The 72089-nt window shown below is 39.4% G+C and overlaps 3 protein-coding genes, 1 non-coding gene and 2 pseudogenes across 4 annotated transcripts; 2 read left to right on the plus strand and 4 right to left on the minus strand.

Annotated features, from left to right (window-relative positions):
- The first annotated feature begins 19469 nt into the window (after window positions 1–19469).
- Window positions 19470–23060, plus strand: LOC143576315 (uncharacterized). Its single transcript, XM_077060431.1, has 3 exons — window positions 19470–19870; window positions 21129–21281; window positions 21364–23060. Exons 1-3 carry the CDS (start codon window positions 19523–19525, stop codon window positions 22882–22884), a joined length of 2022 nt encoding a protein of 673 aa, XP_076916546.1. The 5' UTR covers window positions 19470–19522; the 3' UTR covers window positions 22885–23060.
- A 510-nt stretch (window positions 23061–23570) lies between these two features.
- Window positions 23571–25100, minus strand: LOC143576318 (uncharacterized protein At3g28850-like). The gene has a single exon (XM_077060434.1). It carries the CDS (start codon window positions 24665–24667, stop codon window positions 23651–23653), a length of 1017 nt encoding a protein of 338 aa, XP_076916549.1. The 5' UTR covers window positions 24668–25100; the 3' UTR covers window positions 23571–23650.
- A 6748-nt stretch (window positions 25101–31848) lies between these two features.
- Window positions 31849–32340, minus strand: LOC143576311 (RING-H2 finger protein ATL70 pseudogene; annotated as a pseudogene).
- Window positions 32341–34296: 1956 nt separating this feature from the next.
- Window positions 34297–34755, minus strand: LOC143576312 (RING-H2 finger protein ATL70-like). Its single transcript, XM_077060429.1, has one exon. The coding sequence runs from the start codon at window positions 34753–34755 to the stop codon at window positions 34297–34299; it is 459 nt and encodes a 152-aa protein (XP_076916544.1).
- Window positions 34756–52967: 18212 nt separating this feature from the next.
- LOC143576313 (uncharacterized) lies at window positions 52968–57332 on the minus strand (annotated as a pseudogene).
- A 708-nt stretch (window positions 57333–58040) lies between these two features.
- On the plus strand, window positions 58041–58147 carry LOC143576320 (small nucleolar RNA R71). The gene has a single exon (XR_013142927.1). It is a non-coding gene; the product is annotated as a small nucleolar RNA R71 (small nucleolar RNA).
- Window positions 58148–72089: the final 13942 nt, after the last annotated feature.

Below are 72089 nucleotides of genomic sequence, written 5' to 3' on the forward strand. Positions count from 1 at the left end.
GTCTGGATCCTTACATAGGTGGTACTATGCGATGTATGGGCATGATCGCACCACCCTTGGTCGTAGGATGCTCCACTGCAGGGAGTACGACCCTATGTGTATATTTATGGGTACTCAATGAAGTCGAACGCTGCGGTGTTCGTGAGGTGACCTAGTGTAGAGGCTTTAGTTTATAATGTGTTGTTTGACTTGATTATTCCTAAGCCACGTTGGGCCGAGGCAGGCGTAGTCTCGAGGGGTAATTAAGTAAAAGAAAGTATTTTTGCGTCAGCGTGTTCACCAGCATTCGTTGCTGACGTATTTTATTACATTTTGCAGGTGAACAAGTTTAGCACTTGGAGTGACGAAGTGCTTAGATATATCCGATGGCTCGAATCTTTTGTTAAAACTTATATATATAAAGGATGGTGGTTTTGTAATATATAACAAGTAATCTTTTGAATAGCTCGGGAATCTTTTAATCCCGACTTTTGTATTGTAAATACTTACAACTTAAATCCACAAGTTTTACAAGTCTTCCGCTAAATGTTTGCTCTAATTTATTTTCACTTGTGGTACCAACTATTGATCATACTCCTAGGCCTTAGATAGGGGTGTGACATTTTCGAACACCAACCCCTTCACGATTCGGAGTTCCTTCTCCTCATGCAGGAGTCACGAACACCCCAGAGCGTGTTGACTTGACTCTAGAAGTGTAACACCCCGACCAAAGGCGGATTATACATCGGGGCGCCACATATTGCTTCATTACTCGCGACACTATTGGTGTCAATATTTATTAATACACATTTTATCGCGCACGCGCAGCGGGGAAAATAAAGAACATAAATCAAACATAAATCAATATATTATAAATTATAACATTCAAACATCATTAACTTGTCCTGATACATTTTAATTCTAGGTCCAAAAGTAAAAACGTCCTACGTGTCCACAAGCTCCAAAACAGCTACTGCAAACCTGAACATGTGTTAAAATAAACGTCAAACACTTGCGTGTTGGTGAGAAATCAAGTTTAATACAATACATAGATAATCATAAATCTGCGCGCAACATGTGTATGTCTGGTTTTCAACAAGGGTGTAATCTGATCGGGACCAACTCTAAGAGACAAGACTGCCAGTGCTCACAATTGAGCTCACAAACAAGACTAACTGTGCAAGTGTAACAAAAGAGAAAATCATAAACGATAGTTCTCCCGTGTTCATCTAATGGTACCATGAAAACTGCGGAATAGACCGACAAGACGGTTAATGATCCACACATACAAATAAACAGCCAAGTCTACGTCCTCAACACATGGGATACTGCGCGACTAAAGTTCATAAACAGTTTAAGACTCAAGTTTTGTATGAACACATGAACATCCCAAAGCATTTAAAATAAAAAGGGATTAGATACGAGATAACTCACTTGATAAACGATGTGGTGTAAGATAAAGCAAGAACCAACTTTAAACAAGCACAAGTTAACCTATAAATAAGATTATTGTTTTAATGATCTGTTTTAAGTCTTGATTATAAGTTAGGATAATTAATAAGTAAATTATTATATATAATATATATATATTACCGGAAAAGCAGGGAAGAACAGGGAGGAAGACGGAGGCAGGAGAGGAAGACGGCAGAGAGAGCAAGGAGCAAGAGAACAGGAGAGATTAAGTGTTTGTGTGTGATGTGTTATGAAAATATTATTATTATTTATAGGAAAACCCTAGGAGACACAAACCCTAGAAAAAGGGGAAAAGATCTCAAAAAGTAAAAGAAAAGATATCAACGGTAAAAAGTTCTGAAAAGTAAAGATATCAAAAGATATGGCAGCTGCAGGGGGCAAGATAAAGCTGACAGGGAACAGTAAAAAGCATGGGCGGATCAGATAAAGGTACTGGTCAAGCATGGCAAAAGCAGATCTCAAAAGATAATGTCAGTCACTTTTTCTACCAACCAATGGGGTTGGTACGCATGCTGCGCCGAAAGTAACTATTCAGACATTAGATAGGTTAGGTCAACAGCTCAGAAGAAAAGGCAACACAAAAGCATACAGGCTGGATAAAACAGGACTAGACTAAAGGGTCAAGCGCGAGAAGGCTGAGTGCGCGAGCGCGAAGGCTGGCACAACAATCCTTAGCGCACTGCGGGAAGAATCACATCCTTAGCGCGCTGCGTGAAGAACCTGGAATTCTAAGCGCATCGCGGGAAGAACATACATTCTTAGCGCATTGCGGGAAGAACATGCATTCTTAGCGCGCTGCGAGAAGAGTTCTCTTCACGCATCGCAGGAACAAGATGTCTTCACGCAGGCTTCCATGTAAGGAGTCTGGCGCGTGGAGCTGCAGACATCCTTAGGCGGGAAGAACCAAAGGATAAGCAAAGAGTTAGAAGAAAAGAGGGAAACAAGGCGTAAGGGCGGGACGGCGACAAGAGGGAAAAGAAGGCGGAATGAGAGAAGGAAGAGGGAGGGGACGGCGGAAAGAAAGAGAGAGAAAGAGGCGGGAAGGAAATATATATTTTTATTATTAAAAGTAAAATATAAGTATAAATAAATATTAAATCATAAAAGAAAGAGATCGGGTCAGAGAAACGGGTACCTGGGTCGGGTCGGATCAGGGCAGATGTCACAGTCTCCCCTACTTTAAGAAATTTCGTCCCGAAATTTATCTCGAAGTAGGTTGCGCAGAGAACAGGTGCGGGTACTTGATCTTCATTTGATCTTCCCTTTCCCATGTAAACTCGGCTCCGCGCTTGGACTCCCAACGAACTTTCACGATAGGGATACGACTGCGCTTGGTTTGCTTAACCTCGCGATCCATAATCTCAACAGGCTTCTCAACGAAATGCATAGATTCATCAACTTGAACTTCATCAAGTGGGATGTGAAGGTTCTCGTCAGCTAAACACTTCTTGAGATTGGAAACATGGAACGTTGGATGCACATTACTGAGCGCGAGCGGCAGGTCAAGTCTGTAGGCAACTTTTCCCACACGCGCGAGAATCTTGAATGGACCAACATAACGAGGAGCAAGCTTACCCTTCTTCCCAAAGCGGACAACACCTTTCCAAGGCGACACTTTGAGGAGAACAAGATCACCAACTTGAAATTCGAGAGGCTTTCGCCTACGATCTGCGTAACTCTTCTGTCGGCTTCTGGCAGTCAGCAAATGATCACGGATCTTGGCGATTTTATCGGTTGTCTCTTGAACAAGTTCGGGTCCTGTGATTTGAGTTTCACCCACTTCGCTCCAACAGATCGGGGAGCGGCATTTACGACCGTAAAGTGCTTCAAATGGGGCCATACCGATACTGGAATGATAGCTGTTGTTATAAGAAAACTCGATCAAAGGCAGGTGTGAATCCCAATTACCTCCAAAATCAAGAACACAAGATCGGAGCATATCCTCAAGAGTTTGAATAGTTCGCTCAGACTGTCCGTCAGTCTGAGGATGATATGCCGTACTCATGTCCAAGCGAGTTCCTAGCGCAGATTGGAGAGATTTCCAAAAGCGGGATATAAAACGGCCATCGCGATCGGATATGATGCTCAAAGGAGTACCATGGCGGCAGACAATTTCCTTGACATAAAGCTGCGCGAGTTGCTCAACACGGTAGTTTTCACGAATGGGCAGGAAGTGAGCAGACTTAGTCAATCGATCCACTACTACCCAAATGCTATCATGTTTGCTTGCAGTCAAAGGTAACTTGGTAATAAAGTCCATCGCTACACATTCCCATTTCCACGTAGGAATTTCTGGTTGTTCGAGCAAACCAGATGGGCGTTGGTGTTCAGCTTTAACTTTAGAACAAGTCAGGCACTTAGCTACGAACACAGCAATATCCTTTTTCATACCGGGCCACCAATAAGTTATGCGCAAATCCTTGTACATCTTATCAGCGCCGGGATGAATAGAATACCGAGATTTGTGCGCTTCACTCAGGATATCAGCGCGAAGATTCTCATCAAAGGGGATCCAGATGCGATTAAGATAGCAGAGAATTCCACTCAGATTAGGGACAAAGTGTGCTTCCGCGCCACACGCTAACTCGGCGCGAAGGTTACCATTACTGATGGATGCGCGCTGCGCGTCACGAATACGCGATTCAAGGTTGCTTTGAATCGGCGCGAAGTGAAGCTGGGTGCGCGGCAAGATACAGTTAAGTTGGCAGGGTTTTCGGCTGAGCGCATCGGCTACCACATTAGCCTTACCAGGATGATACCGGATCTCACAATCGTAATCGCTGATGAGTTCGTTCCATCGGCGTTGCCTCATGTTAAGTTCCTTCTGATCAAAGATGTGCTGAAGGCTTTTATGGTCAGTGTAGAGGATACACTTAGTACCATAAAGGTAGTGTCTCCAGATCTTCAAGGCAAAAACAACTGCACCAAGTTCGAGGTCGTGAGTTGTATAATTCTTTTCGTGAATCTTAAGTTGCCTCGATGCATAAGCGATAACCTTGCCTCGTTGCATAAGAACACAACCGAGACCTTGGTTGGATGCGTCGCAATACACGACAAAATCATCATTACCCTCAGGTAGCGCAAGAACAGGAGCTTCACACAACAAACGCTTGAGCGTTAGAAAGGCTTCTTCTTGCTTCGAGCCCCAAATATACGGTTTACCTTTGTGCGTTAGAGCTGTTAAAGGCAAAGCGATCTTCGAGAAGTTCGAAATGAAGCGCCGGTAATAACCAGCTAAGCCCAGAAAGGAACGGATCTCAGAAGGAGAGGATGGCGTAATCCAGTTCTTGATTGCTTCAATTTTGGATGGGTCGACATGAATACCCATCTTGTTTACAACATGACCAAGAAACTGTACTTCATCAGACCAAAATTCACACTTGGAAAGCTTAGCATAGAGCTGCTCGGTTCGAAGCTTCTGCAACACCAACCGAAGATGTTGCTCATGCTCGGCCTTGGTCTTAGAATACACCAGAACATCATCGATAAACACGATCACGAATTTATCCAAGAAAGGCCTACACACCCGATTCATTAGATCCATGAAAACGGCGGGTGCGTTGGTTAGACCGAAGGACATGACCAAGAATTCAAAATGGCCATAACGAGTTCGAAAAGCAGTTTTCGGAACATCTTCATCGCGGATGCGCAACTGATGATAACCAGAGCGGAGATCGATCTTCGAGAAACAAGAGGCACCTTGGAGTTGATCAAAGAGGTCGTCAATACGCGGTAAGGGATACCGGTTTTTAATGGTGAGTTTGTTCAACTCGCGGTAATCAATACACATGCGAAACGATCCATCTTTCTTTTTAACGAACAACACCGGAGCACCCCAGGGCGAAGAGCTAGGGCGAATGAATCCTTTAGCAGTCAACTCTTGAAGTTGGCTTGCCAATTCTTGCATCTCAGCGGGTGCAAGACGGTAAGGAGATTTAGCCACGGGGGAAGCACCAGGGACAAGATCAATACGGAACTCGACTTCACGAGCGGGAGGGATACCAGGAAGATCATCAGGAAAAACTTCAGGGAAATCACGCACAACAGGGATATCGCGAAGCTTCTTCTCTTCAACAGGCTTAACCACATGGGCTAGGAATGCAATACACTTCTTCCGCATGAGTCTTTGGGCTTCGGCGCAAGACATAAGTTTAAGACCACTGGAGGGTTTTTCGCCGTAGATGTAAAGATCACCATTTTCTCGAGGTAGGCGAATCAATTTCTTGGCGCAAATAACTTCGGCGCGATTATGCGAGAGCCAGTCCATACCAATAATAACATCAAAGCTTCCAAGAGGCATAGGGATGAGGTCGATCAGAAAATCGTTTTCGTTAAGGTTAAGCGTACAATCTTTAATCACCGAGTTAATTAAAACAGTTTCACCGTTAGCCAATTCAACTGAAAAATCTTCTTTTAAATCGTTGCGCGGTCGCGCAAGCTTCTGCTCGAAGGCGCGAGAAATAAAACTTCGATCGGCGCCAGTATCAAAAAGTACAGAAGCATAAAATCCGTTAAGTAAAAATGTACCATTAACTACGTCGTTATTCGCTTGCGCTTGGTGCGCGGTTATGTTAAAAGCTCGTCCACGCGTCACTTGGTTCGAAATCTGGTTCACCGGATTCGCTTGTGTGATTTGCACTTGTAGTCTCGGGCACGCGTTCCGGAAATGACTAGGATCACCGCAGTTAAAGCACGATCTGGGTCGTGGGTTTTGGTAGGTTGGTTGTGGGTTCTGCGGGTAGACTGGTGGTGTTGGCGCAATTGGATTTGCGGGAAGGACTCTACAGTTTTCAGCAGTGTGACCAGTACGGCCACATCGGTTACAAAGTCGACACGGGGTTTGGGTTGGGTGGTGAAATCTACAGGTTGGGCAAAAGGGATGGTTTCCTGTGTAAGGTTTCTTAGGAGGCGGGGCAGGGAGTGCTGGATTGGTTAAGGCATAGTTATGGACTGCAGGAGGTGCTGGGTAGGTTGACAGTGGGTTAGGCGCGTAAACTGGGGGTTGGTAAACGGGTTGCTGGACAATGGGCGGGTTGGTAAGCGCATAGGCCTTGCGCCTGCGCTTGAGGTTGTTACGGTTTGAGGGTTCTGGTTTGGTTTCTGCGGGTTCAGGGACAGTTTTGGTGGTTTTGGTCTTCTCAGTTCCCCGCAGGAACAGAGTTCCTGCTCTGACATGGTTGTCGCTGAGCACAGCGGCCAACTCAATGGCGTCAGAGAGGGTAACTGGGTTTCTGGCCCATACAGAATCTTGAATTTCCATGGGGAGACCCCCAAGGAATTTCTCGATTGCTCGGCGTGAAGGGGTAACAAGGTGAGGGACAAGCAGGCTTAGTTCATGGAAGCGCGTCGCGTACTCGCGCGCTTCACCGCTGTATTGCTTCAAGTTCCAGAATTCTTCCTCCAGGCGCTTAACTTCGTTGGGAGGGCAGAATTCTCGCGTAAGAATTTCCTTGAATTCCTCCCATGTCATGCTAGAAGCAGCCTCTGCGCCACGCGCATGAGCTACTCCATTCCACCATGTAAGCGCTCTGGATTCCAGGACACTGGAAGCATATAGGGTTCGTCTTTCTGAGGGGCATTGGGTATGGAGGAAAGTGTTTTCAATCTTCTCAAGCCATTGGAGCATCACGGTGGCTCCTTCAAGACCTGTGAACTTCGGAGGGTTACCCGCATTAAAGGACTTAATGTTATAACTCGAGGTGTTGGTATTGTTTTGGCTCAAAGCTTGGGCTATTGCGGCGGCCATTTCCTGGGAACGTTGCTGTCTACGCATGCGCGAGGCTTCTCTTCTCTGAAATCGGCGAGATAGCGGAGGCATTCTATAAAAATTTTAATTTTAGTTAATATCTTGGTTTTTATCGCAAAGTTTTAATCTTATAAAGCTTGGTTTCACGGAGTTAGATGCTATCAAAAGTTAAAGTAGATTAAATGACCCTAAATGCAGACTTAATAAAGGTAACAAATTCGAATCAGAAATCGACAATTCATGTATCACCATGACTTTCCGAATTCCCAATTTAAAATATACGAGTAAACGAGTATTGGAGATTGACGATTCATGTATCACCATGACTTTCCAATCTTCAATATAAAATATACAAGAAAATGAGTATTGGAGGTTGACAATTCATGTATCACCATGACTTTTCAAGTCTCCAACCTCAGAACATAATCGTAAATGGAAATTGAAAATCAACTATTCATGTATCACCATGACTTTTCGGATTTTCAATCCCAACAAACGAATATGTAAGTAAAATCAATAAAAATCGAAATTCACAAAAATCGAAATATCGCGGAATAAAACATAAAACCATATACTGCGCAAGCGCGAGCATATTCATAAATAACGAGTAATTAACAATAAGCGCGCAAACATGAGATTTCTCTTATGCGCGAGAAGGGACTCTTAGGTATTCTAGGCCGTTACGTCTAACCACCTATCCTAAAGTCAACGAGCTCTGATACCAATCTGTAACACCCCGACCAAAGGCGGATTATACATCGGGGCGCCACATATTGCTTCATTACTCGCGACACTATTGGTGTCAATATTTATTAATACACATTTTATCGCGCACGCGCAGCGGGGAAAATAAAGAACATAAATCAAACATAAATCAATATATTATAAATTATAACATTCAAACATCATTAACTTGTCCTGATACATTTTAATTCTAGGTCCAAAAGTAAAAACGTCCTACGTGTCCACAAGCTCCAAAACAGCTACTGCAAACCTGAACATGTGTTAAAATAAACGTCAAACACTTGCGTGTTGGTGAGAAATCAAGTTTAATACAATACATAGATAATCATAAATCTGCGCGCAACATGTGTATGTCTGGTTTTCAACAAGGGTGTAATCTGATCGGGACCAACTCTAAGAGACAAGACTGCCAGTGCTCACAATTGAGCTCACAAACAAGACTAACTGTGCAAGTGTAACAAAAGAGAAAATCATAAACGATAGTTCTCCCGTGTTCATCTAATGGTACCATGAAAACTGCGGAATAGACCGACAAGACGGTTAATGATCCACACATACAAATAAACAGCCAAGTCTACGTCCTCAACACATGGGATACTGCGCGACTAAAGTTCATAAACAGTTTAAGACTCAAGTTTTGTATGAACACATGAACATCCCAAAGCATTTAAAATAAAAAGGGATTAGATACGAGATAACTCACTTGATAAACGATGTGGTGTAAGATAAAGCAAGAACCAACTTTAAACAAGCACAAGTTAACCTATAAATAAGATTATTGTTTTAATGATCTGTTTTAAGTCTTGATTATAAGTTAGGATAATTAATAAGTAAATTATTATATATAATATATATATATTACCGGAAAAGCAGGGAAGAACAGGGAGGAAGACGGAGGCAGGAGAGGAAGACGGCAGAGAGAGCAAGGAGCAAGAGAACAGGAGAGATTAAGTGTTTGTGTGTGATGTGTTATGAAAATATTATTATTATTTATAGGAAAACCCTAGGAGACACAAACCCTAGAAAAAGGGGAAAAGATCTCAAAAAGTAAAAGAAAAGATATCAACGGTAAAAAGTTCTGAAAAGTAAAGATATCAAAAGATATGGCAGCTGCAGGGGGCAAGATAAAGCTGACAGGGAACAGTAAAAAGCATGGGCGGATCAGATAAAGGTACTGGTCAAGCATGGCAAAAGCAGATCTCAAAAGATAATGTCAGTCACTTTTTCTACCAACCAATGGGGTTGGTACGCATGCTGCGCCGAAAGTAACTATTCAGACATTAGATAGGTTAGGTCAACAGCTCAGAAGAAAAGGCAACACAAAAGCATACAGGCTGGATAAAACAGGACTAGACTAAAGGGTCAAGCGCGAGAAGGCTGAGTGCGCGAGCGCGAAGGCTGGCACAACAATCCTTAGCGCACTGCGGGAAGAATCACATCCTTAGCGCGCTGCGTGAAGAACCTGGAATTCTAAGCGCATCGCGGGAAGAACATACATTCTTAGCGCATTGCGGGAAGAACATGCATTCTTAGCGCGCTGCGAGAAGAGTTCTCTTCACGCATCGCAGGAACAAGATGTCTTCACGCAGGCTTCCATGTAAGGAGTCTGGCGCGTGGAGCTGCAGACATCCTTAGGCGGGAAGAACCAAAGGATAAGCAAAGAGTTAGAAGAAAAGAGGGAAACAAGGCGTAAGGGCGGGACGGCGACAAGAGGGAAAAGAAGGCGGAATGAGAGAAGGAAGAGGGAGGGGACGGCGGAAAGAAAGAGAGAGAAAGAGGCGGGAAGGAAATATATATTTTTATTATTAAAAGTAAAATATAAGTATAAATAAATATTAAATCATAAAAGAAAGAGATCGGGTCAGAGAAACGGGTACCTGGGTCGGGTCGGATCAGGGCAGATGTCACAAGAAGGGGTATCACGGAATTTCTTGCAACTAAGACATCTTCTCAACCAACACGTGAGCTAAGAAAGAGAAAATGGGATAAGAATAAGGCTAGACTATGATGAATCGGAGCCCTCATTGTCGCTCGGACATCCACCTTCCCCTTTGACTAGCTCACGACAGGCTGCCTCTCTTTTTGAAGATGGTCCAAGTGTGACCTCTCAACCCTTTAACCCGTCTCATTACACCTATGGGAGACCAAGCCCAACGGCTTTCCCTTTGTTCACTTCACAACCCCTTGGACACGAGACCACTCTCGACCAAATATGGCAGTCACCAGCTTCAAGTGTTCCTCCCACAGCCACCACATGGGAGCAGGCCATATCGGTCTTGCCCTTGGCTCGAAGTGCTGCGATGAGCACTCCCATGGGAACAAATCAAACCCCTGAAAGCCTTCAAGGCTTTAACCTGATGCCTCAGATGATGGCTCAAATGATGGCACACTTTCCTTGGACCCAAATCATCAACCAAACGCTGGGTACTCACCAAGGAACAACAAGTCATAATCCTGCCGTAAGGCTAGATGAGGATCTGGCAAAACCTTACAAGCCCGGTAACCTATCTTGTTTTTCTTAACAAATCGTCGATTATGACTTTCAAACAAAAATCAAGATGCCACCCCATATAAGAACGTATGATGGGACTGAAGATCCCGAAGATCATCTCCAGGTCTTCACTAGGGTGGCCAGAATCGAAAAATGGTCCCATGCTGAATGTTGTTTGATGTTCATGCAAACGTTAGTGGGGTCAGCCAGAATATGGTTCAATGACCTTCCTGCTCAAAGCGTTCGAAGCTTCGACGATCTGAGCAAGGGCTTCTTGGCCCAATTCTCACAACAATGAAGGTACGTCAAGGACGCCACAATCATTTTTCAAATAAAACAAAAAGATGATGAGAACCTTCGAGATTTCATCGAAAGGTACAAAAAAGAAGGGTTACAATATGTGGGGGCCGACGAAAAAATAAGGGTGGCAGGCTTCATGAACTCCATCACCTCCAAGCACCTCACAAAGGACTTTAACAAGTGCATGCCCAAAACCCTTGAAGAAGCTCTTGAACGAGCTGAAGCCCATATTCGAGGCGAGAAGGCCGTCGATTTCAAGGAGCAACGAAAAAGAGCTCCTAGTTGGCGAGGCAGCAGTCCTAACCGAAAGAGGGGGAACTACAATCCCTACGATAAATACCCAAGGGGTTCAGATCAACGAAGGCTGGAACCCTCCAAGCAGGGAGAAGACTGTGAACTTCACAGCCTTAACCAAAACCCCCCAAGAGATCCTTGCCACCGAAGAAGTGAAACATAACTTCCGACCTCCTCGAACCTTGCCCAAGAGCAAGAAGAACGAAAACTCCACTCAGTTCTATGAGTTTCACGACGAAAAAGGTCACCACACAAACGATTGCTTTCAACTCAAGAGAAGAATTGAGGTAGCCATTAAGTCTGGAGAATTGGCTCATTTGGTGAAAGGGGTCAAAGACAAGATGGCTGAAATAAAAAGCAAAGAAGCGAATATGGTGAATATAGACCAAGGTGTTCCCCACAAACGACAACGCTTGGAAGCTTGGGAGCTTCAATGCATCTGCTTCCCACCGCCTCAAGGTAACTTACTCTCAAACCCTCTAACGGTGGAAGCAAACGTGGGGACACTCCAAACAAGCATAGCCTACATCGACACAGGGACGGCCACAGAGATCATGTATGAAAGATTCTTCAACCAGCTGAGCAAGGAAGAGCGTTCAAGGCTTCAACCCTCAGAGTCATCTACAAAAGGTATCGCCGACGTACCCTTGAAGCCGTTAGGCCAACTAACCCTTGATGTCTGTTTTAGTGAAGGCAAGATGAAGAAAACTAAACCACTCACTTTTGTGGTTATCAACATACCTTCCAGCTATGATGTAATCATAGGAAGGCCTGGACAATGTACATTCAACATGGCTGTCTTGGTTGGTCAAGGTGTTGTGAAGTTTCCCACTGACATGGGAATTGCAACCCTTCAACCTACCCAAGAAGTTTACACGGTTGAAGAAGAAAGCTCAAAAAGCAAGGACGAAGATCAAGGCTTAATCATAAACCCCAAGTACCCTGAACAAAAGGTACGGGTAAACACAAGCCTCTCCAAAGAAACACTTTCACACCTTGAAAAGCTGTTGATGAACCACAGCGATGTTTTTGCTTGGTGCCCGGAAGACATGACAGGCATCCCTCGAAGCATTGCAGAACATGAGCTAAAAATACCTCCCGATGTTAAGCCTGTTGTCCAGAAGAAACGGAGCCTGGCTCCTGAAAGAAGCTTGGCAGCCTGTCAAGAGGTTGAAAAGCTTGTACAAGCCGGGATCCTACGTGAGGTCAAATATCAATCTTGGGTGGCTAACCCATTCATGGTTCGAAAGCCCGAGAAGTCTTGGAGGATGTGCATCGAATTCAAAGACTTAAACAAAGCATGTCCAAAGGATTGCTATCCCCTACCCGAGATGGACCTCAAGGTTGACTCTTTAACTGGCCATCCCTTAGTGTTTTCTCGACGCTTACAAGGGTTATCATCAGATTCTCATGAAAGTGGAAGATGAAGAAAAAACCGCTTTCCACACGGACAAGGGTATCTTCTGTTACCAAAAGATGCCCTTTGGCCTACGAAACGCCGGTGCAACCTACCAACGTTTAATCGATAAAGCATTTGCTAACCAAATTAGCAGAAACCTGGAAGCTTATGTTGATGATCTAGTAATCAAGAGAAAAATTGAGCATCAAATGATTGAATACATACAAGAAACCTTCCAAAACTTAAGAAGGATCAACATGAAGCTTAACCCGGGAAAGTGCTCATTCGGGTTCGAAGAAGGCAAGTTTTTGGGACACATTGTGGGAAAACAAAGTATAAAAGCTAATCCCAACAAAGTCAGGGCTGTTCTCGAAACCAAATCTCCACAAAGCAAAAAAGAAGTGGAAAGTCTGAATGGAAGGCTTGCAGCCTTGAAGCGTTTTACCTCCAAGCTTGCTGAGAAGTCCCTACCCTTTTCAAAACACTAAAGGGTTGCACCGACTAGAAAGATTTCAGGTGGACGGAAGAAGCAGAAGAAGCCTTCAACCAAATGAAGCAACACTTGGCTTCACTTCTAGCTATTGCAGCCCCTGAAACGGGAGAATTGATCTCTGTCTATCTCTCGGTTGCTGAAGAAGCATTAAGCGCGGTTCTAACCATCGAACGAGACAAAGTCCAGGTACCCGTTTATTTCTTTAGTAAAACATTAAAACTGGCAGAGGTCAAATATCCTCCTTTGGAAAAACTTGCCCTGGCCTTAATTCAAACGGCCAGAAGGCTTCGAAGGTACTTTCAAGCACACCCTATACAAGTGGTCACTGACCAACCCATCAAAAGTGTGCTTGAAAAACCAGAAAATTCAGGCCGATTGGCCAAATGGGCTGTGGAACTAGGTGAACATAACATCACCTATGTCCCAAGGAAAGCTGTCAAAGCCCAAGTCTTGGCAGACTTCATTGTCGAAATTCCAAAGTAAGTCATTCCTGAAAAATACACACAACTGCCACTGAACCTTCTGACCCTGAAGCCTGGAAGCTTTTTACCGATGGAGCTTCCAGCAGCGAAGGGTCAGGAGCTGGGCTGGTTTTAATCAACCCTGAAGGGTTAGAATTTACATATGCTCTTCGACTTGAATTTCAGACCACCAACAACGAAGCTGAGTACGAAGCGTTGATCGCTGGTCTGAAGATTGCCAAAGAAATGAAGATCCAAAAGCTACAAGTCTTCACAGAATCGTTGCTTGTTTCAAGTAAAGTCAATGACAGCTACGTAGCCAAAGAGCCCAACATGAAGAAGTACCGTGAAAAGGCAAAAGGGTTGATGACCACGTTTCAAGAATGCACCCTCAAACAAGTCCCAAGATCACAAAACAAAAGAGCTGATGCCCTGAGCAAACTAGCATCTCTCACTTTTGCACACCTCACCAAGAAAGTACTGGTGGAGGTACTGAAAACTCCTTCAACACAAGAACTGGAGGTTCAAGATGTAATCACTGAAGAAGGTCCAAATTGGATGACTCCCGTAGAAAGGTTCCTCAAGAATGGTGAGCTACCTTCGGACCAGACTGAGGCTGAAAGGGTTCGAATCAAATCCAGGAAGTATGTGTTGCAAGGAGAAACACTTTATAAAAAGGCTTACCTTGCACCACTACTGAGATGTGTGGGCCCCGAACAAAGTCAATATCTGATCAAAAAGGTTCATGAGGGTATATGTGGAGCTCATTTTGGGCCAAGAACGGTGGTTGCAAAATTAATGAACCTTGGATACTTCTGGCCCACCATGCACCGAGATGCAACGGAACAACTCAAGAAGTGTGAAGCTTGTCAAATTCATGCACCGGTTCCCAAAATCCCTAAGCACGATCTAGTCCCCATCTCCTAGGCTTGGCCATTTCACAAATGGGGAATGGATATCGTTGGTCCATTTCCACCGGCCAAGGGTGGGGTAAAGTTTTTGTTAGTAGCTGTTGACTACTTTACCAAGTGGCCTGAAGTCAAACCACTTGCAAAAATAACGGGCAAACAAGTCATCGACTTCGTATGGGAAACCATCATTTGCCGTTATGGGCTGCCAGGAGTGTTGGTCACGGATAATGGGAAACAATTTGCTGAGAAGCCTTTTAGCACATGGTGCAAAGAATTCAGAATCACTCAAGTATTCAGCTCAGTCGCATACCCACAATCCAACGGCCAAGTTGAAAGAACAAACAGAACCATCGTTGAAGGAATCAAAGCAAGGTTGGGAAGGCACGACAACAACTGGCTTGAAGAACTCCCAAACGTCCTTTGGGCAATAAGAACAACCGAAAAAACAAGCCACAAACGAACGCCTTACAGCCTAGTGTTCGGATCGGAAGCTGTAATCCCGGCCGAAGTCGGAGTTGTGACTCAAAGAACACTCAACATGGACCTCGACTCAAACAACAATGAGACCATGTTGAATTTGCAACTCCTTGAAGAAATTCGTGATCAAGCTGTCATTCAAGAGGCCAAATACATGCAAAAAATGGAAGCCTATTACAATGCAAGAGTGAAGCATGAACGCTTCAAGCCTGGAGACCTTGTACTTCGAAACAACGAGGCCAGCAAAAAAGAAAATCAAGGAAAGCTTGGCCCAAAGTGGGAAGGACCATACACAATCCTCGAAGCCCACAAGGGTGGATCCTACAAGCTGGCAGACGTAGAAGGCAAAAGGCTTCCAAGACATTGGAACGGCAAAACCCTTAAAAGGTTCCATGCCTAGTCAAAATGTAAAAATGTATTTCAAGAGATGTACGATTCTCCTTTTTGTGAAACAACAACCTCTTGAATGAATGATAAACTTTTGTCATAACTTGTCTTTACTATCCTATAATCAGGTTGAGAACCTAGCAAGAAACTCCATGGCAAGGGCCGTGTAAGGGGATGAGCTCCCACCCCACATCGCTCAATAGGTTCAAGGGTTAAATGGACCTATATAAGGGGTGAGTATCTATATCAATTCGACTCCATGAGACTTAGAAAATTTTTTCAACCAAAAACTTGTCTCATAGACAGGTCTGAACAGCCTACACCAAATCGTTCCTTAAACTTCAAAACAGTTTATGAAAACAAAAAATATACACTAAGTAGTGATATAAAGGATAGCCAACATGTGCTTTTTACTTAATGAAGCCTTGAAGCTAAAAGTGACTGCAGCACTAAAACTTGTTAAGGAAAGTTAGCTAAAAACACATCAAACTAACAAGACAAGCAACCAAAACACAAACATACAAATACGTAGAACATCATAAGTTCATAAACAAGGCCATTCTAAGGCCATAAGCTAAGTAGCATCCATACATAATAAGCCAATTAAGGCTAAAACAAGGAAACCACATGGATTCCCAAGAAATTGTTCAAGGGCCGTAAAGGCCAAACATAACCATAAGGCAGAAACTTTAAGAGTTCCATGCCAAACCTACATTGTTCAAGATTACATGACATTGTTTTAAAGAGTGCTAAGAAAGCTACGAATAAAGTGTTTACGCATCAGAAACAGGCTTTGAGGTACTAGCCTTACCACCCTTAGCCTTCTTGGACTTCTTGACTTGCGGAACAACATCAGCAACAGCCGAGCCTTCAAGGCTTGCCACATGAGACCCATCGCTTCCCCTAGATAAAGTCTCCTCACTATCACCAGAACAGGAACGTTTTTTCGACAGGGACTCAATCACCTCTTTGGAAACCTTCTCATCAAGACCATTCGGCTTCAAACCCTACAAAACTGAAAGTGGTTTACCATAGCATGATGAAACTGAACCCACATAGGGGTAAGTAAGCCTTTCCATCGCATGAACTGAACCGGTAAAAAGCTTGTAGGCTTCAGGATTGAACAAAGGAGATTGATCCATAGGCTGACCGGTTTCGTGATGATGGAAGCCTGCAATAAAACCCAAGTGCTTTCCATGGCCTAGCAACTTCGAATAAACGTCACCAAGTACCGAGTTAAACTCCTTAGAATGAAGCAAATAGGACACAACTTGCTGAAACCCATGTTCGATCAACCACTTGTTATCTTCAGACGCCTGGGTAACTGAAGCTTTCAACCCTTCCTTATCCATCTCGAAGGCCCTCTTTTGCATCTCAAAAGCTTCACGGTCAGCACTCAATTTGGCCCTATCAGCCTCCATGGCCTTCTTCAACCCGGCCATCTCAATCTCGTGACCACGAGATAACTCGTCAATCCGCTTCACATACACCTTCTCCTTCTCACAAAAACCTTCAACGTCTTTCTTCATGGCTGCCATCGAAGCTTTCATCTCCTCCCTCGTATTCATGAACTCCTCATACTCCTCCATACCTTTCCTAAAACGGGTAACACCTTCTGCCAAAAGGGCAGAAACGTTGGTATAGTTCAAAATCAACCGGTTTAACAAGGAGTCACCCTCCATATTGGAGATAGTATCACGAACCCCCGGAGGAGCGAAATGAGCTAAAGCATCGGCACAAACTTCAGGATCCTTGAAAGAATCCCCAACCCTGACACTCCATTTCGACACATAAACGGCACTACCATCCAACCCTTGAACAACTGGCATCTGAACCTTCTTGCCAGCAGACTTCTTCTTCTTGGAAACCACCAACCCCTGCTCCTTCTCAACCTCCATAGTTGGACCTTGGTCTTCAGAAACCTGAATGTCATCACTAACTTCGACGGGTTCATGAGAAAATGAAGTGCCGACAGACTTCAGCAAACGTCGTGTTGAACGACGAGTGGAAGACTTTGGAACAACAGTTTTGGTGAACCCTTTAACGTTCTCAACCCCAGCTTACTCGGCGTCCTCAAAACGACCCTCCTTACCCCGAACAACCGAATCCTCCCCAATAACAGCCGCAACATCAGTTAACACAACATCTGAAGTGTCATCACTTTTCAAAAAATCAAAAGCAGACATAACTACAAAATACAAAGGAAAATCATTAGCAAACATATCAAGAAGATAAAGCAAATATGGATAAACAAATGCATACCCTTATCATCCCTCATAAGCATGGGATCCCGATTAGGCTTATCCCAAAGTTTACTAATGCCTAATAACACAAGAAGGTGTTCGGGAAAAGGACGAAGACGTGATGGACACTCCCTAATACGTTTCTAAAACACATCGTTCAACTCTGATTCGGCCGGTTCGGGCTCGTTTAGAACGGCCTCCGGTTGTCTTCAAACAAGTTTAAACGGAAGGATAGAATCGGAAACAAAGAAAAAACGGTCCTTCCAAGAACCGAGGGTTGTAACCGCCTAAGAAACCAAACAAGTTTCAACCTTGGTATGTTCAAAAGTATACCAATCACCGTTCTTTGCTAAACGAAAGAAACGACGAAAACTCAACAACGAAGGATCATAACCTAGGGCTCTACACAAAACCTCAAAATGCAACACCCTAGCAAGCCCTAAAGGATGGATTTGACCGAACGATACACGGTAATATTCCAAAACATTCAAAACGAAAACTGAAAATGGATGTCGGAGATTGGAGAATTCAAAATGACGACAATATAAAGCAATGAAGCCCGCCGGACAACGATCAATCGAAGAATTGACCGGCGGAGCAATCGGTTTATACTTTAACCCTATTCCCCACTCAATACAAAACGATTCAACCTCCTCTTGGGTTAATCGGGAAAAACTGATCGAAAGATCCTTTTTGGCAACCATAATTTTGAAACAAAGATGAAGGATCGAGACTAACCTGTGGGAAGATTGAAGGAAACTTGAAAGTGTTTATGGTGGAAACTTTAAAGAAAAAGATAAAAGAAAATGAATAGTTAATAACTATTAATTAAAAGCAGTTATTGGAAACCGCATTCTGACAGTTACAATCACATCAACTGTCACATCAACAATTCAAAAAATAACCAAAACTGAACAAAGCTTCGGAGCCTTCAAGCCTTGAAGCCTTTAAGCGATAAACAAAGCGTGTGCAAAAGTCAGAAGCCCTTGAGCATACTCCTCAAAAACCTCTGACTTGGGGGGCTGATGACGGGGGTAGCCCAAGGAAATAATAAAATGGTTGTGGCATATTAACGCTAAAAGGGTTAAAAGGTTAAAAGCTTCGTTTTCCCGCCCAAACTTATGTAAATAAGCACCCACGTGCTACAGTACAATATCATATCACTATTCACATCATTGTCCCCTCTGAGCAAATGACATATTCAGACAAAGTACTATTACTTTATCTATGGACCATCGGTCCAAAGCTTCCCGCCCAACAATGGTCAGCTCTCTAGGCAAACTGGAGGGGAACTAGTTAGTTACATCTGAACTAAAAGGCTTACATCTCCTCACTTATATAAGAGATGCTTAGCAATAAACACAAAGACACCAGATCTGGAGTTAACACATACTCCTTGATCTTCCTTTCTCTCTTGAGGAATACACACTTTGCTTATTCCTTTCTTACTTCACAATTATCATAGCTTCATCCAAGAACCGATTCCAAACATCATGGTTCTTGATCATCGGTGAGCTTTAACAACAAACAACTAACTAGTGAACCTCCTTCTACGTTTTGCAAACGTAGAGGGACACCACGACCTGCGTTAGGCTAACCTGAACCCTTGAAGCTTTTTAGCCTAACCAGTCCATTAACTATCATTGGTCTTATCTTTGTTGTAGCAACAGTTATTAAAATCAGTTATCCTTAGATTTAAACAAAAAAAAAGTTACAAACTAGTTTAAAGAAAATTAGTAATAATATCTGTGTATATATACACATATAATAAACATGTTTAAATCTGTGTATAACTGTATATATGTCTTTTGTATACGTCTTTATTTCCATTCTTATTTTTATAATACATTATATCTTATTATCCACGTGTATATTACACACTACAAATTACGCGGATACTCATATCAATTAGCTAGCAGATGAGTATGGAAAAAAAATCCCCAAAGTGCAACCACATAAAGCATCATGTACAACCATACAAAGCAATAATATACAAACTCCAAATTCAACACGACGTCGTTTATACGTGTTCACACAAAGCGTATTCTCTCTCTCAACCTCTATAAAAGCTCACCCAATTTTCTCAAACCCACAAAGACGGTGCCAATAATAATATTAATAATAATGGTTGTGGGTATGATGAAATGGAGGCCATGGCCACCGCTTCAATCCAAGAAATTCGAAGCCAAGATTATTATTCATACCCTTCAAGGGTTGATTGAGCCTAACAATAATACTACTGCAATTGATTGTTCGAAGCTGTGGGTTGAGGTTAAGTGGAAAGGGGGTAATAATAATAATAATCGGTTGAGTTTCAAGAGAAAGAGTGTGAGAACGAATGTTACGAAGGAGGGTTTTGTGAAGGATGATGGGATTATTGAATGGAATGAAGAGTTTGTTGTTGTTTGTGAGTTGATGGGTTTGAAAGATGGTGGGTTTCATCACTGGGATGTTGCACTCCAGGTGTTCGACGTAAGTCCTCAGCCAAATTACATAATTTTTTTTATGTTTGGTTTTAAGAAATTGGTGAAATTTAGTTGCACTTGACTCAAATTTACAAGATTTGATTGAGATTTTAATTTATTTTGGGTATTTTAGGTTTTAGGTTAATAATATTATTAGTTATTTATAAAGATCAAAACTTGAAGATCAGGAAAGATTTTCATATATGTAAATTTTAATTATAAATATTAAATTTTATTTTCCTCATTTTATGGAGGTTTTTTTTTTTTTTTTTTTTGTTTTGTCTTTTAATTGTAATTTTAAGAAATTGAAGAAATTTGCAAGCTTTGATATGATATTTTCATGTATATAGGGTTTGAGGTTAATAATAATATAACCTTTTTTTTTTATAAAGATTAAAACTTAAAGATCTGTTTTGTTTATGGGCTTGATTGAAGAAGGGTGATCTGGGGAAGGTTTTCATAGATGTCAATTGCGACTATAAATATTAATTATTATTTTCCCCCTTTTATGGAGTTTTTAAGTTTTTTTTATATATATGATGCAGCTAATAATTACAGTTGACTATAGCCTTAGTGGATCACTTCCTTGAACTTAAAGCCATATGCTGTATCAAAATTTAAAATTGACTACATAGCATAGCATAGCATCATATTCCAAGTTTTATCCTCAAACACCTCATTGGTTTGCTGTATACAATCACCATAAATATGTATAGATATAAAACATTAATAAATTAATCATATATTAATCCGATTATATATTAATAAATGCTTTTGATCCTGATAATTGATATAAAACTACTGGTATGATGTTAGCACTTGATGATCAGGAATCTCTATACTTTAGGACCGAGAGTGATACACGTATTTCGTTTTTAGTGGTTTGTTCGGATTAAAGAAGAAAAAGTTTCACCTCATGGGTTCCAGTATTCAACACGAGTTTTTGTCAATAAAAGAGGGTGGCCTTTATTAGTATATTACGATTAAAAGCTAAAGTTGCCCTTTGATTATTAATATACATCTTCTAATGTGTCGTCCCTACATAGCTACTGTGAACAAAGATGATGACTACTTTAAGAACCTATCTTTAGACGATTAGATTATATCAAGTGGGAATTTATAATTGTATTTTCTTTGTTAATAACTTTATTATAACTCTCTACGGAAAGAAGTTTCCTTTTTTGTTCTGTTGTCTTAAAGGTATATACTTGATGAGTATTCTTTAAACAATTAAAATTTCTAATAATGTGTTTCTTCTTATTCAGGGATTAAATCAAGGACCAAAGAATAGGAATTGTTGTATTGCAACCGGATCGTTAAATCTTGCAGAGTTTGCTTCTAGTGAGCAAAACGAGACCGATATAAGCATTCCTCTTTCTGTTCCGAGTGGCATCACTGAATCTAAACCCGTACTTAATGTAAGTCCCTTAAAATTTATGCTTTAAAAATTGGTTAAGTTCTTAATATAATATGCTAAGTCCTTTTTTATTAAATATGCAGGTGTCTCTGAGTCTGCAAGAACTTAAGATCCCGCACGAGAGTACAGAACAAGCACAAAAAACTATTATACCTCTTCCATTATCACCTGGTAATGTTAAATCTGGTCTTCAGAAGGTCAAAATATTCAGGGGTATATCAGTCAATCAGGCTAAAAAAGCATGTCGTGAAGACGAGGGTAGTGATGGAAAAAGCTCGGTTAGAAGCTATGATGCTGATTACCCGTTTGACACCGACTCCATTGACGCAGATGAAGTTGACTCGGAGGAAGTCAAAGATGAAGATTCCGCTGTTAGAAAATCTTTCAGTTATGGAACTTTGGCATATGCAAATCATGCTGGAGGGTTGTCTCACTTCAACTCAAGTTCTTGTGAAGATGAAGACTGGTTATATTACCGCAACAATAAAGAAAAAACCAGTTATTCGAGTGAGCCCATCATTGATCCTTTAGAAACACAAGTGCTAAAACGAAGCATATTCCCTTGGAGAAAAAGAAAGTTGAGTTTTAGATCCCCGAAGAACAAAGGTGAACCGCTTTTGAAAAAGGATTCTGGAGAAGAAGGCGGTGATGATATAGACTTTGACCGCCGAATGTTGAGTTCTTCAGATGAGGACACAAATACAAACAGATGTTCAGTTTCTGAATTTGGAGACGATAATTTTGCTGTAGGTAGTTGGGAGAAGAAGGAAATAGTAAGCAGAGACGGGCATATGAAACTTGAGATGCAAGTTTTCTTTGCTTCAATTGACCAAAGAAGTGAACGAGCCGCCGGTGAAAGCGCATGCACCGCGTTAGTTGCGGTTATAGCTGATTGGTTCCAAAACAACTGGAACGAGATGCCGATAAAGTCACAATTCGATAGCTTGATTCGAGACGGGTCATTAGAATGGAGAAATTTGTGTGAAAATGAAGTTTATAGAGAACGGTTTCCAGATAAGCATTTTGATCTTGAAACCGTTTTACAAGCCAAGATTAGAAATCTTGATGTAGTCCCTGAAAAATCATTCATTGGGTTCTTTCAACCCGAAGGGATTAAAGAAGGTGATCTTCATTTTCTTGATGGTGCTATGTCGTTTGACAGCATATGGGATGAAATCAGTCAAATCGGGTCAAATCATAACGACAGCATGAAGCCGTTGGTCTACATTGTAAGCTGGAATGACCATTTTTTCATGTTGAAAGTTGAACGGGATGCGTATTATATTATTGACACGTTGGGAGAGAGGTTATACGAGGGATGCAATCAGGCTTACTTGCTTAAGTTTGACAAAGATACGGTAATTGAAACACTACCGAGTGAGAATGCCGAAGGCAAAAAAGTCAATGAAAGTCAAAGTAAAGATAGCGAGATTGTGTGCAAAGGGAAAGAGTCGTGCAAAGAGTATATTAAAAGCTTTTTGGCTGCAATCCCGATAAGGGAATTGCAGGCGGATCTGAAGAAAGGGTTGATGGCAGCATCAACTACTGTAGTTCATCATCGGCTGCAGATTGAGTTTCATCACACCGAGTCCTCTTTAGCTTAAGCAAGCGGTAATACAACAGCTATTAACGTATTAGATTATTAACGGGTTAACTGTTTTTGTTGAACGGTTTTGTAGCCTAACACCGGCCCTGTTTTTCATACGTCGTGTTCTACTCGGAACAGGTATAAATGTACATGTTTAAAGTAATATGTATAAATCTATGAAATGTTCAGTATTGATAAACTGTGTTTTCTTTGCCTTTTTCATTTTACTATCTTTCATTGCTACGACGAAAGTCAGGTCGAGTCTTGTTATCAGGTTTTTTAGGGTGGGTCCCAGCCTCGGCACGGGGACTACACCATTAGCCACCCATTACGCCCTCTTATTAGAAATTAAACGAGCACCACCTCTCCCGTGTGAAAACTTTAAAAATGATTTTTTTTTTTTTGAACGGCAAATTTAGGATCACTCACGGACCACTGGAGTATAGTACCAGCAGAACCACGCGATCATATCCATCTCCACTAGGCAATAATGCCTAACCACCAATTCAGGAGGAAAGCCAACAAAAGTTGGGAAAACCCCCTTTTATGGGATTCGAACCCAGGACCTTATGGTCCCTAAGCCTTATCCCACCACCAAGATGCCACTAGGCTACAAAGCCATGGACTTAAAAATGATTTAATGGTGCAGTTTTGTTTGAATTAAAAATAATATTGATAATACAAAAAACCCATAAAATAAACAAAAATGCATACAAATATTCCAACACATTTTATCATCAAGTAACAATGACAACAAATTCAATACACAGACCAAACAATTTTCAGCAGCAAAATGGACATAAGATCAGCCCATTTTCGTTACACTCCCCACACTTCTCCGGCAACCGCCCATCGGCCGAACCCACCTTCCGGCTACCACTGCATCTAAAACACACCACAAACTGAACACCTGCACACCCTTCACACGGTCCGTCCCACATATTAATTGGAATTCCAGCTAAAAGCGGACGAAGTCTCCCTTGCTCGTGCAACCGCAACACTTCCTCCGCTCCCCCAATATACCTCCCCTTTATAAACAACCTCGGCGGAACCACTTTCCCGCCAAGTAACCGCCACAGCTCATCTCTGAAGTCCAGATGCATTGATAGATCTCTTTCATCATACAAAACCTTAAAACCCTCTAGTAAAAACCGAATACTCGCGCAGTCTTCAAACGTCTTTCGGACGCTTCTAAATCCCGTGGTGTACAAAATCACCGAATCACTCCCTCCCAGAGGACAAATTCGCTCGAAATTTGAAAGGGGGTTATCAATTTCTCCAAGTTTTAACGATTTTAACGGTGGTTCAGTATCCAAATCATGATCATAATCTAAACCTCTAGCTTTAACCTCCAAACTCGCCTGCTGAAAAGCCGATAACAGATTCGGGTCAAAAACCGCACCCGAATCCAAATTCGACATCCGAAAAACATCAATCTCCAACAAAGGACTTCCACTTGCACCTAAACTTTTCGAATTCGAATGCACCCGAACCCGATCACCAACCGGGTAAATCACGGGCCGGGAATTTTCTTTATCGTCTATATCCGATTCATCGGATTCTTCGAGGTCCTTCATGAGCTCTGATACATCGATTATTTCGACTTCTTGTACCGAAAAACTGCTCTTCTTTTCAATCTTTTTATCAATTTGCATCACTTCTTCTTCAGATACTCGGGTTTCGACTTTATCGATCACCCCATCGGCCGCATTAACATGGAGAATCCTTTCCGCTTTCGGGTACCCGATTGTTTTAATTGTCTTTAACTTCTTCAAGATTCTTCCCTTTACACTCTTCATTTTCCTGTTTCTCTTTATCCTGACCTATATATACACAAAACTGTATGTATATATATAAAGTATAAAGATACAATTTGTTGAATAATAATGAAATGGGGATTTTGTATGGGTTTAGAAATGAAGGCTTGTTGGCTGGCTTTTATGTAACGGCTAGAAAGATTATATGAGTGTAGTTTTAAATTTTGTGATGATAAGGTAAGGTAAGGTAAGGTGAGGTCCACGGTTAGCTGGAGTGGAGGTGAATTTTGGGCCGTCGGATGTTGATCGTAGAGTTTGATGGTGATTGGTTTGTAGGGTAGTGTGTTGGAAACAAGTCAAACAACGGTCGAGCCGGCGTATGGGCCGGGCCTACTCAGACTTTTTGTTATCGTTACTTTGGCAATTTCTTTTCGTCGAATAAATAAAAAGGTCTTAACTCTTTATATTTGATTAAATGTATGATTTTTATTTATTTTCATTTTTTTAGTAGGTTTGAAGAAGATTTAATTTGCTCACACTATTGTCACGGGTTCTCTTTCTAAGGGGACCTCCCTTGATTACCCGAGAGTAGCATTATGCCCTGCTTATTTTAAAGGTTGCTAGTTTTGACCTACCATGTATTCATCAGAAGAGCACAACCACTCTTGAACAGTGGCGCGTTTGATATGTACGTACATTTTACAAATCACTGAGGCTGTCTCAGATAATCAATTCCTTTGTAGTTACAGTCCAATTAAACGACACGGTAATATGTATAAGCGTTAACACGTCACGAAAAATAGTTATTATTATAAAACATTTCAAATTTATGGTGCAAAACTTTTGAATGTTTCTTGTTAGACACTACTAATTAGTTAACCCTACACGAATACACGAATATGCATTAGATATTCATAAAATAAATGTTTGCTTTTAAATTTACACTGTAGTTGAAACTTAAACCAATAAAACACAGTTAAATGCTTAGCTCTAACGAATTACGGTTTTGGATATCGTTGTTATTACTTGAATCTTAAATTCACATGTTTAGCTATAAGTTTATATGATTGCTTTTAAATTTACATTGTAGTTTAAATGTTATTCAGTTGAATACGGTTCTTAACCGAAATTGAACCGAACTAATTTTTGTTCGGTTAGACTCCTGTGAATTCTGATTAATTTGGTTAACAGTTAGTGACAAACAATTTAACAAATCTGGATAAACTGATCTGAACTACCTATATAACTAAGTCTGAACCGATAAACACCTCTACGAGGCTTACAAGTTACAACTTACAACCAAGTTGGTTGAACCAACTAACCAAGGATGTTTTAGAAAAGAGGCCGAATTTTATAAAAAATTATAAGGAGGCCCATTTTAAGTATAAGGAGGTAGACGTGCACAAATCGGGTTCAACTGGAAAACCCGAATCGGTTTTTTCATACCGGGTTGTAAAATGGAACCGGTTCCAATCAAGAACCGGTTCGGTTCCCGACCCGAACCGATGCCCAGATATGCTAACTTTTAAGAACCGGGTAGGGTATGAACCGGAACTGGTTTTTACGTAAAAACCGGTTCCACCGGTTTTTTTGAAATTTAAATATTATAGCCGTTAGGAACCGGTTCCAACGGCTATATAGCCGTTTTTGACCGTTGGAACCGGTTTTTTAACTACAAATAGGTTATTTTCTTACTATAAATAGCAAGGTTTGTTTGTGTACTTGTTAAACCAATTCCAAAACTATAAAACACACTCCAAACCACAATTAACCTTAAACCGACAACAAATGGCAACTAATGATGACGTTGTTATGGTGATCGAAACAACAAGATTCCCCGATGTTTGGGTTCATTACGATTTGTGTCTCATGACCGACTCACATGAGTTGGCACGTTGCAAATATTGCTCGAAGTTTCTTAAAGCAGGGTCCAACTCGACATTACGAAAACATACGAATAAGTATTGTCGAGAGAAAAGAAGGTTGGAAGCTAAAAAAACGGAAGTGGGAGAGTCGTCCGGCTCTACAACCCAAAAATAAGTATTCCCGGATTAAAACGACGGACTTTGTTTTTTATGTTTTAGTTGTTATGTTTAGTATCGTTTATGTTTTAATAATGTTTGTAATAGTTATTTTTTAAATAAATAAAATGTTCGTCGTTATTAAAAAAGTAACAAAAATTAATCATGAGTAACAAAAGTAATTATAATAAAACAAATCAAAACTAAATATTAGTTGAACAAGTTACAAATAATTTTACCAAAACAAATAATTACAACTCTTCTTCGTCTTCATTCTCGTCTTCACCCTCGTCTTTGAGTAAAGGAACGGGTTTGCTAAAGGAGTAGTATTTTAGTTTGTTTTTGAGTTTGGTGGTGAAACAAGTGGTGGAAACAAGTTATATATAGGTTTGGGCATCAAAAACCGGTTCCAACGGCTATATTACCGTTGGAACCGGTTCCAACGGATCTATTGTCTCAAAAACCGGTTCCAACGGCTATATTACCGTTGGAACCGGTTCCAACGGCTAATTGGTGTCTAAAAAACCGGTTCCAACGGCTATATTACCGTTGGAACCGGTTCCAACGGCTAGTTTGACTTTTGTTTGACCCTTCAAAAAAAACCCGTCGGAACCGGTTTTTCCAGGTACGAACCGAACCGGTTCCAATTAAGAACCGGGTAGGAACCAGGTTGGAACTGATACTGACATACAAATAGGAGAACCGGGTACGATTTTCGGGTACAAAAATACCCAAACCGGGTATTGTACCAACCGGGTTGGAACTGGAACTGGTTCCGATTCGGTTCCACCAGTTAGGTTCCGGAACCGGTTTTTTTGTGCACGTCTATAAGGAGGCCCCTCATTTTATAGCTAGTTGTGACTTGTGGCCCAATAAGGCAATACCATCATGGCTAGAGTTGGAAAAAAAAAATCCGAACCCAGAACTGGACCCGAAGAAAAAACCCGTAACCGGTTTTTTTAAAATCCGGTTTTAATACCCGAACCCGACCCTACCCGTAGGGTACGGATAGGGTATGACTTTCAATGTTGAAACCCGAACCCGTACCCGATAATACCCGAAACTCGGTTCTAGTTATACCCCGAAACCCGTTTTTTGCATACCCGAATCGGGTTTTTTGGATACCCGGACATTAGTGTTTGTGCACTTGTTTTTGTGTGCCTACCCACAGATCTATAGTCGTTCTCCAACGGATCTTTTTTGAAGCACATATATGATATAAATACTTGTTTAGAGCAGCATATTTTGATATACCAAACAACAACTGAAAACACATAAAATATATGTTTTTTGTATTATTGTTTAGTTGTTTATATATGTTTGAATGAACTTTGAAGTTTGTATGCAAAAAAAAATGGAGTTAGGATAAAAAATGAGGCATGCCCGTTGACATAAGAAAGCTGTAGAATATGCGTTTTTTTAATACCTGGAAAATAGGGTATTCAAAACCCCATAAAACGGGTTTTTTAAATACCCGGAAATAGGGTATTCAAATACCCGGGTATTGAAGACCCGGTTCAATACCCGACCCGAACCCAGTACACAGGGTATGGTTTTTCAAGCCAATACCCGACCCGATTATTGCTAATACCCTATTTTTCAATAGCTGATCATACCTGAACTCGGTTCTATACCCGAACCCGAGTTTTTCTAATATCCGATTTATGCACCTCTAATCATGGCATCATCATTCATCCCTTCATTTTATTATCACCAGCTTCGTTTATATATAATATTAAAATTAAAAATCTGTTTTAAAAAACTTTTGAATATTGATAGATTTATCTGTATGATCGGCTGTAGGTAAGTTTGTTAAAATTTCTCTTTACGACAATATACAGACTATCTAAATATTTTGATTAGGTAGAAGCGAATTGGGGACCTAGGAGGCCAGGAATGTTTGTTATGTGGGACGATCGTGAAGCTTAACACTAATTTCAGAAGGGAGCAATCGAGATTCTTTAACACCTTAATTAAACATGTTTTTGTTTCAACTTAAAGTTATTGTGCGAATGAAACGAGTAGTGAGGAGCAAACACACAATAGTAGTCGTAACTGGTCAGTGTCAACATGCGGGTAACACAAACTCCTCGCGTCAAATTGATACAGTTTTATTGTAAATCATCTCACCACATTTTATTCTCACGAAGTTTGTTTTACCACACATCCTCATATTATTATTTTTGTTAAAAGAAATAATGCTTGCTTGCTTGAATTACAACTATCCACTTGATTTATGACAAAGATCTTAAACATTACTAATTGTACCATTAAAATCATTGAGCGATACCAAGTATTACCAACAGTATACCATTGACAATAGGTAAGACGTGACTTTCACGTTAACATACTTAATTTATAAAATGGAAATGTTCACTTATTTATTTTCATTAAACAATCCCGTGCTTGTGAGACTATATAATAGACTAATGATAAATTGGTAATGATATTTCAATTAGCTGCTTAAAATATACATAAATAATGAAGATGAATCTAATAAACTAATTAACCTGTCTAAATCAACAGTCGAAGTATCAAAACAATAATAAAAAAAACTACAAGTCACAAATTTACTAGGGATGGGAAAAATATGTTTAACCAAAGTAACCAACAAAATGGACCTTTGGTTTGATATATTTTTTATTTTGAAAAACCAAAAATTACAGTTCAATTAATAAAACACTATATATCTCTACGGTGTGACTAAAACTTTTGTGGGGATTAACGTAGTGATGTTGAGTTTAATTTAAACTTCAAAGGCACAACTCACGATTTATTAACAAAAATATATTTTAAGAAATCTACTTTCATTAAAAAAAGATGATTCCATTGGTTAGAGGATCAACGAATCCACCTAATTACCCTGTTTGGCTAACGAAATCAATCGCACTAATCTGGATGTTTATATCAACAGTTTGAAATGCTTAATTCAATGAGCAAAAACACAACTTTTGGAAAATTTAACAAAGTATATATTACACTAATGTTCAATTGTAACTACTTTTCTAGATTCCACCAGGTTGAAACATCCTAGCAAGGTAACTAATTGTTATAACCTGGTACATAAGGCTCTTGCATACGTGGGTCTGGCGGTGCAAAACCAACTTGGGTCTGGTACACGCATCCTTACCCTTACCTTATAACTTATAAGACTTATTTCTATAAGTTATAAGTTGATGTTTTCAAGACCGAAAACAGTGACCTTCATGTCACATGAACCATACTGTTGCTTTAAGGTTGGCCCCTTAGCATAAACCGGTATTCCAATAAATACCAATATAAAAGTGGATAATTTCTAATTATGAGTACATCTTACTCACTGAATCAACTCAGTTAAGTTGTCACTGCAAGAGGCGAGTTCCTACACACTGGACAAGTAGGATGAACCTTCAACCACGTATCTATGCACCCAACATGAAACACGTGGCTACATTCGGGCAATATCCGAACCACGTCTTTAGGTGTATAATCCGCCAAACATATGGAGCACCCAGAGCCAGAGTTAACCTTGCAGTGAGGCAACTTAGTATCAGAGTAAACGGACGTCGGGAAAGTTATTAACACATCGTCATCTAGACCCCGCGATAACCTTATTAATTGGCGGTTGTCTGCATCCTCGTTGGTGTCAGATGGTGGTGGTGGTGACCGGCGCTTACATATGAAAGAAAAATAGGTAATGATGGCTACAAGTATGGCTGTAAAGAAGAATCCGACTACGAATAACTAGTCGTGGCTTCCCTGCGGTTTAGGGATAGGGATATACGGTGGCGTTTGGCCGTCCGTTGTGACGTTCATCGTGTGTTATTAGAAGGTTGGAGAGTTGTCAACTTTGGTTTTTTATTATATGATGATTGATAAATACTATAGAAGAAATGGATAATGGAAAGATAATATGTTTGAGGCGTGACTATGTGTGGTTGTTGGGTTACAAATACAAAAAGTCAACCAGGATTATTATTGGATTACTCTTGGAATATTTTACCTACTCCAAAATAATAGGTTGCTATATATTATTAAAAACTTTGCACGTTTAGTTATCAGGATAAAAGTTAAGGAATTAAGAATAAAAGTAGGAAATTAGTAAACAACTGCCTATTTTTAAAATAAATAGTTAATATAGGATGAGCAAAATGAAAAACAAATAGTAGCATGAACAATAAAATTGTCACATATTATTTTTGATTGCGCTATAGATACCCATCCTGACTTTAAATTTAAGCAACCCCTCCTATATGTGAGTTTACAAAGTTGAACATGTCCTTAAATGAGCCTTAAAGGCTTGGAACATACCTTTAATTAATTATACTTGTGTTAAAAAGTTGGATCATGCACTCCTTAAACAAACGTTTAGAAGGTCAAATGATTGGTTATTTGGTCCAATACATGATAGTGATGGTTAAAGCTTGGGATCTTTGAAGTCTTAATTTTGAAACATGATACAAGGTAGGTTTTCTCATAGTTGTAAGTTTCCTCATTGATAGTGTTAATGAGTGAATCAGACCTGAAACGTCAAAATCAGTATGGACCATGGACGGTTGCAGGGCCGTCTCCGAAAATTTAAATACCTCGGCCGAAACAAAATAAAAAGGCCCCGTAGGCCTTAACGAAAATTTTGTATTCGATAATGTACATGGATAAAACTTTTATCGACCGATTTATTATAAGCTGAAACTATTCTGAGCATGTAATTATCTCATAAACCATTGTAAATAACCTTATTTTTAACACAAAAAAACATATATATGAAATATGTATAAAAAAAGTTTGTGCCCCCGAAACTTATATGCCCCGGCCAATGGTGCGGTTCGCACACTCTCCGAGCCTCCCATGTTGACATCCCGTCTCAAAAGGCTCACTCAAGTATTTGAGAGTAGTTTCAAACGCTATTAAAATAAAGTTTTCAAAGCATCATATAGCGCCAAAAACTTTCTTGGTTTTGTTTATGAATAGAAATGAGACGTGTCAGAAGTCAATTACGCTATTTAGTCTAAATCAAATACAGGGTAATTTAACAATAAATGATGCATTTAGCCACCCTTCATTTAAATCAAGTAGTTAAAAGCAGCATCAAGTCTGGTCATTGTCAACAAGTTAAACATCTATTAATCACTATTGAATGAATTTAAATAAAAAATGTATATTAGCCTATTGAAAAATTAGAAAACTTAAAAAAAAAAAATACGGATAATGCCTTTTAAAGGGTTAAACCTCTTGTGAACTCGTGACGCCAACTGTTGGTCCCGGCATGTTCCGACACATTGGACAAGTAGGATGGGCCTTCAACCACGTATCTATACAACTCACATGATACAAATGTCCACAAGCCGGCAATAACCGGACTACATCAGCCGGTTTATAATCAGCCAAACATATGGAGCAACTAGAGGCTGTGACAGTTTCACCTTTGTTGGAGTGAAGAAACGTTGGAAATGTGACAAGAACATCTTCATCAATGCCATAGGATAATCTAATAAGGCGGCGGTTGTCAGCGTCATCGTAGGCAGTGGTACTGAAACTAATAGACGGTGGTGGTTGTGACCGAGAGCGTTTGCAAAAATAAGAAGTGTAGGAGAGGGAGAGTAGAAGGACCACGACACAAAAGAACCCGACTACGAATATGTAGGCGTCTCCGCCTTGCGGATTGCCGGAGTCGGGGGTGTATGGTGGTCCTAGGTTGTTTGTTGTGGTGTTCATGTTGAATGTTGATTGTTGAGTTTGAGATTAAGGTTGTCAAAGTTTGTTGTTTATATTAGAAAGTTCTAAAAAGCCAGGTAGATAATGGGGAAGTAAGGAATCTGACCTTTGAGCTTAATAAAAGAACATATAAAAAGTAGTTGATAATTTTGTTTTGTTTTCAAGGTATTTTGTTGTTAGATTGACATATAATTAATATTATTTTATTAAACTAGGAGTAAGCTGTATTATGGTTTCTTAAGGTGCCGTTGAGAAGGATAACTGTTTGGTGCGGTTGGTGGTATTTGTATATAAAAAAAAGTCAACTTCTTGTCGTTTTTGGTGGCATGTATGATATATTGGTAAATGCTCACAAGTCTTAGCCAACTAGTGTCTAAACTCTAAAGGGTTGGTGATTTTGTTGTATGGAAATCCACTTTTATATTGTTTTGAACCTTAGTACAGTTTTGATGGAAATATATGAAAGAGAGATCCAGATGAAAGAGAGAGAGAGAGAGCGCGCCAACCATCTCCACCCCAAAGGGTTGCGGGCGATCTTTTGAGATGGGAGAGAGATGAGAGATAAGAGGGTGGTGTGACGGAATGTTGGTAGACAAACCCTACCGCTAAAGATGCTTTTATATTTTCTTAATTTGAATTTGCAAACTATGATAGTATGATGATGGTTGAGTTGCAGACTTTGAGTAACACCGATTTTTTTTAAAACTTAGTTTAAAATAATATTTATTTTTAATCATATTGAATCATTCAAGTTAGAATCAATTGAGAAATTTAGGATTTTTTAATTGTTAACTTACAATTAAATTAAAATTACTATATTAGCATACGTTTCTTATGGTAGATGTTAGCCTTATTGTGATATGTGGATTAGAATACTCATATTAAAACGTGTGTATGAACTAGTAAAGTAAAATCACGTTTCGGTTTTTTGTCATGCTAATTAACCACAAACTTTGCTTTCAATGATGCCTTCAAAAGAAATATAAATACACCAACTATTAGTTGAATGAATGTGGGACGCGAGTGAATGTGTTGAGACTATAACAAAACTATTGATCAAAAACTACTTTTATAGCATTATAAACATTACAAGACATTATTTATAAAAAAGTTGGCATTGGTTTACTAATCAGCTTATAGTTAGTCAAACCCCAGTAAATCTATCAACGCTCCTCCGGACAAAATTGTCAGTCCTATGTAACAACCGTCCGTGGATGAAAAAAAAGAGAGAGAGAACCGGAAGAGAGAGGGGAGAAACTGTCTCATCCCCCGAGAGAGAGAGAGAGAGAGAGAGAGAGAGAGGCCAACAAGGCAACAAACCATCATGCATCATCATATATCTTCATTAGAGATGCTTTTATATACTGACACACGAGCAGAAGAATCTGTGTGATCTCAATGTAAAAATTGGATGAATTATTTATATAATTATTTAACGAAATACTTGGTGATTTTTACCAACGTTTGATAAAATATTTTTAAAAGTTTTTTTTACCACTTCCATTAGAGAGGGGATAATTGGTGTATATATCTACCAAGATTAGAGATAAAGCCACCAAGATTAGAGAGAAAGTTACAAGTAGATTAGTCAATAGCACCCAAACATAGCTTCTTATATCAATGTGATGATATCTTCGTATGCTTAAATCTTAATATATTTGTTATTGTGCATGATATAAATTTCTCTCAAGACATTATCAACCAACAAATAATGAACTTTTAAAATGTTAGTTAAGCTAAGTTTCTAAAACTCGTCACATCGCCATGTAGGAAATTACACAACAATCGTCTATAACAAAACAAAACAACTTAAAAATATGATTTATTTTGTCAATGAAATTAAATATTCATTTTATACACATTTCATAATTCATTTGAAATTAATAAATCAACATTTAACATATGATTACAATTTACAAACCACCGGACGTCTAATGATCATCCAAGTTCCAACATTTAACTTTGTTGAACCGCTAGTTTAACCGGCAACGGCGAGTTCCTACACACGGGACAAGTAGCATGAACCTTCAACCACGTATCCACACAACTCACATGAAACAAGTGCCCACAAGCCGGCAACAACCGGACAATGTCGTCCGGTTTATAATCCGCTAGACAAATAGAAAAACCCGAAGAGTCACCTTTGTTAGTCGTCATTTTTTCATAAGTGAATGTCGGGTAAGTTATGAGTACATCATCATCAACACCTCCAGACACCTGGCAATCAGCTTCAGCTTCAGCTGCTGGTACAGATTGAGAGTTTATGCGACGAGTACACTTGTAAGAAACGTAGGAGAAAGTAATTATGATGAGGCTGAAGAATAAGGTGAGTCCTAGGATATAGCCAACACTGCTGCCTGCTTTTTCGATGTTGTCCGTGTTGTACGAATCACCGGTGATCGGTGTGTTACTCATGTTGTGTGATGAGTACTAGGAGGAGGAATTGTCAACTTTGAGGTTGTTTTTATATGTGAACTAAGAAGATAATATAAGGTTTACTGGCCGGCGGCTGGCTTTGGTTTGGAGTTTGGACTTTGATATAAAAAAACAAATTATATAAAAAGACCATTAATAAACTATAAATATGTATTTGAAACAAATACAGCACATACACGAAATAATACATCATACTTGCTTGCTTACAATAGCATGTGTCGTATGTATGTACGTAAGTAGATGTTACTTATTGTGTTTAGAACTAATTACACGGATATTTCTTTGGCATGATCATATTGCGGTTTATCTAATTTCCAGAAATTACACTTTTTGATCGGTCGTTTGTACGAACGTAACATTGAAGTGTATTGACGTTAACTTATTATGTTAAGTACGTGCGTTTTAAATGCAATTGGTCTTCTAATCAAATGATATGTGGGTGATGGTTAAGCTTGGGATCAATAAGGTCTCGATTGTGAAACCTGACTCTAGGAGGTTTTCCCATAATGGTGGCTTTTTTGGTTGATGGTGTTCCTTGCCGAGCCATACGAGAAGTGTTAAAATAAGCAGGGTTAACATCCTTTTCAGGAAGACTCACTCGGGTGTTAGGATCATTGTTAAAAACAATGTGTGATAATAAATAAAATAAAATAAAAAGTAAAACACCGACCCCACATGTAGTCCGCCCTACGTCATCTTCTCCATTTTCTTATTTGATTCGCATAATCGCAACCATCTTTCTCCGTACCCCTCACCATAAGAAAAGCCAAATTTCCAAGTTTAAACAGACATTAAAAGAGCTTAGATTTTATATGAAAAGACAGAAAACATGGGATTTGCAACTTTCTTCTTTGCAAAAGAAAAATGTGTGTTTGCACTGTATTAATAATTTAATAGGCCATCACTAGTCTAAAATGTGAACCAAATAACTCCTATGAGACGACTAGATCACCCAAACAGATCTAGTGTTGTTTCTACTCGTTTGTTTAGGTGATGGTGATCAGGTAAAAATGCTTGGTAGTAGTGGCTAACTGGCTATGGTGGGATGCAATGCGGTGACTAGGAAGGGTGTTAGGGACTTAGGGCAGATAATTGTGTCTGGTATTGGTCGCTGAAGATAAGATGGTTCTCGGGAGAGTTGGTAAAAAACAAGGAGCGGAAAAAGACGTTTGCGGTGTGACCGGAAAAAAATGGTAAGAATATGTGAAGAACGTAAGTTAGGTTGGGGAGGGGATCGGGTATAGTTGATTAGGTCCTATGGAGGTTTGTTTACTTCATTTTTATATGTAACTTTTTTATTAAAAAAGATTGAGTCAAGGAAGATTTTGTTTTTTGATGTAAGGATATTTTGTACAATGTTTTTTTAATATTTGTCAGAAAACTTAACAAACATTCATTTCAAGGACTAAATATGTTACTCTTTGACAAACTATTAGTCTAGACCTGTAAGGCTGTAACTATTGAGAGTTTGGAACCAAAAACTCAATATGATCGTACCATAGAAACCATCGTGTTAATAAATCTTACAAAATTTTACTCAACCCATACTTGATCAATTCATAATATCCTACACATATAATACTGCATTGACTTAATCATATGTATACATAAACAAATACTCTTATATAAAGAGCTCATCGAATATCAGGAAATTTAATATTATAATAATATATATAATATTGTGTAAAAAACAAAAGTTCCATTTACGAATATGAGAATAAAAAATAGACCATAGCATCATTTTCTTCACCATGAATTCAAAAGGGATGGTGGTTGGAACTAACTACTCGTAATTATCATATAATTGTTGAACATAACACTAAAATTATGTATAAAACTTTAAGAATCACATAAATATTCTGTTATAACCGTAATGTATGAGATTAACGGTTACAGAACTGATGTTTATGTGTATTATAATATTCATAGGATTCTATATTTATAGTTGATTAAACGTACTCGTATAGTCGTATGACCTTAGACTACGTGTTATTGAAGGCGTGAGATGTTAAATGTGAAATGCCACATAGGCAAGACACGTAAGTGCCACATAGGTGATGACGTTTTCACATTTCACTCAAGTAAGATAAGATGATGATATATGGTTATCAAGTTCTTATTTATATCAAAATCTGTATTGTTGTTAAGGGGCTGAGAACTTGCAAGCAAACGTGTTCGATCTATTAGCTATGTTCGATAGAGCGCCGTGCTAATAACACAAAGGTCACATATTCGAGACCTGCATGGGTCATCATATATTTTTTGCTTGTATGTTCTCAAAACAGTCCGCTTATTTTTTGTTTATATTGGGTCAATGGGGTTTTAGTCTTAAGCATAGATATGATATGGGTTGGGATCATCTCAATTTTGATGTTCAAAGTGACATTTAATATTATTATATATTTACATAGATGATCAATGGTAGCATTGTGTTATGACTTTTGTCTTAGTTTAAAAATTCAACATTTGATCATTGAAGTTGATGATTGTTTGTTTTGAAGGTTATATGTTTATAATAACAATTGAAAAAATAAATTGAATTCTTCTTAGATACATGAAAGAATACAATTTCATGGATGATTGGTGTTTTGAAGGTTAAATTTTAAAAATAACAATTGCATCCTTAAATTTTCAAAACAAAAATTTTTGTAGTTGTCAAAATTGAATCCATAGATTTTGAAAACATTTCTAGTTTTCTGTTTGTGTTTTGTGGTGGTCTTGTACGTGGTGTTTTGGTGGCTATATCAGTGCTAGCGTTTTAATAAAGTTTTTTTTTCTTGTATGTTTCCGATAACCAAGTTTATACTGTGCTATTTCTTGCCTATTTCATTTAATATTTTTAACCCTTCAACTGACCGCTTTATGCATTTGTTTATCTCCTAAACTAGACCTATCTTTTATATTTGTTAAAAGCAGGTGACAAGAAATAGTCAACCTTCAAATCTAGTACATGGAGTGACATGGTAAACAAAAAGGCAGAAAAAACATGCAATAATTATTCTTCATCAAACACAAATAAACAAAATAAACGAATCCAAATCCAAAAACTATTGAGAATTGTTACTTATCGACATTGTAACAACGTGAAAATTTCGAGTTCAAAGTATCAACTTTCCAAAGTCTAGGGACTAAAATTGCCAAAATCCAAACTTGAGGGTTAAAAATGAAAAATTGGTTTTCCTGACCCATCGCGCTACGCGACGAGTCAGAGGAGACACCCATCGCGTACCGCGATGGGGTGTCTGACAACGTGTTGACACGTGGCACACGATGGCACCATGTGTTGCCACGTGTCACCACGTGGAGCGGCGACTGCCACGTGTCAACACGTGGCAGGCCTATACGTGTGACTCGACATACCTATATCGCGGTACGCGATAGGTCTGTCCAGTGACTGATGTGTGTGAATATATATATAAATATTTAAGTAAAAGTTCCACACAAATCGGGTTTTAAAATAGGTTTTCACCTACAACTAAACCACACACGAAAGGCAAGTGTACCTATCGTTTGTAATAAAGTGTCGGTAAGAACCGAGTATCAATCCATGGACACGACAACTTTTTAGTATTAAATCTTTGTAAATGACCAACCGAACAAATAAATCTTGATTTGGATATTTAACTAATTAAACTAGCATACAATGAAAACAAAGCAAGTAAAAATACACGAAAAACAATCAATCCAACAAACTACCTAGACAAGAATCCACTCTACTAACATGACAAAATAGCAATGATATGGCAAAACATCATGAATCTAAACATAAATACTAGATTTCAATAAAGCAACCTAATACTAGCAAATAATCATCATGATGGGTTTTCAATCAAGAGATAAACATAGACTAACTTGTTTGTCAAAACAACAAAGTCTCATAATCAAAGGAAAGCTAGCATGAACAACATTCTAACCACCTAAGATTACACTAAAGTAGCCAAATTCATGAAATTAATATAAACTTATGAAACTTTAACTAGCAAGTCATCACGAAGTCAAGAATCATAACTGTCACACCCTCAAAATCCACTAACGGAGTTTTACCGTCAGAGGGTGTGAACTGGCAGAATCGGAATCATCAGTTATAATCAAACCATAAATTAAAGTTTCAAAACCATGAAAACGTTTACGAGTAATTTAAATGCGGAAGCGTAAAAACCTTTAATCAAAAGTTGCGTCACGCAGGACGACTTAAAACCAAAGATAATCGTTAAAAATAAGTTTGCAGGACAAAAGCGTTTTCAATCAATGCATGTTCCTAAACCGCGCGCCCGCCTCGGCTACCTGAGAATAACATACTAAAAGTGTCAACACAAGGTTGGTGAGTTCACAAGTTATATAAAATAAATCGTTTAGCGTTTTGCGTAACCACGTTACGGCGTTTTGCGTTAAGCGTTTTGCGTAACCACGTTACGGCGTTTTGCGTTAAGGGTTTTGCGTAACCACGTTACGGCTTTTTGCGTTAAGCGTTTTGCGTTACCAGATAGTGTTATGTCAAATTATATATCGATAGGTAGCTAGTCTATACAACAAGTATTACTAAGTGTTCGACACCGAAGCTGACTCGTTTAGTAAGTGCCTTGTCACCAGGTCCTCCAGACCATGGTACGTGTTAGCCAAAATTACACCCGCTCGACCTCCGGTCGAGTTTAGCGTTGGGTGGGGTTTGTCAAACCCAGTAGTACTACTCAACAGTGACTCGCTATTCTAAATATTAACCGGTTCGATGTGTAGGACTTCAAATGTTTCGTTTGCCACTTAGCCTTTACAAGTGATATATAATTTATAACAAAATCTTAAATGTGTTGTGGAGTATGTTATCTCCCCCAAGTGAAAAGCGTTTGAAAACAGTTTAAAGAGGGGAAAGTGAAACTCACTGTTTGCGAAGAATTTCCCAAATTAAATCACCAAGATGCGCGTCACCGAAAACTCTCTCTAACGTTCTAAAACAACAAAGAGATTTTTCTAAGTGTCGGAATATTATCGAGTCTCTAGACCCGGCACATCATACCTATGCACATAACATGTTTCGTGTTTCGTTCGTGAATCGTGTGTGACTTTAACAAGTGTTTTTGTGACACATCACATGTGTAAGCAATCATATACGTGTCATGTATTCATAACGTACATTACGAGCAATTTTTCCCCGTAAGGGCATTTTGGTCAACAATTAACAATCAACTAGCCATTATTCCCCATAAGGGCATTTTGGTCAAATTATGACAATCAATTAGCAGTTATTCCCCGCAAGGGCATTTTAGTCAAAGCACGACAATTATCTTGCAATCATTCCCCTCAAGGGCAATTTGGTCAAAACACGATAATAAATTAGCAAGTATCATATTTCATGCATTTTCACAAAACTCAGCAGCTAGTTTCACCGAGACAGAAATCCTACTAGAAAGATTGTACTACTTCACCGATCATAGCATCTCAACTAATTTACCAAAAATCATCACAGAAGCACATACGTCTTAGGTTTCCAGAACATATTTTATTACATTTTTATTCCTCATAGTTTTCTCACAATCATCAAATCATTACAGCAAACTCATAACAGTCAGATTCATGCACAACAGAATGTTATTTGCAATTCCCGTTAAACGAAAAATCCAATAAATGCAAGACCACTTGGGTTAGGTCCCTAACTCAATGAGTCAACTTCCAGAAGTGGAACCAACCCAATTGGTCTCGTAGTTCGTGAAATATAATATTTACAAAACAACCTAACAGCAGGTCTAACAGTTCAGCTTTGCACAACGTTTTTGTAAAATCATAAAAGTTAACTTCTACTTGTCCAAAAATTACAAATTTATACTTTATAGAAACTAGACTCAACCTAGTTTACTGCAGTACCAATAATCTCAACCAATTTTCACGTTTACACTTCGTTACAGTCACTTAAACATCATATACACATTCTGTCCAGAAACTGTTTGCATCCAAACTCAACATAATAACAACCTATGGACTATCATGCATTCATATGACCCTCTAGACTCCATAAACACCATCCATGCACATCAATTACATATTACATACTTGATTAGGGTTTGTGTTTGAACTTAAATCAAAGACACAACAATCACCATGCAACAAGATTCAATCTAGTTATCAAATCATCATCCAAATAACAACAATCATATTAACTATATGCACTCATGAAATCGGCCAGCTAGGGTTTGTTATTAACCCAACAAACATCAAAATCAATCAACAAGAATGTAAAGGATGATCAATTATACCTTCCTAGCACCTAGTTCTTCAATCAAACACTTGATTTGGTGTTGTATGTGTGTGTATTGATGGACGGCAGCCAAGGAGAGGTGAGGAGAGGGTTCCGATCGACACTTAGGTTTAGAATAATAATAAGTTAGGGTTAAGGTTAAGGATCTATTTATAAACACACAAGTTACACTCAAGTCCCTCTACTTTCAAGTGTTGTTTTTCTAACTTAACTAACTTAGTTCTTAGTTCTTGTCTAGTATTACACACAATATAATCAAGTAACACATATGTTAACACATAATTATCACATAATTATTGTTTTGACGTTTTTCGTTTATTCATCAATCGTTTGCGTCAACTCGTTTGCGTTTCGGTGCAAATCCCGAAAGACTACACATGTAGTAAGTGTTAAGCGTCATTTAAACCCTAGTTTAAATGTAATGAAGTGTGCGTTATAGATTCAATGATCTTTAAGTTTGAATTGACGGAGTTGAGTTAACAGAGTTAACCTGAAATTGACGATTGTCACATCATTCCCATGTTAAAGAATTTTCGTCCCGAAAATTTGAGTCAAGTCGTGATGAGAGTCTGAAAGAGTAAGAAAAAAAATTTCAGTTTGTCATATCATCCCCTAGTAGAAAGAAATTTCGTCCCGAAATTTAATTCATACCTCCGGTGATGTCTGACGGTTTGCCGAGTTTCGCGGTTTTCTGTGTTTGGTTAGCCCTTCAAAAAGGTGAGGATACTTTTTCATCATTTGATCCTCGCGTTCCCACGTGAACTCCGGTCCACGTCTCGAGTTCCATCGAACCTTAACGATTGGAATTTTGCTGTGCTTGAGCGTTTTGGTTTCCCAATCCAAAACCTCGACTAGTTCCTCAATGAAACGTAACTGTTCATCAACTTGCAGTTCCTCCAAAGGAACTACTTGGGTTTCATCGGACAGGCATTTCTTCAAATTTGATACGTGGAATACATCGTGTACGCCACTGAGTTCTGTTGGTAGGTCCAGTCGGTACGCCACCGGACCAATGCGCTCAGTTATCCGGTACGGACCAACATACCGTGGGTTGAGTTTGTTTCGCTTCCCAAAGCAAACCACACCTTTCCAAGGTGAGACTTTGAGTAACACTCGATCGTTCACTTGAAATTCGAGAGGTTTTCGGCGCTTGTCGGCGTAACTCTTTTGGCGATCTCGTGCTGCTGCCATGCGATTTCGGATTTGAACAATCTTTTCCGAAGTTTCGAGTACCAGTTCTGGACCAGTGATTTGGCTGTCACCCACCTCTGCCCAGCAGAGTGGTGATCGACACTTCCGTCCGTACAGCGCTTCAAACGGCGCTGCCTTAATACTTGCGTGGTAGCTGTTATTATACGAAAACTCTGCCAAAGGTAAGTGGGGTTCCCAACTTTTTCCGAAATCCAAAACGCATGCACGCAACACATCCTCCAGATTCTGAATAGTTCGTTCACTTTGCCCATCCGTCTGAGGATGGTATGCTGTACTCATATCAAGACGGGTGCCTAGTGCGCTTTGAAGCGACTTCCAAAAGTGCGAAGTGAAGCGAGAATCTCGATCGAAAATGATCGAGACAGGCACTCCGTGTCTCGACACTACTTCCTTCATGTAAACACGAGTCAGTCTTTCCATTTTGTCCGTTTCTTTAATCGCTAGGAAGTGTGCCGATTTAGTCAACCAGTCAACGATCACCCAGATGGTATCGCATCCCGTCGGTGTCTTAGGTAAACCCGTAATAAAATCCATTGAGATGTGTTCCCATTTCCACATTGGGAGTTCCGGTTGTTGCAGTAGACCAGATGGTTTCTGGTATTCTATCTTGACTCTGGCACAAGTCAAGCATTTGCTCACGTAGGTGGCAATGTCGGCTTTCATGTTCGGCCACCAGTAAAGTGCCTTTAAATCATGATACATTTTATCTGAGCCAGGGTGGATAGAATATCGGGACTTGTGAGCTTCGTCCATCACTAGAGTTCTCAACTCTCCGTATCGTGGAACCCAAATCCGGTTCTCAAAATATCGGACCCCGTCCGATCTGGTTTCAAGTTGCTTGTTCATGCCCCGCATGAGTTCCGATGGAAGATTGTCATCTTTCAAAGCTTCAAGTTGCGCATCGCGAATCTGATCGGGTAAGCTGGCATGAATCGTGAGTTGCAATGCTCTCACCCGTCTGGGTTTATCTGTTTCTTTTCTGCTGAGGGCGTCGGCCACCACATTGGCCTTGCCAGGGTGGTACTTGATGGCACAATCATAATCTTTGAGCAGCTCGACCCAACGACGCTGTCGCATGTTCAGCTCCTTCTGATCGTAGATATGCTGGAGACTCTTGTGGTCGGTGTAAATGGTAAACTTGGTACCGTACAAGTAATGCCTCCATATCTTAAGAGCAAACACCACAGCTCCAAGTTCCAAATCATGGGTCGTGTAGTTCTTCTCGTGAACCCGTAGTTGTCGAGAGGCGTAGGCTATAACCTTCTCGAGTTGCATCAGCACACAACCGAGACCTTGTATAGATGCGTCACAGTGTACCTCAAAATTTTCCGTTCCCTCGGGGAGGGCTAAAATAGGGGCGCTACAAAGCTTGGTTTTCAACAGTTGAAAAGCGGATTCTTGCGCGTCACCCCAATTGTACTTAGTGCCCTTGTGAGTCAAAGCGGTGAGGGGTTGAGCAATCTTTGAAAATCCCTCGATGAAACGCCGGTAGTAGCCGGCCAGTCCTAGGAATTGTCACACCTCAGTCGGAGTCTTAGGTGCTTCCCAGTTTTTTTTTTGATGGCCTCTACCTTACCGGGATCGACATGGATACCATTCTCGTTGATCACATGTCCTAAAAAGTGAACCTCGCGAAGCCAAAATTCACATTTCGAGAGTTTAGCATACAGTTGTTCCTTCTTCAATAGTTCCAGAATTACCCTTAAGTGCTCTTCGTGGTCAGTCTCGTTCTTGGAGTAGACGAGAATATCATCTATGAAAACAATCACAAACTTGTCGAGGTACGCCTTGCATACTCGATTCATGAGATCCATAAATACGGCTGGTGCGTTGGTTAGGCCAAAAGGCATAACCGAAAACTCGTAGTGACCATACCGTGTTCTGAAAGCCGTCTTTGAGATATCTTCTTCGCGCACTCTAAGCTGATGGTAACCAGATCGCAGATCGATCTTCGAGTAGTAACTCGATCCTTGAAGCTGGTCAAACAAATCATCAATTCGGGGTAAAGGATAACGGTTCTTGACCGTCACCTTGTTCAATTCCCGGTAGTCGATGCACATTCGGAAAGTCCCGTCTTTCTTTCGGACAAACAAGACAGGGGCTCCCCACGGCGATGAGCTAGGTCGGATAAAACCCTTATCCAACAAATCTTGCAACTGAGTGGACAACTCCTGAAGTTCCGCCGGTGCGAGCCGATACGGGGCTCGTGCTATGGGTGCTGCACCGGGTGTCAACTCGATTTGGAATTCGACTTGACGAATAGGAGGGAGTCCGGGCAAATCCTCCGGGAAAACTTCCGGAAAATCTCGCACAACCGGTATATCTTCAATTCGTTTATCCTCCGCGGGTTTCTCAACAATCTGCGTCAAAAATTGCCGGATGACCCTTTCGTAGTTACTTCTGCGCCTTCATAAGGGTAATGACGCTGGTGGTCATGCCGCTTCTCTCACCTCGGACCGAAATGTAATCAAGTAACACATATGTTAACACATAATTATCACATAATTATTGTTTTGACGTTTTTCGTTTATTCATCAATCGTTTGCGTCAACTCGTTTGCGTTTCGGTGCAAATCCCGAAAGACTACACATGTAGTAAGTGTTAAGCGTCATTTAAACCCTAGTTTAAATGTAATGAAGTGTGCGTTATAGATTCAATGATCTTTAAGTTTGAATTGACGGAGTTGAGTTAACGGAGTTAACCTGAAATTGACGATTGTCAAAATAACAACACTCATCAATTTTCTAATATTAAGTGTAGGGTTTCATACTCATCAATAATTATATAACCAAGTTAATTTTTACTAGTCATTCCTAACTTATAATGTAAACAAAGATTTCATGAACATTCAAAGTTTACAAACAAACATCTAGAACATAGTTTTCCAACATGAATGCCTAAACATTTGCAAAACTAACAAGGTTATGTAACATAACAAGCATGAACACCATCAATATCAACTTATAAATTCAACCATATTCTTGAAAGAAAACCACTTTACCAAAACCATGCATAGATAATATATTACATTAATAAGAGTTTCAACATTGTCTAGATAGCAAAAGTAATTAGCCCATAAGGCTTAATACAACTACAATCAAACTAGAAAAAAGCTTACAAAACATGTTCAAGAACAAAGGAATGCAAACTAAGATCAAGCAAGGATTGAAGGATGGAATAATGAATCTTGTGTTGGTGGAGGCCTCCAAGAATCCCCAAAAATTGCTGCGCTTGGTTGGGAGAGAATCCCCAAGACTCCACACACCAAAATGAAGTGAAAACAAGTGTTTATAAGCTTCTGGTCAAAGTGCATGGTCATGCACAAAAAGTGCATGGTCGTGCACTATTTTGGGTAAGTCAAACTTTCACTTTCGGATGCTCAGAGTTGCATGTTCCAAAAAGGTGCACGGTCATGCACAAAAAGTGCATGGTCGTGCATTTCCGGCACTAGCTAGTTCACTTTCAAAATTAATGTGTCTTGTCCTCAGCATCGGATAGTGCACGGGCTCGTGCCCTCGGAAGTGCATGATGGTGCAGTTTCACTTTTGGCACGATAGTAGATGTGCACGGGTTCCAATAAAGGTGCACCATCATGCACATAAAGTGCATGATGGTGAAGTTTCTCAGCATGGTCATGCACTTTCATAGCATGGTCATGCACTTTGGCACAGTATCAGTTGTGCACGGGTTCCAATAAAGGTGCATGGTCATGCACTTTCATAGCATGGCCATGCACTTTGGCATGGTATCAGATGTGCACGGGTTCCAATAAAGGTGCATGGTGGTGCACTAAAAGCGCATGATGGTGCAGTTTGGTCAGCATGGTCATATACTTCCTTAGCATGGTCATGCACCGGCTCAGCATGGTCATGCACTTTCTTAGCATGGTCATGCACTTTTGGCAAATTCTTGATTTTTGTCCGAAAAACGCCATCTTTTCATCGTTTCTTCGTCGGGCGTGCGCCCGGACCTGCAAATTCATAAATAACTCAAATAAGTACTGAATACAACGAATTTGCATGGAGTTTTACCAAAATAAGAGGATAATTTAATGCTAAAAGGTGTACACTTTGTGTTACATCAAACATCCCCATACTTGAACTTTGCTTGTCCTCAAGCATATAAAACAAACTCCACAAAAACAAGAATAACCCGCAAGCAATAATTATTCAAAGTTTTTAAAAGATTTACAAGCAAGCACTATTGATGTTTCCAAACAAGCCTATTAAAAATGAAGACATAGTCTAAAGAACATTACATTTGTTGCCATCACATTGCCACCTTGCAAACCTCACAATGTTCACTTATACACTCGGCTATATTTAGTGATCATACATGTAATATTGTATGTTGAGAACACTCGTTGCCAAGACGATGACCAAACAAAGCATAGGCTTGTTTAAGGCTCAAATCTAACCGACACATACATAGCATAAAACACGAGTACTTGAGGGTTGTAATTTGGCTTAGGGTTAGGGTGATGAATTTTTGGGAAAAGTGACTAAAAGGCTAGAAAATCCGGAACTAAGCTAGCTATAAATGAAAAGTAACTACTAACTAAACCAAGTGGTCTAAATGAACCGAGAGCTAACGAACCAAAAATTGCCCTTTGAAATCAAACTTCATCAATATGGGATGAACCAAATTTCTTATTCTTCTCTTCTTTTCTTGTAACAATTTTTTTTTCTCCTTTTTTTTTGGTTTTTTTTTGCATAAAGACTATACAAATGAATACAAACTAATAAAACACTTTGGGAGATAGCATTGTGCTTCTAATATTCCCAAGTGATAAAATACATGAAAATGAAATGAAAAACAAACTAACTTAGCCGAACCGGATTTCTAACAAAAAATGGGTGAAAAATAAAAGGCTTTATGACTAAGTGGGCGATAAAAATAGTGCGAAAAATAAAAACACGGGAAAAGGCTAAACATGGGCTACTAGGGGAATAATATGGGTAAGGGATATATAAGTGAAAAATGGCTAGACATGGGTTTATCCTAAATTCCTCAAATGGTTTATACTATGTATGTGTATATGGTTTGAAATGCATGCCAAAAACAAGTTCTACTTGCAATAATCACCCGGCTCACTCAATTGCCCGCAAAAACATGAGCAAAAACAACTGACGAGGCTAACTCACGGAAACGGGCGGAATGGGTAAATTTTGCAAAGTAAGAATGTGAATCTTTTTTTTGTCATGTTTAAATGTATGCCTTTTTAAAGATTTTCGGCTTGAATGTCTTAATGATTTGTGCTTCAGGACAATGCAATTAAAGTTTGAATTAAAAATTGCTTAATGGTTATTATTTGTTACAAAAAACTATTTAGAAGTTTTGCAAAAAAAAAAAATTAATTAGTTTTAGATAAACAAAGTTCAAATTCCCTCCCCACACTTGAATTGTACAACGCCCTCGTTGTACAACTATAAAAGTAAGTGCAAAAGAGAGAACAGAAAACTCCTCTGAAATTTTCAGTAATTTGCCAAAACCAAAGACCCGGCAACGCGCGAAAGCATCCAAAGCTAAAGAAACCAAAACATGCCACTGACATACTAACAAACACATTATAAACCCATCATATATAATAAAAGCATCCAACAAACATCATCCCAAAACCAACATAATCCAAACCATCAATATATAGTTTGCAACAAAACAAAGCACTTAAAAAAACACACAAATGGGCTGCACCAACGAGGGAAAACAGTGCAACCCTATGTACTACCATAACCAAAACACATGAAAATCCTAAACATGCTACATTTCGCAACAGTCAATAGCTAGACTCACAACCCCTTATTAACGGGTGGCTCTTTGATATTGAAAATTGTTATACGACCCGTTTAGTTTGATGAGTTTACCAAGGGTTTGTAAGAAATTGATGGTAAACATAAAAAGTGTTTTAGAAAAAATAAATAAACGGGTCATGCCACCAACACTTAAATTTACCCGGACCAAACCTGATACATTTTATGTAGTGAAGAAGGCGATCATTTCGGCATTTCTTTATACTTTTGATGTGTTCATATGACCATTGACACGCCTTGAACTGTGGTTGGTTCGGATTTCTCCATGCCCTCTCCCGTGGTGTTTTTGATCTGGGTGGCTATCCACCATCATGCTCATCCATGGTCGGACATTCTTTATTGCAAGGTAGTGAATCGGATGTCACCATAGTTATTGGTTTGTTGGTGAACCCACTCACTTGCAAATTTTCTTTTTGGTGCGGTTCTTTCTTGACTTCCATGATTGGTTTTCCAAATAATAATGCTTCTAATTCATTAAGATCACCAATTGGGTCAAAATCTTCTTCATTCACTTCCATGAGTGGTATACCCAACAACTCGTCCCCAAACTCGTCATCCCAAGAAGGAATAATATGAACCGGAGGTGGGACTTTTGCGGTACTTTGTGAGCTTGAAATTTGCACTTCGTCCATTATGGTCTCCGGTTCTTGAGCTTTCTCCAACACAACAATGGATGAGGATTTTGGTTCGTTAATTTCATCATCATCATTATCATCCCAATATACAGTGTGATTCGTGTTGCAAGGCAAACTCTCCCGACGATAGTTAGCACAAAGTTCATTGATAACGATACTTTGGGCCTCTAATCTACGGAGTTGTTCCTCGGATTCACGAGTATCGAGTATCGGTAGCGGTATCCCAATATCATGCATGCCTTTTTCGAGCATCGCGTCCTAACATTTCATTCTTTGTGCCCAATACTCTCGAAATCCCGTGCTAAGATCGAGTTGGGAAGGTGGTATGTTGGGACCCTCAAATGGTTGTGAATAAGGGTAAGGTTCTTCATTAAAATTGGTGGGACACCCAGGTGAATAATAACAATCATGTGTGTGATGGGGTTCCCCACATATCTCGTACCAAACCTCCATGTGATAATTCCCGTCATCATAATGGTATCCTTCACAATAATCTCCATAGTAGTGCTGCTCCATAGGTATCACTGCAAGGAACACTCAAACAAAAAGGATCACGGGAACCAAATATATATGAAGAAAAATAAACTAAATATTGAATAAAGCAAAAGATATAAAAATAAAAAATAATAAAAATACACAAAGTGGCTACGGAAATAAAAAAGTTAACTAAACAAGTAAAAGACACTAAAATTTGAAAAAAAAAGATGAATAAAAAAAGGAAATAAAGTAAAATAAATTAGACCGAAAATATAAACAAGGCTCAACCGAATACTTGGATCGTTCTCAAAAATTCACCGTATCCCCGGCAAAGGCGCCAAAAACTTGACGTGTGTGAATATATATATAAATATTTAAGTAAAAGTTCCACACAAATTGGGTTTTAAAATAGGTTTTCACCTACAAATAAACCACACACGAAAGGAAAGTGTACCTATCGTTTGTAATAAAGTGTCGGTAAGAACCGAGTATCAATCCATGGACACGACAACTTTTTAGTACTAAATCTTTGTAAATGACCAACCGAACAAATAAATCTTGATTTGGATATTTAACTAATTAAACTGGCATACAATGAAAACAAAGCAAGTAAAAATACACGAAAAACAATCAATCCAACAAACTACCTAGACAAGAATCCACTCTACTAACATGACAAAATAGCAATGATATGGTAAAACATCATGAATCTAAACATAAATACTATATTTCAATAAAGCAACCTAATACTAACAAATAATCATCATGATGGGTTTTCAATCAAGAGATAAACATAGACTAACTTGTTTGTCAAAACAACAAAGTCTCATAATCAAAGAAAAGCTAACATGAACAACATTCTAACCACCTAAGATTACACTAAAGTAGCCAAATTCATGAAATTAATATAAACTTATGAAACTTTAACTAGCAAGTCATCACTGACGTGTGTGAATATATATATAAATATTTAAGTAAAAGTTCCACACAAATCGGGTTTTAAAATAGGTTTTCACCTACAACTAAACCACACACGAAAGGCAAGTGTACCTGTCGTTTGTAATAAAGTGTTGGCAAGAACCGAGTATCAATCCATGGACACGAAAACTTTCTAGTACTAAATCTCTGTAGATGGTCAACCGAACAAGTAAATCTCACTTTGAATTTTAATTAACTAAACTAGCATACAATGAAAATAAGCAAGTAAAAACACAAGAACACAATCAATCCAACAAACTACCTAGACATGAATCCACTCCACTAATATGATAAAATAGTAATGATATGGTAAAACATCATGAATCCGAACATAAATACTAGATTACAATCAAGCAACCAAATACAAGCAAATAATCATCATGAAGGGTTTTCAATCAAGAGATAAACATAGACTAACTTGTTTGTCAAAACAACAAAGTCTCATAATCAAAGGAAAGCTAGTATGAACAACATTCTAACCACCTAAGATTACACTAAAGTAGCCAAACTCATGAAATTAATATCAACTTATGAAACTTTAACTAGCAAGTCATCACCAAGTCAAGAATCATAACAACACTCATCAATTTTCCAATATTAAGTGTAGGGTTCCATACTCATCAATAATATTATAATCAAGTTAATCTTTACTAGTCATTCCTAACTTAGTAATGTAAACAAAGAAAACATGAACATTCAAAGTTTACAAACAAACATCTAGAACATAGTTTTCCAACATGAATGCCTAAATATTTGTAAAACTAACAAGATTATGCAACTCTAACAAGTATGAACACCATCAATATTATCTTATAAATTCAACCATATTCTTGAAATAACACCAATTTACCAAATTCATGCATAGATAATATATCACATTAGCAAAATCTTCAACATAGTCTAGATAGCAAAAGTAATTTACCCATAAGGATTAATACAACTACAATCAAACTAGAAATAAGCTTACAAAACATGTTCAAGAACAAGGAAATACAAACTAAGATCAAACAAAGATTGAAGATTGGAAAGAGGATCTTGAGGATGGTGGAAGCCTAACAAGATGCTTGCAAAATGAGTTAAAATCACCAATTATTTGAGAGAGTTCTAAAAATTGGGTTAAAACTCTTCTCGCTCCCCTGTATTGTGAACGGCTCTCTTTTAATATAGAAAGTGAGACATGATCATGTTTGTAAAGAGACATGGTCATGTTCAAGCAAAATGCAAATCTAAGCCTCTGATTGGTTCTTTGGTATCCAAGAAAACTATTCCCCTTTTGATTGAAGTTACTAGGCATGGGAATACAACTTGACATAAGCTAGATTTGGTAAACATGAATTCCTAAAGAAAAAGGCAGCCTGCGACTTCTCTTGAAAAAGGCAGGCGCTACTTCTAATGTAGAAAGGAGGGACATGATCATGTCATTACAAAGACATGGTCATGTTTGTGTAGTTCAGGATTATATTATGGAACATGGTCATGTTTGTTTATTAGCATGATCATGTTTGCATTGTAACTCCAATTTTCCCTAGCTACTCCTCCAGACTCCTCCAAAATCCTCATTATTCACAACCAACCCCTGGAATTTCACAATTCAATATATTAGTATATATTCCCACAATTTTTCATTAAATTTCCACTAAGAGTGTAGAAAATGAGGTGAAAGATGTGCAATAAATATGTATAAATTTGGGCACATCAAACATCCCCACACTTAAACTTTGTTTGTCCTCAAACAAATGAAACAAACTCCATAATCGCAAGAATAACCCGTAAGCAATATTCATTCAAAGTTTTAAAGAATTTACAAGCAACCACTATTGATGTTTCCAAACAAGCCTAATAAATATGAAGACATAGTCTAAAAAACATTACATTAATTGTCATCACATTCCCACCTTGCAATCCTCACAATGTTCACACACACTCGGCTATATTTAGTGATCATACATGTAATATTGTATGTTGAGAACACTCGATGCCAAGACGATGACCAAACAAAGCATAGGCCTGTTTAAGGCTCAAATCTAACCGACACATACATAGCATAAAACACGAGTACTTAAGGGTTGTAATTTGGCTTAGGTTTAGGGTGAGGAATTTTTGGGAAAAGTGGCTAAAAGGCTAGAAAATCCGGAACTAAGCTAGCTATAAATAAAAACTAACTAACTAAACCAAGTGGTCTAAACGAACCGAGAGCTAACGAACCAAAAATTGCTCTTTGAAATCAAACTTCATCAATATGGGATAAACCAAATTTCTTATTCTTCTGTTCTTTTCTTGTAACATTTTTTTTTCTTTTTTTTTCTTTCTTTTTTTTTGCATAAAGACTACACAAATGAATACAAACTAATAAAACACTTTGGGAGATAGAATTGTGCTTCTAATATTCCCAAGTGATAAAATACATGAAAAAGAAATGGAAAACAAACTAACTTAGCCGAACCGGATTTCTAACCAAAAATGGGTGAAAAATAAAAGGCTTTATGGCTAAATGGGCGATAAAAAATAGGGCGAAAAAGAAAAACACGGGAAAAGGCTAAACATGGGCTACTAGGGGAATAATGTGGGTAAGGGAAATATAAGTGAAAAATGGCTAGACATGGGTTTATCCTAAATTCCTCAAATGGTTTATACTATGTATGTGTATATGGTTTGAAATGCATGCCAAAAACAAGTTCTACTTTGCAATAATCACCCGGCTCACTCAATTGCCCGCAAAAACATGAGCAAAAACAACTGACGAGGCTAACTCACGGAAACGGGCGGAACGAGTAATTTTTGCAAAGTAAGAATGTGAAATCCAGAAAGCTGCCAGAATGTGACTCCCAAGACTCGGCAATGTGGCAATCCAAATACCCGACCATGCAACCGCGAGCGTCCAACAACCAACCTGGCAAAGCAACCAAAGCAAACCAAAACAAACCAAAACATGCCCATGACATGCTCAATAAACACAACAATCTCAAATCCATACCATAACAAAAGAACCAAATCCACAATACAATCCATGAAATAGTCTACACACCAACAAAGTACTACACAAATAAACATAAGCACAAAGTAACACTAAACACATAAAAAAACTTTGAAATTCCTAAACATGCTAAATTTTGAAGGAGTCGATAGCTAGACTCACGCTCCCCACACTTATTTCATGGGGTGGATGACGAGAACCTCCAATGCAACCTCGACCGGCTCACCCAAATAGTGTTTCAAACGGTGACCGTTCACCTTGAAGATACTTCCATCTTCATGGCCGATCTCAACGGTACCATAGTCGGATACTTGCCTCACACTAAAGGGGCCGGACCATCGGGATTTCAATTTACCGGGGAATAAACGAAGGCGAGAATTGTAAAGCAACACACGATCGTCCACTTGGAATTGTTTGTGGTTCTTCAAGCGGGCGTCATGGAGCCTTTTGATCCTCTCCTTGTAAATTTTCGAATTCTCATAAGCTTGGCCTCTCAATTCCTCAAGCTCATGAATCTGACCAAACCTGTTTTTGCCCGCACATGCAAGATCAAGATTAGCACTTTTCAAAGCCCAATAGGCTTTATGCTCGAGCTCAACAGGGAGATGACACGCTTTCCCGTACACCAATATAAATGGTGTCGTACCGATCGGTGTTTTGTAGGCAGTACGGAAAGCCCACAATGCGTCATCCAGCTTCTCGGACCAATCCTTACGGTTTTGACTAACCGTCTTTTCAAGGATTATTTTGATACCCCGATTGGTTACCTCGACCTGCCCGCTCGTCTGCGGGTGATATGGTGTAGAGAAACGATGATAAACACCATATCGAGACAATGCCTTTTCCAACTGGGCATTACAGAAATAAGTCCCACGGTCACTGATCAATGCTTTAGGGGCACCAAAGCGAGAAAACAGCTTCTTCAAGAATTTCACCACCGACCTAGCGTCATTAGTGGCCAAGGCTTGCGCCTCGGCCCACTTTGAAACATAGTCAACGGCTACTAGGATGTAACGGTATCTAAAAGAAGTCGGGAAAGGTCCCATGAAATCGATGCCCCACACATCAAAAACCTCGCAAACCTGAATCGGTCGCTGGGGCATCTCGTCTCGTGATGAGATGTTGCTTGCCCTTTGGCAAGCATCACATGACTGCACCATGTCATGAGCATTACGGAAGATGGTTGGTCAAAAGAAACCGGCGTCAAAGACCTTCTTTGCGGTGGATGTGGCTCCATGGTGTCCTCCGGTCGGGCCCTCGTGGCAGTGACTCAGGATTTTGCGTGCTTCATCACCATACACGCACCTACGCACGAGCTGATCGGCTCCGACAGGAAATAAATAGGGATCCTCCCAAAAATAATGCTTAACATCAGAAAAGAACTTCTTATTTTGCTGGTGAGTAAGGCCCTTTAAAACGATCCCACTCGCCAGAAAATTTGCAATGTCCGCGAACCAAGGATGATCATCATCTCGTGTCTCAATATGCATGAGGAACTCGTGGGGAAAATTGTCATTTATGTGGACCCCACTTGTTCTGATGAAGCTGAGCACTCAAGACGAGAGAGATGATCGGCCGTGACATTCTCAGCGCCCTTTTTTTCACGAATCTCAATGTCAAACTCCTGCAGCAATAAAATCCAATGAATGAGTCTCGGCTTCGCATCTTGCTTAATGAAAAGATAACGAAGTGCTGCATGATCCGTGAACACGATGGTCTTAGAAAGGACAAAATAAGACCGAAATTTATCGAATTCAAAGACGACCGTAAGGAGCTCTTTCTCGGTAGTCGTGTAATGCTCCTGCGCGTCATTCAGAGTCCTGCTCGCATAGTAAATCGGGTCCCGCCTTTGACCTAAAACCGCCCCGAATGCAAAATCACTAGCATCACACATCAACTCAAAAGGAAGAGTCCAGTCGGGGGCTACCATGATAGGAGCGTTTACCAATTTCTCCTTCAACAACTCAAATGCACGAAGGCACTCAGAGGAGAAAATGAACGGGGCATCCTTCTCGAGGAGCTTAGTCATCGAGCGGGCGATTTGGGAAAAGTCCTTTATGAATCGCCTATAAAAACCCGCGTGACTAAGAAAACTCCTAATATACTTCACCGAATTTGGTGGCGGAAGCTTAGAAATGGTATCAATTTTTGCTCGATCGACCTCAAGCCCCGCCTGTGAAATCTTATGCCCTAATACAATGCCCCCTTCACCATGAAGTGGCATTTCTCCCAATTAAGAACAAGGTTGGCCTCTTCGCACCTGGCCAACATTTTCTCCAAATTTCTCAAACAATGATCAAAAGAACTCCCAAAAACAGAAAAGTCATCCATGAAAACCTCCATGGAGTCCTCGATCATATCATGAAAAATCACCACCATACATCTCTGAAACGTGGCTGGGGCATTACACAATCCAAAGGGCATCCGCCGGTAGGCGAATGTGCCATAGGGACATGTGAATGTCGTCTTCTCCTGATCCTCATGAGAGATGGGGATCTGAAAATATCCCGAGAAGTCGTCAAGAAAACAATAGAACATTTTTCCCGACAGTCGTTTTAACATCTGATCAATAAAGGGGAGGGGAAAATGATCCTTTCTCGTAGCGTCATTTAGTTTGCGGTAATCAATGCAAACTCTCCATCCTGTGACAGTACGAGTAGGAATTAACTCGTTTTTCTCATTCATCACAACCGTCATACCGCCCTTTTTCGGGACAACCTGCACAGGGCTCACCCATGGGGAATAAGAGATTGGATAAATCAATCCAGCATCTAGTAGCTTGATGACCTCTTTCTTCATAACGTCTTGCATATTAGGGTTGAGACGCCTTTGATGCTGCACCACAGGTTTGTACTCCTCCTCCATCAAGATCTTATGGGTACAAAAGGATAGATTGATCCCTTTTATATCCATGATCTTCCAAGCGATTGCATGCTTGTGCCTTTTGAGAACCCTAAGCAATTTAACCTTCTCCTCACTCGACAAACTCGAAGAAATGATAACAGGCAAGCGGGAGCTATCCTCTAAAAAGGCATACTCCAAATGGGATGGAAGTTCCTTTAGATCAATGGATGGTAGGTCCTCAACAGAAGGTTTTGCCTTAGGCTCGGCAACGCGATCAACATCCTCAATTTTCTCCAAACACTTAGGAGGCTCGTGGCCTACACCATAGACCGACCTCCTCAACTAGAGGCTCAATGACAAGGTCAGAACCATCTCCACTAATCAACTGAGTATCCAGAGAACTCTCCTCACACGTATCCTGAAGATGTTCACACACACAAGAATCAATGGTATCAATGTAAAGTATGTCATCATGATCCTGTGGGTGTCGCATGGATTTCCCAATATCAAAGGTCACTTCCTCGTCTCCAACTATAAGAGAGAGCTCTAGCAATGGCTAGGAAAGGACGACCTAGGATAAGTGGTACATTTTTATCCTCATCCATGTCTAAGATCACAAAATCGACAGGAAACACGAATTTGTCGATTTTCACAAGCATACTCTCAACTATACCGCGAGGATATTTCACAGAACGGTCGGCAAGCTGGATGCTCATGCGAGTAGGCTTAGGCTCACCTAGGTCTAGTTTGGAAAAAACGGAATAAGGCATCAAGTTTATGCTAGCACCTAGGTCGGCTAAAGCATTACTAACCGACAAACTACCGATCAAACAAGGAATGGTGAAACTGCACGGATCGGTCATTTTTTTGGTCAGTTTATTCTGAAGGACCGCGGAACACTCCTCATTCAAAGTCACACAAGGAAGCTCCTCCAATTTCTTCTTATTCGAGAGGACCTCTTTCAAGAACTTAGCATACTTCGGCATTTCTTTCAAGGCATCAAGGAACGGAAGATTAATGTGTAACTGCTTAAAAAGCTCTAAGAATTTCCCGTACTGCTCTTCCATCTTCTGCTTCTTCAAACGGCCTGGGTATGGAATGGGAGGAACATAAGTCCCAATTGGCTCACTGGGTTGTGCGGTACTTGCTGGGTCTAGCCTCGATTTCACCTCACCAGGAGTCTCAGTCTCGATCTCATCAGCAATCGGTTTTGGTGTAGAAACCGATGCATCAACAGGAATGGTAGTCCTACCACTCCTCAGGGTAATAACCTTAGCCTCAGCATTTGGATTCCTTTCGGTGTTACTAGGAAGGCTACCCTGCTGTCTCTCAGAGAGGAGTTGAGCAATCTGTCCAACTTGATTTTCGATGGTTTGCATGGACGCTTTCTGTTTCCTCAACTCAAGATCGTGCCTCTGGAGAGTCTCATCAATTTTTAGGTTCCTTTGCTCGGCCAATTTATTTGAGGTCTCAGTCTTAACCAAAAGTTAGGATAAAAGGCTTTCAACACTAGTCCCCCCACCTGACTGATTACCACTGCTGGAACCTTGAAATTGAGGCTTTTGCTGGTAAGATTGATTTTGGGTTTGACTTTGATAATTTAGCTTTCTGTCAAAACCCGATGGCATTTGATTTTAATTGCTACCACCATCTTTCCAGCTGTAATTGGGTTGGTTTCTCCATCCTGGGTTGTAGGTGTTGCTGTAGGCATTGTTTTGGCGGCCCAGAAAGTTAACATCCTCCACCACCATGGCCTGCTGGTACTGACTGGTTTGGTGTTTTCCGTCACACACACCACAACGAGAACTAGATTTGACAAGATCAGATTGCATTTGGTCAAATCTTTTGGAAAGAGCTTCTAACTGGGTGGAGACAAGGGTGCTCGAATCAACGTGATGAACACCCTTAGAGGAAGGAATACTACGAGGTGGATTATACGCGAAACTCTTCTTAGCGGCTTTCTCTAAGATATCAAGCGCCTCATTTGGGGTACACCTACTGAAATCTCCTCCCACAACTTGATCGACAGCCTGCTTTTGTGCCCCGGATACAGCGTCAAAGAATGTACGGCACTGAAGCCGCGACTCAAACCGTGATGAGGGCATTTTCTCAACAAGCCCTTGAACCTCTCCCATGCGGCATGGAGTGACTCGTCATCATCGACACGAAAACCAGTGATGTTTGCTCGGAATTTAGCAGTTTTATCGGGTGGGAAATATTGAAGAAGAAACTGCTCAACTAATTGATTCCAAGTGGTGATGGAACCGGAAGGGAGTGCCTCTAACCACTCTATAGCAGACCCGCGAAGTGAGAATGGAAAAAGTCTAAGTCTCACGGCATCATCAGAACAATTAGTAATTTTGAATGTCACACATAATCGAAGGAAATGTGAAACGTGAGCATGAGGGTCCTCGTTCTGGAGACCATGAAAAAAAACGGAATTTTCAACCATATGAATGATGCTCGACTTGATCTCGAAACTCACTGGAATCTCGGGCTGCGTGGCGCTGCTGCATAACCTTCAAGTGATGGTGTGGCAAAGTCGTCCATGTGACCTTGATCGTTCGGGTCCGCCATCTCTTCTTCTTCTACCTCGGGGGTGTCGGTATCCTCCACTTCTTCGTTTTCAATGACCTCGGCGACCTCGCGTGCTCTCATCCTCAAACCTTCTCGAAGATGTCGCTCAGGCTCAGAAAGGGGTGAAACAAGCTCAGGACCGGACGTGGTGGACATTCATCACCCGGAAGAACGCGGAATGGAAAAAGAACAAAGACACGGAAACTAACTAGAAACTAAACTAAAATAAAAATAAGATGAATAAAAATGAAATAAAATAAAATAACATAGATCAAAAATATCAACAAGGCTAATCAAAGACTCGAATCGTTCCTTAAAAATCACTGTGTCCCAGGCAACGGCGCCAAAAACTTGACGTGTGTGAATATATATATTAAAATGTTAATAAAAGTTCCACACAAATCGGGTTTTAAAATAGGTTTTCACCTACAACTAAACCACACACGAAAGGCAAGTGTACCTATCGTTTGTAATAAAGTGTTGGCAAGAACCGAGTATCAATCCATGGACACGACAACTTTCTAGTACTAAATTTTTTTAGATGGTCAACCGAACAAGTAAGTCTCACTTTGAATTTTAATTTACTAAACTAGCATACAATGAAAATAAGCAAGTAAAAACACAAGAACACAATCAATCCAATAAACTACCTAGACATGAATCCACTCTACTAACATGATGAAATAGCAATAATATGGTAAAACATCATGAATCTAAACATAAATACTAGATTACAATAAAGCAACCTAATACTAGCAAATAATCATCATGATGGGTTTTCAATCAGGAGATAAACATAGACTAACTTGTTTGTCAAAACAACAAAATCTCATAATCAAAGGAAAGCTAGCATGAACAACATTCTAACCACCTAAGATTACACTAAAGTAGCCAAATTCATTAAGTTAATATAAACTTATGAAACTTTAACTAGCAAGTCATCACCAAGTCAAGAATCATAACAACACTCATCAATTTTCCAATATTAAGTGTAGGGTTTCATACTCATCAATAATTATATAACCAAGTTAATTTTTACTAGTCATTCCTAACTTAGTAATGTAAACAAAGATTTCATGAACATTCAAAGTTTACAAACAAACATCTAGAACATAGTTTTCCAACATGAATGCCTAAACATTTGCAAAACTAACAAGGTTATGCAACTCTAACAAGGATGAACACCGTCAATATTAACTTATAAATTCAACCATATTCTTGAAATAACACCAATTTACCAAAATCATGCATAGATAATATATCACATTAGCAAAAGCTTCAACATAGTCTAGATAGCATAAGTAATTAGCACAAAAGGCTTAATACAACTACAATCAAACTAGAAATAAGCTTACAAAACATGTTCAAGAACAAGGAAATACAAACTAAGATCAAACAAAGATTTAAGATTGGAAAGAGGATCTTGAGGATGGTGGAAGCCTAACAAGATGCTTGCAAAATGAGTTAAAATCACCAATTATTTGAGAGAGTTCTAAAAATTGGGTTAAAACTCTTCTCGCTCCCCTGTATTGTGAACGGCTCTCTTTTAATATAGAAAGTGAGACATGATCATGTTATTAAAGAGACATGGTCATGTTCAAGCAAAATGTAGATCTAAGCCTCTGATTGATTCTTTGGTATCCAAGAAAACTATTCCCCTTTTGATTGAAGTTACTAGGCATGGGAATACAACTGGACATAAGCTAGATTTGGTAAACATGAATTCCTGAAGAAAAAGGCAGCCTGCGACTTCTCTTGAAAAAGGCAGGCGCTACTTCTAATGTAGAAAGGAGGGACATGATCATGTCATTACAAAGACATGGTCATGTTTGTGTAGTTCAGGATTATATTATGGAACATGGTCATGTTTGTTTATTAGCATGGTCATGTTTTCATTGTAACTCCAGTTTTCCCAAGCTACTCCTCCAAAATCCTCATTATTCACAACCAACCCCTGGAATTTCACAATTCAATATATTAGTATATATTCCCACAATTTTTCATTAAATTTCCACCAAGAGTGTAGAAAATGAGGTGAAAGATGTGCAATAAATATGTATAAATGTGGGAACATCAATCACGAAGTCAAGAATCATAACAACACTCATCAATTTTCCAATATTAAGTGTAGGGTTTTATACTCATCAATAATTATATAACCAAGTTAATTTTTACTAGTCATTCCTAACTTAGTAATGTAAACAAAGATTTCATGAACATTCAAAGTTTACAAACAAACATTTAGAACATAGTTTTCCAACATGAATGCCTAAACATTTGCAAAACTAACAAGGTTATGTAACATAACAAGCATGAACACCATCAATATCAACTTATAAATTCAACCATATTCTTGAAAGAATACCACTTTACCAAAACCATGCATAGATAATATATTACATTAATAAGAGTTTCAACATTGTCTAGATAGCAAAAGTAATTAGCCCATAAGGCTTAATACAACTACAATTAATCTAGAAAAAAAGCTTACAAAACATGTTCAAGAACAAAGGAATGAAAACTAAGATCAAGCAAGGATTGAAGGATGGAATGATGAATCTTGTGTTGGTGGAAGCCTCCAAGAATCCCCAAAAATTGTTGCGCTTGGTTGGGAGAGAATCCCCAAGACTCCACACACCAAAATGAAGTGAAAACAAGTGTTTATAAGCTTCTGGTCAAAGTGCATGGTCATGCACAAAAAGTGCACGGTCGTGCACTATTTTGGGTAAGTCAAACTTTCACTTTCGGATGCTCAGAGTTGCAGGTTCCAAAAAGGTTCACGGTCATGCACAAAAAGTGCATGGTCGTGCATTTCCGGCACTAGCTAGTGCACTTTCAAAATTAATGTGTCTTGTCCTCGGCATCGGATAGTGCACGGGCTCGTGCCCTCGGCAGTGCATGATGGTTCACAAAAAGTGTATGATGGTGCAGTTTCACTTTTGGCACGATAGTAGATGTGCACGGGTTCCAATAAAGGTGCACCATCATGCACATAAAGTGCATGATGGTGAAGTTTCTCAGCATGGTCATGCACTTTCATAGCATGGTCATGCACTTTGGCACGGTATCAGTTGTGCACGGGCTCCAATAAAGGCGCATGGTCATGCACTTTGGCACGGTATCAGATGTGCACGGGTTCCAATAAAGGTGCATGGTGGTGCACTAAAAGCGCATGATGGTGCAGTTTGGTTAGCATGGTCATATACTTCCTTAGCATGGTCATGCACCAGCTCAACATGGTCATGCACTTTCTTAGCATGGTCATGCACTTTTGGCAGATTCTTGATTTTTGTCCGAAAAATGCCATCTTTTCATCGTTTCTTCTCGGGCGGGCGCCCGGACCTGCAAATTCATAAATAACTCAAATAAGTACTGAATACAACGAATTTGCATGGAGTTTTACCAAAATAAGAGGATAATTTAATGCTAAAAGATGTACACTTTGTGTTACATCAGTGACCCATCGCGTACCGCGATGGGGTCCAAAATATTGCCTATAAATAGCGGCCATGGGATCTCACTCCAGGCATCCCAAACACAGCTCACACATCTCTCTAACATCTCTCTAGAATACCTCGAAATTCATGCCTCGTTTCCTCGATAAACGTGTCTCGAATCTCTCGTTTGTGTACCAACGTTTCCTTTAGAAGTTGTGCCACCCTCCACCCACATATACCAAGAAGGTGTTGTTGAAATGGCAATGAATCTCGATAAGCATGTCGACGGGTACGGAAGTTTGGCGTAATCGTTTGACGATCGAGAAGTAAAGCGGTGTCGGAGTGCTGCTCAAGTCCCTAGGATTTCGATACGCTACTAAGGTTAGGCGTAATAATGAATTCAATATAATTTAATATTATATTCAAGGCTTAAGCCCTAAGTCGAGGTTATACTCGATACCTCGATAAAAGAAAAGAAAAGAAAACATAACAAAGAAATGAATGAAAGTATGATTGTTGAATATTGAGATAGCATATATATGTGTGTAAGTATATATGTATATATTCTTTGTTATGATAATATTATTTAAAGAATAAAGAGTATTCTTAAATAATAAAAGAAAAGATTACATTTCTTGGAGAAGAAGAAACGTCGGGTTTTCAATATAAACTAAAGGTTTATAATTTACTTTTAAACTGGAAGTTTTTAAGTAAATAAAGAATTGAACTAAAGGTTCAATCGAGGATTGAGATATAAGACTAAAGGTCTTAAGCCGGATCGTGTATCCGACTAACAAATATTTATACTCGTATTATAGGTGCGAGATAAAGAAAGGGAAAGACTCTTGGACGGTGAGTGAAGCCGATCCTAAAGAGACAAGGTGAATACGCCCCCAAACTTTTAAACTTGTTTTCAAAATAATTCAACTTGTTATATGAAATTGTTTACAAGGAACTATGTGTTCCTAAAACCGTTATGACTATGGGTATAAACCTAGCCCTCAGGCTTTGGTATACATATGTCTGGATCTTTACATAGGTGGTACTATGCGATGTATGGGCATGATCGCACCACCCTTGGTCGTAGGACGCTCTCCTGCAGGGAGTACGACCGTTGTGTATATTTACGTGTACTTAACTAAGTCGAACGTTGCGGTGTTTGCTGAGGTGACCTAGAGTAGAGGCTCTAGTTTATAATGTGTTATTTGACTTTGTTATTCCTAAGCCACGTTGGGCCGAGACAGGCGTAGTCTCGAGGGGTAATAAAGGAAAAGAAATTATTTTGCGTTAGCGTGTTCACCAGCATTCGTTGCTGACGTATTTTCTTACATTTTGCAGGTGAACAAGTTTAGCGCTTGGATGAGTCGGAGCGGTCCGATTGCTCGGATTTATTTTGTAAACTTAATATGGTGGTTTGTAAATTATAAATACATAAATATTTTGTAACAACTTAACCGGGTGTTCTATAATCCCGTCTTTTGATTATATATATAAAGTTACACTTTCGATCCTTAAAATTTTATAAGTCTTCCGCAACTAAACATAACTCTGATTTATTTACAATTACGATACCAACTTATGCGTCATGCTCCTAGGCCTTAGAGGGGGTGTGACAGACATTTAAGCTAGTGTTGATGTTTAATAATACTCACTAAAGCAACAACTATTATCATCATAACTATACTCATACCATGAAAGTGCTCCTCCTCCTTCCCCCGTCAAAGAGACTAGATGGTGTATGCGGTTCTCCTTCTACTTGGTTGTCATAGAAGCTAGACAGTGATTGCAGTGCTTCCCCTACTTAGCCACCATAGATATAATCCATTGGCAGTGTTACTAGCGGTTGTGCTCCTTCTCCTTGGTTGCCATAATACTGTCCATTATGTGTCACATAAATAAGGGGCATATGATGTTGCTACTTCTGCTAGCAATCCTTTACCTTTGCCATGATCACAGAAACTAGCTTCCGGCGGTGTTAGTTATGCATGCACCACCGTGTGGTTTCCGTTAATGATTGTGCTCTTTCTCCTTGGCCGCCATAATATTGTCCATTGTAGAATAAGTTCCAAATGATGTTGTTACTTCTGTCAGCACTCTTTTACCTTTTCCATGATCATAGAAACTGCGGCTAGAGGTGTCGACCATGCGTGCACAATATGGTGGTGTCTGTTGATGATTGTGTTCCTTCTCCTTAGCTGCCATAATATTGGTCGTTGTAGAAATAAAGGTAGATGATTTTGTTACTTTTGCTAGCACTCCTTAACCTTTTCCATGATCATAGAAACTTGCGGCTGGTGGTGTTTGTTTTGCATGCACCACCATGGTGGTGTCAGTTGATGATTGTGCTCTTTTTTGCCGCCATAATATTGTCATTTGTAGATATAAGAGGCCAACTCCATGTATTGGTCAACCAACAATTTATGTTTTGTTGATGCCTCCAGAGAGAAGATAACAAGTAAAACTTCTACAATTCATATATTTCATCTAACATTGCTTTGAAATCTTTTGTGTCAATCTCATCAAATAATTCTAGTATTTAATACTTGAAGTCTGCATAACATTGTTTGAGTTCAGCTTCCATTGCCTGCACTAGTTGATTATGTTAATAGTCATTTGAACACAAATCATAATTAACATAACTATATAAGTGATTACGAATGGTGCAACCACGAAACAACAAATAAGAAATCACCAATGAAGCAAATGACATTTCATCCACAGATTATCGGTTCTAAATAATGCTTTTAGAACCCGACCAGGCATCGAAACGATCTCTTATCGACTGTTGGGTCCAGGAACTGGATTTACTAGCATATGCAAATCCAAAGTTTGTCAGGAATCGGTTCAGATCTTTCTTCTTAAGTTGTGGTAGTGTTAATCTTCATCTTCTTGGACATGGTTGAGCTAATTCAGCTCCTTCTTTCTGGTATTAAGAACAAGACGATGTTCCTACTAGGATGAAGGTAAGTATAGTGTGATGGTGTGAGAGAAGAGACATTTCATGCTAGACAGACGATATCACCGCCTTCATTATGGTCTCTCCGTACATACAATCGTGTAAAATACAAGAGAGATAAAAGGTAAGTTGGAGGAGAGAGATTAACATGGTTATGTGAGAGAACATACTTCCTATTTATAGGTAGGAGCATGAGTTCTAACCCTAATGGGATAACATTTTTCTGGATTTACCAATATTAGGTCCACTTACGTTTGGCCAACATAATGTTGGACCTTGGTCCATTAATAGGGACATCTCATCACCGGTCAGTGGACTGGTTAACCAGTCTAAATTGTTTTAAGAACCGAATAACCTAATAAGAGGGGAAGACATATATTAAAATATATAAACCATATTGGATAGAAGCTCAAGATAGCCATGCACCTCCAAACCATGCCATGATAGTAGACAAGACCGATGGGTAAAGCAAGAGGCCACCGTACAAGAACCAAGAGACATAAGACCAATGACATTTTCCCTGCCTGTATAAGGGAAGAAGAGATACTTAGGTGCTGCTTGTTTTTTCAGTGGTAAAATGTTTGCAGTCTGCGAACCACATCTGCCAACATCTGTAGCAGAAGAGGTGGACCAAAACTCTGCAGTCTGCAACAAGAAGACTGATTGTTTTTTAACATCTGCAGACTGCTAAAATAAGTTGAAATTTAAATAAACTGAAATTCAAATAAACTGAAATATAAATAAAAAAAGGTCTTCAACATCCAAATTGGCGTATTCATTAAATAATATTTTCATAACAAAGAATATAATCATATATACTTACACACATATATATGTATCACAATATTAATCAATCATACTTTCGTTTCTTTGTTATGCTATCTTTTCTTTTATCGAGGTATCGAGTATAACCTCGACTTAAGGCCAAAGCCTTGAATATAATATTAAATTATATTGAATTTGATATTACGCCTAACCTTTATTGGCGTATAGAAACCCTAGGGTGTCTTTCTTGACCCTGTCGCGTAACGCGATAGGTAAATAAAACAGATTTTTTTCAATTTAGTCCCTGGAGTTTGGACATTGGTAGAATTGGTCCTTTGACTTTGGAATTTTGGCATTTTTAACCCCAGTTTTACGTGATGTTACATCCTCCCCACCTTGAAATAAATCTCGTCCTCGAGATTGCTTACGAGAACAAGTGGGGGTATTTCTTTCTCATCTCGGACTCGAGTTCCCAAGTATACTCGGGTCCTCTTCGTGAGTCCCATCTTACTTTCACGATTTTTAAAGTTCATCTTTTAAGTTTCTTAGTTTTTGAATCCTCAATTTGGATTGGTCTTTCGATAAATTTTAAGTTTTCATTAATTTCAACATCTTTTAGGGGCATCGAAAGAGATTCGTCGGCTAGACACTTACGCAGATTCGAAACATGGAATACATCATGTATTCCTTGCATTTCATCGGGTAGTCGCAAACGGTATGCAACAGTGCCGATTAGTTCGAGTATTTCAAAAGGTCCAACGAATCGAGGACTTAACTTTCCTTTCTTGCCGAAGCGAACTACGCCTTTCCAAGGCGAGACTTTTAACAGAACCTTGTCACCGACAGTAAATTCTAAAGGTTTACGACGGACATCGGCGTAACTCTTTTGGCGATCACGCTCCGTCTTAAGTCATTCTCGAATTTGAAGTACTTTGTCGGTGGTTTCTTGGACTATCTCAGGTCCAGACAATTGATTATCTCCGGTTTCAGACCAACACACGGGCGTTCTACACTTTCGACCATATAACGCCTCGAATGGTGCGGTTTGAATACTTGCGTGATAACTATTATTGTACGAGAATTCCATTAGGGGTAAGTGGTCATCCCAACTTCCACCTAAGTCTATCACGCAGGCGCGGAGTATATCTTCCAACGTTTGAATAGTCCTTTCGCTTTGCCCATCGGTTTAACAATATTCAACAAACCTAAACTTTCTACAAACTAATAACAATCTAACAAAACTAACAAAAACCTTTAACAATTAACAAAACACTACAAACTTTATTCAACAACAAAGTATTAACAATATTCAACAAACCTAAACTTTCTACAAACTAATAACAATCTAACAAAACTAACAAAAACCTTTAACAATTAACAAAACACTACAAACTTTATTCAACAACAAAGTATTAACAATATTCAACAAACCTAAACTTTCTACAAACTAATCAAAATCTAACAAAATTAACAAAAACCTTTAACAATTAACAAAACACTACAAACTTTATTCAACAACAAAGTATTAACAATATTCAATCTAACAAAATCCAACAAAATTAACAAAAAAACTAACAAAATCTAACAATCTAAAACTTTAACAATCTAACAAAATCTAACAATTTAAACTTTAACAATCTAACACATTTATGAAATTAAAACAAAAGGTAATTAGATTATAGCAATGGTGGTGGAGGAGTATCAAACCTGGACAGAGGGAAGAGAGGTGGAGCGGCGACGGTGTTAGAGTTACAGCGGCGGAGGTATTATGGTTACAACGGGCTGTGGTGGGAGCGACGGTGGCGTGGGAGTGGCGGAGGAGTTGGGCGGGCTGTAGTGGGAGCGACGGCGGGCTGTGGTGCGAGCGACGGCGGAGTTGGGCGGGAGTGGTTTGGGAGTGAGATGTAGAAGGAGAGGATATGAATAATAGGGTTTGGGAGGTCTGATGTTTTTTGGAGTCAGGAGAGGTGAGAACAAATGGGGTAGAAGAGGTGAGAAGTAACAATGCCATCACTTCTAAGAGAAGAGGGCGCGCAGACGTTTTTTAATGAAACGTCTTCGGAAAAACAAACACACGGCAGAGCCCAACGTCTGCGCGCCCTCTTCTCAGACAAAAGAGGTGGAGAAGTGCTTCTGAGGAAAAACAAACAACACCTTAGTGAAGGGAATGAGATTGGTCAAAAGTATTGTATATTTGTATGTATTGTGCATTCCCCATTCATCAACAAATCGGTCGTCTATTTATAGCACTCTTTAAATCCTCATGGTGTCATGAGCTACTTCATTTAGGATTCCAACACTTAGACTACGTATTGTTGAAGATGTGAGATGTAAAATAGCCATATAGGCAAGACACGTAAGCGCCGCATAGGTGATGACGTTTTCACATTTCACTCAATTGAGTGTGTTGTGAAAGATGTGATATGTGAAATGGTTTTAATCATCAAGCAATTATCATCATAAATTATTATTATATATTTAATATTTTAATTTGTAATTAAATCTTAGAAGTATTTAAAACTGTGGAAAATTACTAAAGTTTTTTAAAAACAATACTAAATTTAAAATAAATGCAAAAACAATACTAAATTAAGCGGAAGGAATTCATTGTATATAAATATTAATTAAAGATTGATTTTTTTTTTAAAAAGGGTTGGATGATTAACTTTTTTCTTTTTTATGAAAATGAGAGCGCATTTATAGATTATATATTTAATTATTAATTTTAATTCATGTCTAATGAGTAATGATCAATGTTGTTGAGACCGGACCGGACCGGCCGGTTGAACCGGACAAACCGAGATTCAGCTTCTCGGACCAATCCTTACGGTTTTGACTAACCGTATTTTCAAGGATTCTTTTGATACCCCGATTGGTGATCTCGACTTGCCCGCTCGTCTGCGGGTGATATGGTGTAGAGAAGCGATGATGAACACCATATCGGGACAATGCCTTTTCCAACTGGGCATTACAGAAATGAGTCCCACAGTCACTGATCAATGCTTTGGGGGCACCAAAGCGAGGAGAACAACTTCTTCAAGAATTTCACCACCGACCTAGCGTAATTAGTGGGCAAGGCTTGTGCCTCGGCCCACTTTGAAACATAGTCAACGGCTACTAGGATGTAACGGTGGCTGAAAGAAGTCGGGAAAGGTCCCATGAAATCGATGCCCCGCACATCAAAAACCTCGCAAACTTGAATCGTTCGCTGGGGCATCTCGTCTCGTGATGAGATGTTGCTTGCCCTTTGGCAAGCATCACAAGACTTCACCATGTCATGAGCATTATGGAAGATGGTTGGCCAGAAGAAACCGGCGTCAAAGACCTTCTTCGCGGTGGATGTGGCTCCATGGTGTCCTCCGGTCGGGCCCTCGTGGCAGTGGATTTTGCGTGCCTCATCACCATACACGCACCTACGCACGAGCTGATCGGATCCGACATGAAACAAATAGGGATCCTCCCAAAAATAATGCTTAACATCATAAAAGAATTTCTTCTTTTACTGGTGAGTAAGGCCCTTCAAAACGATCCCACTCGCGAGAAAATTCGCAATGTCCGCGAACCAAGGATGATCATCATCTCGTGTCTCAATATGCATGAGGAACTCGTGGGGGAAATTGTCATTTATGTGTACCCCCACTTGTTCCGATGAAGCTGAGCACTCAAGACGAGAGAGATGATCGGCCGCGACATTCTCAGCGCCCTTTTTGTCAAGAATCTCAATGTCAAACTCCTGCAGCAATAAAATCCAACGAATGAGTCTCGGCTTCGCATCTTGTTTACTGAAAAGATAACGAAGTGCTGCATGACCCGTGAACACGATGGTCTTAGAAAGGACAAGATAAGACCGAAATTTATTGAATGCAAAGACGACCGCAAGGAGCTCTTTCTCGGTAGTCGTGTAATGCTCCTGCGCGTCATTCAGAGTCCTGGTCGCATAGTAAATCGGGTGAAAATGCTTATCCCGTCTTTGACCTTGATCGTTCGAGTCCGCCATCTCTTCTTCTTCTACCTCGGGGGTGTCGGTATCCTCCACTTCTTCGTTTTCAATTACCTCGGCAACCTCGCGTGCTCTCCTCCTCAAACCTTCTCGAAGATGTCGCTCGGGCTCAGAAAGAGGTGAAACAAGCTCAGGACCGGGCATGGTGGACATTCATCACCCGGAAGAACGCGGAACGGAAAAAGAACAAAGACACGGAAACTAACTAGAAACTATACTAAAATAAAATTTAAGATGAATAAAAATGAAATAAAATAAAATAACATAGATCAAAAATATCAACAAGGCTAATCAGAGACTCGGATCGTTCCTTAAAAATCACCGTATCCCCGCAACGGCGCCAAAAACTTGACGTGTGTGAATATATATATATATATATATATATATATATATATAAATTTTAAGTAAAAGTTCCACACAAATCGGGTTTTAAAATAGGTTTTCACCTACAACTAAACCACACACGAAAGGCAAGTGTACCTATCGTTTGTAATAAAGTGTCGGTAAGAACCGAGTATCAATCCATGGACACGACAAATTTCTAGTACTAAATCTTTGTAACTGACCAACCGAACAAGTAAATCTTAAGTTGAATTTTTAATTAACTAAATTTGCATACAATGAAAATAAGCAAGTAAAAACACAAGAATATAATCAATCCAACAAACTACCTAGACATGAATCCACTTTACTAACATGATGAAATAGCAATAATATGGTAAAACATCATGAATCTAAACATAAATACTAGATTACAATAAAGCAACCTAATACTAGCAAATAATCATCATGATGGGTTTTCAATCAGGAGATAAACATAGACTAACTTGTTTGTCAAAAAAACAAAATCTCATAATCAAAGGAAAGCTAGCATGAACAACATTCTAACCACCTAAGATTACACTAAAGTAGCCAAATTCATTAAGTTAATATAAACTTATGAAACTTTAACTAGCAAGTCATCACCAAGTCAAGAATCATAACAACACTCATCAATTTTCCAATATTAAGTGTAGGGTTTCATACTCATCAATAATTATATAACCAAGTTAATTTTTACTAGTCATTCCTAACTTAGTAATGTAAACAAAGATTTCATGAACATTCAAAGTTTACAAACAAGCATCTAGAACATAGTTTTCCAACATGAATGCCTAAACATTTGCAAAACTAACGAGGTTATGCAACATAACAAGCATGAACACCATCAATATCAACTTATAAATTCAACCATATTCTTGAAAGAAAACCACTTTACCAAAATCATGCATAGATAATATATCACATTAATAAGAGTTTCAACATTGTCTAGATAGCAAAAGTAATTAGCCCATAAGGCTTAATACAACTACAATCAAACTAGAAATAAGCTTACAAAACATGTTCCAGAACAATGGGAAGTAAACTAAGCTCAAAGAAGGATTGAATAATGGAATGATGGATCTTGAGGATGGTGGAAGCCTTCAAACTCTTAAGGAACACAAAACATAATTTTCAAGAGTCGAGAGAGAATCACCAAGGCTCCACACACCAAAATGAAGTGAAAACAAGTGTTTATAAGCTTCTGGTCAAAGTGCATGGTCGTGCACTATTTCGGGTAAGTCAAAGTTTCACTTTCGGCGGCTCAGAGTTGCAGGTTCCAAAAAAGTGCACGGTCATGCACCAAAAGTACATGGTCGTGCATTACCGGCACTAGCTAGTGCACTTTCAAAGTTGATGTGTCTTGTTCTCGGTATCGGATAGCGCACGGGGTCGTGCACTCGGAAGTGCATGGTGGTGCACAAAAGTGCATGATGGTGCAGTTTCACTTTTGGCACGACAGTAGGTGTGCACAGGTTCCAATAAAGGTGTATGGTCATGCACTTTCGTAGCATGGTCATGCACTTTTGTACGTTATCAGATGTGCACGGGTTCCAATAAAGGTGCACCGTCATGCACAAATAGTGCATGATGGTGCAGTTTCTCAGCATGGTCATGCACTTTCGTAGCATGGTCATGCACTTTGGCACGTTATCAGATGTGCACGGGTTCCAATAAAGGTGCACGGTGGTGCACCAAAAGCGCATGATGGTGCAGATTGGTCAGCATGGTCATACACTTCCTTAGCATGGTCATGCACTTTCTTAGCACGGTCATGCACTTTGGGCAGATTCTTGATTTTTGTCCGAAAAACACCATCTTTTCATGTTTCTTTGTCAGGCGGGCGCCCGGACCTGCAATTCATAAATAACTCAATTAAGTACTAAATACAACGAATTTACATGGAATTTTACCAAAATAAAAGGATAATTTGATGCTAAAATGTGTACACTTTGTGTTGCATCACTTATTTAAGTGAAAAATGATTTTTTTGTTAAAAGGACTTATAAACTTATGAATTTTTGAAAAGAAGTTTTTAAAA

This window comes from Bidens hawaiensis, unplaced genomic scaffold, assembly GCF_021521415.1.
Source record: "Bidens hawaiensis isolate Kalapana, Puna unplaced genomic scaffold, B.hawaiensis_p1.1 tig00028064_1, whole genome shotgun sequence".
Lineage (NCBI taxonomy): Eukaryota > Viridiplantae > Streptophyta > Magnoliopsida > Asterales > Asteraceae > Bidens > Bidens hawaiensis.

Bases quoted from the DNA above. Each gene is read 5' to 3' on its own strand.
- LOC143576312 (XM_077060429.1), bottom strand. From the start codon at position 34,755: ATGAGTAACACACCGATCACCGGTGATTCGTACAACACGGACAACATC.
- LOC143576318 (XM_077060434.1), bottom strand. From the start codon at position 24,667: ATGAAGAGTGTAAAGGGAAGAATCTTGAAGAAGTTAAAGACAATTAAA.
- LOC143576315 (XM_077060431.1), top strand. From the start codon at position 19,523: ATGGTTGTGGGTATGATGAAATGGAGGCCATGGCCACCGCTTCAATCC. The intron at 19,871-21,128 runs GTAAGTCCTCAG...CTTCTTATTCAG, and splicing joins TTGCACTCCAGGTGTTCGAC to GGATTAAATCAAGGACCAAA. The intron at 21,282-21,363 runs GTAAGTCCCTTA...TTAAATATGCAG, and splicing joins AATCTAAACCCGTACTTAAT to GTGTCTCTGAGTCTGCAAGA.